The sequence below is a fragment of the Phoenix dactylifera genome, unplaced genomic scaffold (assembly GCF_009389715.1).
Source record: "Phoenix dactylifera cultivar Barhee BC4 unplaced genomic scaffold, palm_55x_up_171113_PBpolish2nd_filt_p 001090F, whole genome shotgun sequence".
NCBI lineage: Eukaryota > Viridiplantae > Streptophyta > Magnoliopsida > Arecales > Arecaceae > Phoenix > Phoenix dactylifera.
The window spans coordinates 47,730-118,691 of NW_024068437.1; the positions used below are offsets into that span (position 1 = coordinate 47,730).

Here is a 70,962-nt window from a genome sequence, read left to right on the forward strand (position 1 = left end):
ACATACGCCATTTTCCATTGGCCTTCTTCACGAGGACTATGTTGGCGAGCCAGTCCGGGTAGGAGACCTCCCGGATGAAACCGGCTCCAAGGAGCTTGTCCACCTCTTCAGCCGCAGCCCGTTGTCGCTCCGGAGCAGAGCCTCTTTTCTTCTGCTTCACAGACCTGCTGGTTGGCCTTACCTGGAGTCGGTGGACAATGACTCCAGGGTCAACTCCCGGCACGTCCGCAGGCGACCAGGCGAAGACGTCAGCGTTGTCCCGCAGGAAGCTGACAAGGCAATCCCTCTCGCGGGCGCCGAGGCCGGAGCCGACCTGCACAGTTAGCTCGGAAAAAGTTTCTTGTAGTGGGATTTGAATAAGGAGCTCACCGGGCTCTACTTGCTTCTTCCAGAGGGTATCCCTCGCATCGAGGGTTTCTATGGGCAGCGAAGGGCCCATCGGGTGGTCCGGCGCCTCGGCTGGTTGCTTTACTGTGTGGGCCGCCATGTAGCATTGCTTGGCGATCAGCTGGTCTCCGCGGACCTCGCCTACTCCTTAGCCGGTGGGGAACCGCATGAGCAAATGGCGAGTTGAAACCACGGCTCGAAGGGTATTTAGCCCTGGGCGCCCAAGGATGGCGTTGTAGACCGAGGGCAGACGGACCACCAGGAAGTCCATCCTCACCGTGCTCTCCCGGGGGGCGAGGCCGACTGTGACAAGGAAGCTGGCCTCACCTTCAACCGGGACCGCATTTCCGGTAAATCCAACCAGCGGGGCATTGATTCTCCGGAGATGCCCTTCTGTCAACCCCATCTTTTGATAAGCATGATAATACAAAACGTTGGCTGAGCTTCCATTGTCAACTAGGACACGCTTTACATCAAACCTATTTACAATCATAGAGATGACCATGGCGTCATCATGAGGGGTTTCGACCCCTTCTAAGTCCTCGTCCGAGAACGAGATGACTTCATCAGTGCGTGGGCGCTTCGGGGGTGCTCCTTGGGCGGCCGTTCCTGCCGAGGCCCGCCCGATCATGTTAATGGTGCCGGCGACAGGCCTGTTGTCGCCCGGATTTTCAGTTGGTGCGACATTCTCCGCCGGCCTCCTTTCCTCATGTCGGTTCCTCACGAACCGGTTGAGTACTCCCCGTCGGATGAGTGCTTCTATCTCATCCCGGAGCTGGATGCAGTCCTCCGTGTCGTGCCCACGATCCCGGTGGAAGCGGCAATATTTTCTGGGATTCCGGGGGAATCCCGTGTCTCGCATAGGAGGCGGGGGTCGGAAGAAGTCCCGACCCTCGATCTCCATCAGGATCTCGGCCCGGGGAGCGTTGACGGGTGTGTAGTTCTCGTACTTCCCCGGGTACGTCCGAGGCCGTGGTGGGAACCTCGGTCGAGGAGGGGTCCTCTGCTGAGATCGCCTCTGCTGTCGGGACGGACTTCTCAGTCTGGGGAGGTTCTTCTCTTGGCGGGGGGATCGGCTCCTTCGTCGGCCGCGCTCTTCACGGCGTTTCTTCTGCTTCTTCGAGGCGGGCTCAATTGCTCCCCGCCTGGAGGCGACTGCCTCCTCGGCCTTGGCATACTTCCGAGCTCGGGCCAACATTTCGGTGAAGTCGGCCGGGAAGCTCTTCTCGATGGAGAAAAGGAATCGGTATGAGCGAACCCCCGTCTTCAGGGCCGACATAGCTATCGACTGGTCTAGCTCGCGAACCTCCCATGTAGCGCCAGTGAAGCGGTCCAGGTACTCCTTGAGGGACTCCCCCTCTTTCTGTTTGATGTCGAGGAGGGAGTCTGACGGCCGTCGTTGACGCCGGCTGGCAGCGAAGTTGGTGGCGAACTGCCTGCCGAGCTGCTCAAAAGAGGACACCGTGTTCGGCTTCAGTCCAGAAAACCAAAGCCGAGCGGTCCCTCGGAGGGTCGCTGGGAAGGCCTTGCAGAGTATGGCCTCTGAGGACCCTTGCAGGGCCATGAGGGCCCGATAGCTCTCCAGGTGGTCGAGAGGGTCGGTCGTCCCGCTGTAGGGTTCCACTTGAGGCATTTTGAACCTCGCGGGAACCGGCTCATCCTTGATCTGGCGGGAGAAGGGGGACTTGGTAGTGAACTCAAAGTCTCCCTCCTGTCTTGCCTTCTTGCTGTGGAGCGCTGCAATCTGGCGCTCCAAATGCTCAACTTTCCGGTCGAGCTCTCCCATCCGTGGGATTGTTGCTGTGGTTTGCGCCGGCTCGCGGTGGTCTGGGGCTGATTCTGCCTCAGAAAGTTGGGGTCTCCGGTCGAAACCTTCTCCCGGTAACTCCCTCCGGGGAGAAGCTCGTTCTTCGTTGTTGGCTCTGGAGGAGCCATGCAAGTTTTGGCTTGGGAGAACCGGGCCGTTGGGGAGACACTCCGGCAGGACCTGGGCCTGCGGGGGAAGCGTGGGTAAAGCCTCCTCGCGCCGTAGGCCTTGGACGGCGGCGGCCAGGACCTGGACTTGCTGTACCAAGGCGTCGAACTGTTCTAGCTGGACCTGAGGAACTGGGTCCGCCGGAGTTGGAGAATTCTGGACAGAGTGTCCAGGACTTTGCGGGGGACGCCGGGAGGCGTTAGAGGCTCCCTTACTTCTCAACTTCATGACTGCTACTCGGGCCCTTCCTCTAGCGCCAACTGTTGCTGGAAATTGGACCCGGGGGCAATCTTCGGTCGAGGAGAGGGAGCGGCGGTTTCTCACGGCGGGGCGAAGATCCGTCAGCAGGCGGCGTCCTCCGCCTGGGGGGGGGTCGGAGAGAAGGGGCAGCGGGTCCTCGCAGCGGGGCGGCGATCCGTCGGCTGGCGGCGTCCTCCGTCTGGGTGCCTGCACACGAACCGGTGGCCGGGTTTTCCGGCGCCGGCCCTCCAACGCTCAAGTCAGGAAGGGGGCAAATAGTGTAAAGAAGGGAGATAAACAGTGTTTTTAGAGTGTATGAATGTTCCCCCCTCCCGAGAGGCCAAGGCTCCCTTTTATAGGCGGGGGTCGGTTTACCTGCGATGTAACAGGGCGAGGCCGTAGTACGGCTCGGCGTGTTGTTCAGGTCGGCGCACGGTCAGGCGAATTATTGCACTGATGTCGGCGGTGAGGGCGTCGTACAGCCCGAACTAGCACGCTATCAGGCGAATTATTGCATTGGTGCCGGAGGTATGGCCGAGATCAGAGACTTATCATAGTCGATTAGACCCTGCTGGGTTGATCTGCTGTGGAGAGCTGAGAGTCTGTAGATGGCAGGAGCCATGCGTATTAATTGTGGAGTAAGCCGGAGATCCGCATTTATTGTGGAGTAAGCCGGAGATCCGCATTTATTGTGGAGTAAGTCGGAGATCCGCATTTATTGTGGAGTAAGCCGGAGGGTTACAGTGGCCATGCGCAATAAATGCCAGAGGGGCGTCAGGGTATGGTCCTTGGCCGGACCTCAGTGGTGCACGGCCCGTAGCAGGTGGTTGACAAGAGTAGACCTCGAACATCAGGGTTTTTCTTAGGTCGGAGGTCTCGAGGTTGGTCGTCGTGAGGTCGGACGTTCCGAGGTCGGACGCCGACTTCGGTCGTCCGGGGTCGGAGGTTGTACGTCTTCTTAGGGGCATTTATGTCATTTGGGGGAAAAATCTTATTCCCCCCAACAGTAATCATCAAGCTTTACAATGGAGATGAGTACAGAAACAAGGTTTTATGTATATGACTCCTATTTTAACATCCCAGGAAGGAACTAATACAAGGGTGTAATATAAAGAAGACTGAAATTGTTGTGCACCAAAACTGCTTGTTCGGTGATAACAGAGGTATTAGAAACAATAAGAATTACCGCAATATAAGCACAGCCAAGTGTTTGAACCTTTCTTCAAGTGGAAAGGTGGACCTTTCAACTTTATATGGGATCATCATAAACCTTTGTATGACCATTCACAAAAGTCAAAAGTGAAACAAAGGATTGAAGAAGAAAGAACAAAAAAGAAATTATAACGACTGAAATTTAGAAAACTCTTAGCTTCCACCATTTGAGCTGTACTTCCTGCCAAAAGAATACTGAAGATCTATTATGTGAAGACCCATTTAGGATTGGGTCGGCCTCTGAATAAGGCGGCCCAATACAAAAAAAAAAGAGGGGAGGGAGTCTCCCGATCGGAGTATCCTCCCTCCCCTGTTTTCAAAATTTCTCCCCCTCCCGAATCCACCGGAAGAGGGATTTTAGGGTGATAAAAACCCTACCAAATCAGGAAGATCTCCTCTCTCTCTTCCCCTAGGGCATCAACTGAGGGCCTCCCACACAAAAAAAAAAAAGAGAAAAGAGGAAGATTGGAGTTCTACCTTTCCGTGGGAAGGATCGGAGCGTTCACCGTCATTCGGTCGGGAGGATCTCGCCGGAGGCAAGGTGAGCACCTTCTCCTCCTCCTCCTTCGTTTTTGGCCCTTACTTCTTTGGGAATGTGGCCGGGGAAGCCGCCGGAATGAGAAGAACCGAACCCGCCTCGGCGGCTTGGTTCCTTCTTCCGTTCCGGCCGGCCGTCGCCGGGCATGGCACCGCCGGCACCGCCACAGGTCGACGACCAGGGGGCGTCGCCGACCGTGGGCCACCGATGGCCGAACCCCCTTCTCCCCTTTTCCGTCGGAAAGAAGGAAGAAGAGAGAAAGAGAGAGGGTGTTTCCCCTCCCTTTCTCTTATTATATATTTCTTCTTATTATATTATTTGTTGTTGGGTTCTCTTCTTACACTTGGATCCGGGGAGATCATGGCTTTGAGGACTCTTGGGATGCTCGATTTTAGAGGACCCTTTAGAGGATTAAACAGGGATCCTAGATCATCATATATCTTTGATAAATTTTAATAATGACTTGGATCTGTAGGGGAACAATCTATTGGACGAGAGGACGCTGAGCAGAGTCCTGTGCATTTCGGTTCATAGATCGCCGTGAGGGCGGGTGATTAGTTGTCTGAGTTTTTCAACAAAGTGTAAGGATCCTTGTACGCCAATCCTGCATGATATAATATTTTTATGCTTAGATATGTATGATATGCTATGATCCAGACAAATCAAAAATAGTTTTATATTAAATTATATTTTGATCGTGTTGGCTTGTGATTGGTAGTATGATGGATGCATGTATGTGTATAACTTATACCTGCATAATTGAATTTATGGATGTGGTGGTATGGACTAACCATGTTATATTGATTGCCCTGTCACGGGCCGGAAACGTGACCATGGTTAGTCTAGGCCGGAAATAAAGTGGAAAAAGGGAATGGATGTGTGTTTGTGAATTGATTAAATGAACAGGGACTTTGGGCTTATCTCGTTATTATTGATTGCCTCATCACAGGCTGGAAATGTGATATTATCGATTGCTCCGTCACAGGCTGGAAATGTGACACTATCGATTGCCCCATCACAGGCCAGAAATGTGATACTATCGATTGCCCTGTCATGGGCCGGAAACGTGATCGGGATGTAGCCTAAAGTCGGAAAGATAATTGATCCGGATCAAGTTAATATAGAATGGAAAGAAAAAGAATTGAAAATATTAATGAAGATTTATGAGCTATCGTATGCTATATCATTCTTGCGTGGTTGGACTTTCATTGATATTTGACGTGCATACTTATATTGATTATTTGAGCCTTTTGATAGTCGGTTTATGATTTCATGAAATGTGCATCGATTTATCGTGGCTTTCAAATTCATATTATTATTGTGTTGGTATGTGTTGCTGGTGGTCCAAACCGAGAACGATTGGCACAGCGGTGTGAACGGGGTTCCGTTTGGGTTGCCTTGGTTGGTGTTGATTGCGCTCCACTTTCCACCGGAAAACCTGCAAGCAAGCCTCGCACCACCACTGGGGTAGTGGGGGCCCTCCGACGATCAAGTCAGAGGAGATTGGAGGAGAAGGAAAGATAATAGTAGCAAGTAGGAGAATGCTCTGGAAGTTCTTGCTTACCCTCCCCCTTCTCCCCCCAGCCGCATATATACCAGGCTGGGGGGTCCTTTTGGGGGGTTGGTCCTCGTGTAGCACGATGGAGCTACCACTGACATGGCCGTTACAGGGCGTCGTGGGGCACCGCTGGGTACGGCCATGACAGGGCGTAGTGGAGCTCCGCTTTGTACGGCTGTTACAGGGGATCGTGGAGCAGCGCCGGATACGACCGTTGCTGGGTGTAGTGGAGCAGAGGGCCGCGGCGTGCCTCTGGGGAATAGCCTGTCGTTGTCAAGAGATGTCCGACTCGGGGTCGGGCTGCGGAGACGAAGATGTCCGACTCGGGGTCGGATTGCTGGATCAAGGGGCAGCCGACTCGGGGTCGGGCTGCGGGGACGAAGATGTCCGACTCGGGTCGGATTGCTGGATCAAGGGGCAGCCGACTCGGGGTCGGGCTGCGGAGACGAAGATGTCCGACTCGGGGTCGGATTGCTGGATCGAGGGGCTGCCGTAGTCTTCCTGGGCGCGCGTGCCGGTCACGTGGGGCATGGTGGCTAAGTTCCCCCGTAACAGTAGCCCCCCACTTCCGAGCCTGGAACCAGAAGGGGAACGGGTGAAGGGAGTGATGCTTCGAGATTGCCGCCATCCCTCGGAGAGGCGCGCGCGCTTCGAGCTCCCCGCCTTCTTTATGGCGTATGGCGGTTGTTGCTGACCTGGCAGTCTGAGGATTTTCGGCGGACATCCTTCCTTAACGGCGTCGATTCGCCTTTGGGGCGCGAGCGACCATTCGGCAGCCAGGCGTCCTCTGGCGTCACCGAGGCGTCACCCACCTTTCCGCCTATTTAACCGGGGGCCCTCCTCCGTCCGCCTTTCTCTTTACAGACATCTTCGAGTTTCTCCTTTGCGCTGCCGTCATTGCCGTCGGACCTGTTCGCTTGCTCCTCCTTTGACGCTCTCGGAGCCGTTCTTCCTTCTCTTCCGGTGAGTTGCCCCATTCTTCAATTTAAGGCTCTCCATACTTTCTCCTTTTGTATTAGGGTACTCCAGTCGTTCCGGTCCTTTCCCCCTTCCTGACCCCGCCCTGACCGTAGATTCACTGGCCATTAGGGATGGGCGAAGTGAGAGCAGACCGCATTAAGTCGGAGCTGGTCGCTGAAGACCTAGATAGGTTCGTGGCTCGATACCACCTTTCCGAGGCCTGCAATGTTACGCTCCCGGGGCCCGAGGAGAGGATGTCCCATCCTCCTCCAGGGAAGGTCGCCATCAATGAGGGCATTCTTCAGGCTGGGTTTCGCTTTCCCCCCCTCGGACTTAGTTGTGCAGGTGCTTCGGGGTTTAAGAGTGGCGCCGACGCAGCTGGTGCCGAACTCATGGCGCGCCCTGACGGCCTTCCAGGTTCTCTGCCGCATGCACGAGGTTCCCGCCACCCTGAATGCCTTTTGGAAATGCTACGGCCTGAGCGGCCACCCCCAGGACAAAGGGTGGTGGTGCTTTGCGGCGCGGCGAGGGTGCGGCCTCGTCAAGGAGGCTCCTTCCTCCATTCACGGCTGGAAGGAGCGTTTCTTTTTCGTTGACGGCAGATCCCTCTTGGGGAATCAGGGCTACCTGGGAGACGCCGATGAAGTCCCCGATTGGCCTATCGAGGTTGTCGAGGGAGGAATCCGATGGCGTCGCCGTTTTGAAGGGGTTGGTTGCCGAGGGCCGGCTCCCCCCGGTGGCTTGCCTTATTTCCGAGGATACCTTGGTGAACGTTGGTCTGAGCTCGGTCCCCACTGACCGTGAGGCCCGCCACCATTCCTTTTTTAGCTCTTTTCTCCTCTTTCGTCTCGTTCTTTCCTTCAGTTTCTCAACCTCCGACCACCTCGTCCTTTTTGCAGAGATCGACGACGTCATGCAGTCGGACAAGGCAACGGCTGTTGGTAGGACGTCCCTACTGGAAGCAGTCCCGGAGGAAGAAACGAGCTCCTCCGAGCGGGGCCCCACCGGCGAAGAAGTCCCGCCGGCAGGCGACTCCGACGCCGACAGACGGGTTCCGGACCCACCGATCAGGGGGACGCCGCGGGCGCGGACCGGGAGTTGACGCTGTATCAGCCCTCCGATGCCGAGACTACCGTTTCTCCGGAGGCATCACCCGGGCGCGCCCGAGATGGACGGGTCGGACGTGATCGGTCCCCAGCCCAGCCTTCGACTCGGTCGGCTCCGGATGATACGAGGAGGGACGCGCCGTGGCCCCGGCCGAGCGGGACCCTGTCAATTTCAGGGGCGGTCCCCGCCCCGGAGCATGGTCAGGCATGACTCTTCCTCATGCGATGGGTAAGGGTAAGGCTGCAGAACCACCGTCCGACTCCGGGGAGAAGTCGGGGTCGGCCTTCACTTTCGCCGGCGCCCGAAACCTCATTGAGACGGTACTGCTGGAGAAGGACCGCAGGCAGGTCCGGGAGATGAGGGTCCCTGATGTTGGGGCTGCCAGCTGCGTCTGTCTCATGTCGGTGAGTGTTCTTTCGGTCGCTTTCATCATTTATAGGCTCTGTTGATCCCCGCCTGACGCCCTCGTTTTTCCTATCTCTTAGCTCGCCCAGTACATGATCCGCCTGGAGGAGTGCTACGAGGAACAGGCGAGGCTTCTGGCGAGGGCCGAGAGGCCAACTGAAGGCAGTAGAGGAGGGAGGTCAGGCTGCGGCGGGGAGGATGACCAGGGACCTCGAGATGAGGCTCCGGGTGGCCGAAGAGCGGGCACTCGGCTTTCGTCACCCTCGAGAAGCAACTGTTGGAGGCTCAGGAGCAACTCAAGGTTGCCTCGGGTCTCGAGGACGAGATCAAGAAGGCGGAGGAGCGGGCCGAGAAGCAGTCCCGGAAGGCTGCCGACTACCGGAAGAGGTGGGAGAAGGCCCAGCGGTCTGCCGACAGCGCCCGCAACCGAACCCGGTCTCTTGAAGCCAAGCTGGGCGAATTGGAGTCGGCCTTGGAGAAGTTCCGCCGGCGAGCGACCAGGAGCTTCATTCGCGCCTGGAGGAGGCTGAGGCTGCTCGCATTGCTGCCGAGGCGAAGCACAAGGAGGCTCAGGCTGATCTGCTGAGGGTCTCCTCCGAGGCGGATGACCGGATTGTGGCGAAGGTCTTGGAGGCGAAGGCTCAGATTATGGAGCGGGCAGAGGCGGCGCTGGCCGAGAAGGGTGCGGAGATCGGGCGTCAGGCGGTACAGGCTTATCGTCAGTCCGCCGAGTTCACCCGTGATATGTCGGAGGCGGTACAGGCCTATCGTCAGTCCGACGAGTTCGTCCGTGACATGTCGGACGCGGGGTCCGACTCCTTTGTCTTAGGCTTCGAGGAAGGCCTGGCAAGGGTGTCGGCTAAGTACCCCAAAATTGACCTGAGTGGGATCTCCCTTCTCGACTCCCCTCCGGCGGCCAGTTGCCTGCTGCTTCTCCAACCGTCTCCTACCCCCTGCGGACGTGCCCGACGTTTCTCGACCCGGGGGTTCCTCCAAGCTGACCTTCTGTATTTGGTTCTTTTCTTTGTGTGTTGGCGTTTTTGCCAAGTTGTATGGGTCTCGGCCCTGAAACAATGAAAGTTAATGCAAATAGAGTTTCTTCATTTCAACTTTCGTCCTTCTTCTTTTAACTCTTGATAGCGTCTCGCTGACTCCCGACTCTTGAAATTCTTCTGGCGCTAGGCCAGGTATCCGAGGGTTAGTCCTCAGAAAATTCTTCCGGCGCTAAGCCAGGCATCCGAGGGTAGGCCTCAGGAAATTCTTCCGGCGCTAAGCCAGGCATCCGAGGGTTAGGCCTCAGGAAATTCTTCCGGCGCTAAGCCAGGCATCCGAGGGTTAGGCCTCAGGAAATTCTTCCGGCGCTAAGCCAGGCAATCCGAGGGTTAGGCCTCTGGAACTTCTTCCGGCGCTAAGCCAGGCATCCGAGGGTTAGGCCTCAGGAACTTCTTCGGCGCTAAGCCAGGCATCCGAGGGTTAGGCCTCAGGAAACTCTTCTGGCGCTAGGCCAGGCATCCGAGGGTTAGGCCTCAGGGAATTCTTCCGGCGCTAAGCCAGGCATCCGAGGGTTAGGCCTCAGGAACTTCTTCCGGCGCTAAGCCAGGCATCCGAGGGTTAGGCCTCAGAAAATTCCGCTCGTTGGTCGGCCAAGGCTGGCGCAAGCCGAGGCGACCGGTCGGAGCTTCAGGCTAGTCTGCTCCCGGGATGATCATCGGGTTAGCCTGGCATCCGAGGGCCGAGCCTTGGGAGATTCCGCTCGTTGGTCGGCCAAGGCTGGCGCAAGCCGAGGCGACCGGTCGGGGCTTCAGGCTAGTCTGCTCCCGGGATGACCATCGGGTTAGCCTGGCATCCGAGGGTTGTCAGGCCTCAGAAAATTTCGCTCGTTGGTCGGCCAAGGCTGGCGCAAGCCGAGGCGACCGGTCGGGGCTTCAGGCTAGTCTGCTCCCGGGATGATCATCGGGTTAGCCTGGCATCCGAGGCCGAGCCTCGGGAGATTCCGCTCGTTGGTCGGCCAAGGCTGGCGCAAGCCGAGGCGACCGGTCGGGGCTTCAGGCTAGTCTGCTCTCGGGATGATCATCGGTTAGCCTGGCATCCGAGGGCCGAGCCTCGAGAAATTCCGCTTGTTGGTCGGCCAAGGCTGGCGCAAGCCGAGGCGACCGGTCGGGGCTTCAGGCTAGTCTGCTCTCGGGATGATCATCGGGTTAGCCTGGCATCCCGAGGGCCGAGCCTCGGGAAATTCCGCTCGTTGGTACGGCCAAGGCTGGCGCAAGCCGAGGCGACCGGTCGGGGCTTCAGGCTAGTCTGCTCCCGGGATGATCATCGGGTTAGCCTGGCATCCGAGGGCCGAGCCTCGGGAGATTCCGCTCTGTGTCGGCCAAGGCTGGCGCAAAGCCGAGGCGACCGGTCGGGGCTTCAGGCTAGTCTGCTCCCAGGATGATCATCGGGTTAGCCTGGCATCTGAGGGCCGAGGCTCGGGAAATTCCGCTCGTTGGTCGGCCAAGGCTGGCGCAAAGCCGAGGGCGACCGGTCGGGGCTTCAGGCTAGTCTGCTCCCGGGATGATCGTCGGGTTAGCCTGGCATCCGAGGGCCGAGCCTCGGGAAATTCCGCTCGTTGGTCGGCCAAGGCTGGCGCAAGCCGAGGCGACCGGTCGGGGCTTCAGGCTAGTCTGCTCCCGGGATGATCATCGGGTTAGCCTGGCATCCGAGGGCCCGTGCCTCGGGAGATTCCGCTCGTTGGTCGGCCAAGGCTGCGCAAGCCGAGGCGACCGGTCGGGGCTTCAGGCTAGTCTGCTCCCGGGATGACCATCGGGTTAGCCTGGCATCCGAGGTTGTCAGGCCTCAGAAAATTTCGCTCGTTGGTCGGCCAAGGCTGGCGCAAGCCGAGGCGACCGGTCGGGGCTTCAGGCTAGTCTGCTCCCGGATGATCATCGGGTTAGCCTGGCATCCGAGGGCCGAGCCTCGGGAAGATTCCGCTCGTTGGTCGGCCAAGGCTGGCGCAAGCCGAGGCGACCGGGTCGGGGCTTCAGGCTAGTCTGCTCCCGGGATGATCATCGGGTTTAGCCTGGCATCCGAGGGCCGAGCCTCGGAAAATTCCGCTCGTTGGTCGGCCAAGGCTGGCGCAAGCCGAGGCGACCGGTCGGGCTTCAGGCTAGTCTGCTCCCGGGATTGATCATCGGGTTAGCCTGGCATCCGAGGGCCGAGCCTCGGAAAATTCCGCTCGCTGGTCGTGCGCCTGTCGCTTGCCGCCCGACGGGATTTCTCCATGGCCAGCTGCGATCGTGTTTCTCCTCCTCTCCAAGCGTCGCCTGGGGAACACCAGATGGGCATTAAATGCTAATTAAGGGTTTACCCTGGAAATCGGATCGCCAGTTGCTGCTTGCGAGGAGTGTCAGTTAAGCGGCCGCGATACGCGCGTTCTTCGAGGCGGATGCGGCCTGGGGCGCGAGCGGAGATACGTGGACCTAGGGGTACAGGCCACCCGGAGTGTCCTCAAGGCATACTCGGCTATCACTCCATCTGGACTGGTAAGGACCAGCCCGCCCCTCCACCTTCGGGTTCGACGACCCATCGATGTGAAGCGTCCAAATCGGGAGGTCGAGGCTGGGTGTTTCCAGGCGACCTAGGTTCCGCCTCCTGCACCGTGCACTCAGCGAGGAAATCCGCGAGTGCCTGGGCCTTGATGGCGGGTCGGGGCTGGTAGCGAATGTCGAACTCACCAAGTTCTATTGCCCACTTCAACCAGCCGTCCCGCATTCTCTGGATTGCTGAGGATCTGCCGCAGCGGTTTGATCGGTCAAGAGGGTGACAGAATGGGCCTGGAAATAGGGGCGAAGCCTCCTGGTCGCGGTCAGCAGCGCGAAGGCGATCTTTTCAGCCTTCGTATACCGCGTCTCGGCATCCCGTAGGACCGGCTGATGTAGTACACAGGCTTCTGGAGCTTTGCCTCTTCCCGAACCAGTATCGCACTGACTGCAGTTGGGGGAGACCCGCCAGATAGAGGTAGAGCTCTCTCCTTCTCGCGGCTTGGACAGCAGGGGAGGAGACGCCAAGTATTCCTTGAGCTGGTCGAATGCTGCTTGACATTCGGCCGTCCAGAGGAAGTCTTTCGGGCGTTTCAACACCTTGAAGAAAGGTTGGCAGCGTTCGGCCGATTTTGCCCACAAATCGTCCGAGCGCGGCGACCCTCCCAGCGAGCTCCTGAACCTCCCTTCACTTTGGTCGGAGGGGACATATCTTGGATGGCCCTTGATTTTGTCCGGGTTGACTTCGATCCCCCACTGGTTGACAATGAAACCGAGGAACCTCCCCGGCCGAAGCGCCAAAGGCGCACTTCGCTGGGTTCAGCTTAATGTGAAACTTCCGCAAGGTGGCGAAAGTCTCCTCCAGATCCGCGATGTGCTGGTCTGCATGGCGGCTCTTCACCAGCATATCGTCCACGTACACCTCCATGTTCCGGCCGATTTGCTCTTTGAAGATTTGTTGACGAGGCGCTGGTAAGTGGCGCCAGCATTCTTCAGACCGAAGGGCATTTACCTTGTAACAGTACAGCCCCCGGTCTTTATAAAGGCAGTTTTCTCCTCGTCCTGTGGAGCCATCATTATCTGGTTGTAGCCGGAGAAGGCGTCCATGAAAGACAGCAGCTGATATCCGGAAGTCGCATCGACCAGTTGGTCTATCCGCGGAAGCGGAAAGCTATCCTTGGGGCATGCCTTGTTCAGGTCGGTGTAGTCGACGCACATCCTCCACTTCCGCTCGCCTTCCGGACAAGTACGACATTTGTCAGCCATTCGGGGTAGCTGACCTCCCTTATGAATCCTGCCTCCAAGAGTTTGTCTACCTCCTGGTCGACCACTCGGATCGATCCGGGGCACAGTGTCTCTTCTTCTGTTTTACCGGTCGGTGGGTCGGGTCGACGTTGAGGGCGTGAGAAATGACCTCCGGGTCGATCCCAGGTACATCGGCCGCCGACCAGGCAAACACATCGACATTGGCTCGGAGGAATTCCACCAACGTCATAGGGCTCGATCGCCGGCATTTTAAACCCCGACGGATTCGGGGTCCGCAGGATCCTCGAGGCAAGCGCCGGCTGGGAGGAGATCTCCGAGTCGGCGAAGGGATCTTTGGAGTGGCCCTTCAGGACCTAAAGTTGTCGGTGGGAGATCGTCCACCCGCCGGTCCAGGGAGCGCGACCGATGGGTGGGGGACAAGGTGCACCGAGAGGGGGACCGACTGGAGCGCGGGTTCCTTGAGGACTGGGGGGTCTGGGAACGCGCCCGGGCCCGCCTCTCGTACCCCGCGCAGCTCCGATGGGAAGGTCCCGACAGAATGGACCGTGCTCGAGAATCTTCCTCGCGCCGGCGCTCCTCCCCATGGGAGAGGAAGGAGCGCGGGTTGAGGAGGACAGGTGAGCGCTCAGGGAGCAGCGGCTCCTGGGCCCGCTGCGGCGCCCGAGACATCACGCCCTGCAGGTTCTGCACTGCCTCCGCGAGGGTGCGAACCTGCTGGGCTAACTGGTCGAACTGAGCGGCTTCGACCATCTGAATGGGGGGTGGAACGGTGGAGTGTTGCTGAGAATGTGTTGGAGACGCAGCGGCCTCCCGCCGGAGGCGCGAGAGGCCCCGCGACCGGAGGCATTGGAAGCTCCACGACCACCTCGCCGTGCCATTACCGATCGCTCTGAGATTCGGCCCTCCTTCTAGCGCCAACTGTTGCTGGTGGTCCAACCGAGAACGATTGGCACAGCGGTGTGAACGGGGTTCCGTTTGGGTTGCCTTGGTTGTGTTGATTGCGCTCCACTTTCCACCGGGAAACCTGCAAGCAAGCCTCGCACCACCACTGGGGTAGTGGGGGCCCTCCGACGATCAAGTCAGAGGAGATTGGAGGAGAAGGAAAGATAATAGTAGCAAGTAGGAGAATGCTCTGGAAGTTCTTGCTTACCCTCCCCCTTCTCCCCCAGCCGCATATATACCAGGCTGGGGGGGTCCTTTTGGGAGGTTGGTCCTCGTGTAGCACGATGGAGCTGCCACTTGACATGGCCGTTACAGGGCGTCGTGGGGCACGCTGGGTACGGCCATGACAGGGCGTAGTGGAGCTCCGCTTTGTACGGCTGTTACAGGGGATCGTGGAGCAGCGCCGGATACGACCGTTGCTGGGTGTAGTGGAGCAGAGGGCCGCGGCGTGCCTCTGGGGAATAGCCTGTCGTTGTCAAGAGATGTCCGACTCGGGGTCGGGCTGCGGAGACGAAGATGTCCGACTCGGGGTTGGATTGCTGGATCAAGGGGCAGCCGACTCGGGGTCGGGCTGCAGGGACGAAGATGTCCGACTCGGGGTCGGATTGCTGGATCAAGGGGCAGCCGACTCGGGGTCGGGCTGCGGAGACGAAGATGTCCGACTCGGGGTCGGATTGCTGGATCGAGGGGCTGCCGTAGTCTTCCTGGGCGCGCGTGCCGGTCACGTGGGGCATGGTGGCTAAGTTCCCCCGTAACAGTATGGATGTGTAGGAAATTCTTACTGGGCTGTAAAGCTCACCCCCTTCTTCTTCTTTTTCCTTACCAGAGTTGCAGGATGCATAGATTTGGATGGGATGGGTGCAGAGTGCAAGTACCAAAGTCATTAGTTAGTTAGTTTGTTTATCCTTTTTGATGTTAATGAACATTTGAAAATCTTGTATATATTGAACCAATTTGTTTATTTGGACATGTTGGATTTGTCTATTTGAATTATCAATTTCTTGTGGATTTATTGGAATTTTTGTTAATCATAGGCCTTGCATGATCTTTAGGGCACTGCTCTAGGGCTCATGCGGCCGGTCGCATACCGGACCCGGGTGCTGGGTTCGGGGCATGACAGAGTGGTATCAGAGCTTAAGGTTAAGGTATCCTAAGGTTTAGGTTCAGATGAGTGTGAGTGGGAAATTATGATAGAAAAACTATCAGAGCCTTGGTTTATAAGCACTTGAGATTGTAACAGAAATGATATTATAATCTAAGGTTTAAGACCACTAAGGACTGTGGCCTTAGTGGCATTAAAGTTTGACGTTTAAGATAATTGGGGATAGTGACAAATCGAAATCTGAGTATATGTTTAAGATCACTAGGTATTGTGACAGAGATATATCATAGCTTAAGGTTATGATCACTTGGAACATGACAATTAAATTCAGTGCTTAAGATGTAAGATCACTGGGCATTGTGATAAAATGTATGCATCGGATTTGGTTTTCGATGAGTGTGGAAGAAAAGTATAAATTGTCTTTGATCATGATAAGAGAGGTTTGACCTAAGATAACTGTAGGAAGGTCAACAATGGCATATCGGTTATACCATGTTCAGATATTATTTAAATGATCTGGAAGTTCAAACTTGATATAGGTTTTGATGTGATCGTACTTTTGGTATTGCTGCTAATTATTAGAGTGGGATTTGCACGTAGATCTTCTATAGTATTGGAGTGAGCTAAGGACATTTCATAATATTGAAAGGAATGTTCTTCGAAGTTGAATATGTATATGGATTATATCTGATGTTGGCATGTTGGATATTGCAAATAGGTCTATTTTCTATTGCTGTATTTGATTATTTTGAGGCCATAGAGTATGCATATTGACGGAGGAATTCTAATTATTTGAATTCTCATGTTTGGATTGGGTTACTGGATTTTACTTATAATTGTAGAAGACTATTTGATGTATTAATTTAAAACTTGAGCCTAGATTTAAGATTTGAGCAGGGATCTTTTGTTATTATTGATGAAGCCACTAATAAATGTCACATTGAGTAGAGACTTCGGTCATGAGATGCTTATATGAATTATCATATATAGCATTGCTGATGGATGTTGAGAATCATGGTGAAGAAAGATCTGGAGATCGATAGAGTTAATTTCTAATCATAGTGTATTGGCTTAATGACCTCTAATCCATTGAATTTGAAGTAAATCTTTTTGGAGAGAAGATCAAAGTAGATTGTCTAATCGAATTGCGGAGGAAATCCAAGGTTAATTTATTTTAAATTAAACCTAGATATTTTGGATTCTTAAATGGTTGTGAAGGTCATGTAGTGACTTTAAACATGATTAATGGCTTGAGTGCTAGTTATGGTTAGTGTACTCTACATAAATTGAGGAGAGAGAGATCTAGAGTTTCTGCTCAATTAAAGTTTTGAAATTTGGATTTTCTTACTCCTAGTGCAAAGCGATATTTCGGTCATAAATCATTTAGAGGCTTTAGAGTATTTAATGGATTAAATCAGAGTACGCAGCGGAAGTGTAGTAGTTTGAGTTATTTTGAAACTGGTTAAGGACATTAATATTTGATCTAAAAGGTATTATGATGGAACACTTGAGTTAGTTTCTAGTAGAGGAGAATGTTGTTGATTTTACGAATGATCTAGAGATAGCTATGTAATTTTCACCGGTGGGTTCTTCTATTGTTGACAACTTTTGGAAGAATCATGGGCGTTAACGGTTGATGATTCCTTGATTGGTCTTAGACTTGGAATGTTTTAATATGGATCTCCTATTTATTAGGATGATGTGGCGAGATAAAATTGTTAGGCCCAGAGTTAGTACAACAGACTGTTGATAAGGTGCAAGTGATCAGAGAACGACTTCGTATAGCTCAGAGTCGCCAAAAGAGTTATGCTGATAATAGAAGGAGAGAACTTGAATTTCAAATTGGAGATCATGTTTTCTTGAGAGTGTCACCCACAAAAGGTGTGATGAGATTTGGGGTTCGTGGCAAATTGAGCCCTAGGTATGTTGGTCCGTTTGAGATTTTGGACAAGGTTGGGAAGGTGGCGTATCGTCTGGCTTAACCACCGTCTTTGTCCAGTGTGCACAATGTTTTTCATGTGTCAATGTTGAAGAAATATGTTCCAGATCCGAGTCATGTGGTAGCATATGAGCCATTACATCTTCAGGAGGATTTGACCTATGAGGAGTTCCCGATACGAATTGTGGACAGAAAAGATCAGGTACTACGACATCGAACCATTCCTTTTGTGAAGGTACAATGGAATAATCATACGGAAAGGGAGGCTACTTGGGAGCTCGAAGAAGAGATGAAAGTCAAGTATCCGCAGCTTTTTGCAACCTCAGATATGTCAATTTCGAGGACGAAATTTTTCTTTTAGGGGGGGAGAATGTGAAGACCCATTTAGGATTGGGTCGGCCTCTGAATAAGGCGGCCCAATACAAAAAAAAAGAGGGGAGGGAGTCTCCCGATCGGAGTATCCTCCCTCCCTGTTTTCAAAATTTCTCCCCCTCCCGAATCCACCGGAAGAGGGATTTTAGGGTGATAAAAACCCTACCAATCAGGAAGATCTCCTCTCTCTCTTCCCCTAGGGCATCAACTGAGGGCCTCCCACACACAAAAAAAAAAAAGAGAAAAGAGGAAGATTGGAGTTCTAACCTTTCCGTGGGAAGGATCGGAGCGTTCACCGTCATTCGGTCGGGAGGATCTCGCCGGAGGCAAGGTGAGCACCTTCTCCTCCTCCTCCTTCGTTTTTGGCCCTTACTTCTTTAGGAATGTGGCCGGGAAGCCGCCGGAATGAGAAGAACCGAACCCGCCTCGGCGGCTTGGTTCCTTCTTCCGTTCCGGCCGGCCGTCGCCGGGCGTGGCACCGCCGGCACCGCCACAGGTCGACGACCAGGGGGCGTCGCCGACCGTGGGCCACCGATGGCCGAACCCCCTTCTCCCCTTTTCCGTCGGAAAGAAGGAAGAAGAGAGAAAGAGAGAGGGTGTTTCCCCTCCCTTTCTCTTATTATATATTTCTTCTTATTATATTATTTGTTGTTGGGTTCTCTTCTTACACTTGGATCCGGGGAGATCATGGCTTTGAGGACTCTTGGGATGCTCGATTTTAGAGGACCCTTTAGAGGATTAAACAGGGATCCTAGATCATCATATATCTTTGATAAATTTTAATAATGACTTGGATCTGTAGGGGAACAATCTATTGGACGAGAGGACGCTGAGCAGAGTCCTGTGCATTTCGGTTCATAGATCGTTGTGAGGGCGGGTGATTAGTTGTCTGAGTTTTTCAACAAAGTGTAAGGATCCTTGTACGCCAATCCTGCATGATATAATATTTTTATGCTTAGATATGTATGATATGCTATGATCCAGACAAATCAAAAATAGTTTTATATTAAATTATATTTTGATCGTGTTGGCTTGTGATTGGTAGTATGATGGATGCATGTATGTGTATAACTTATACCTGCATAATTGAATTTATGGATGTGGTGGTATGGACTAACCATGTTATATTGATTGCCCTGTCACGGGCCGGAAACGTGACCATGGTTAGTCTAGGCCGGAAATAAAATGGAAAAGGGAATGGATGTGTGTTTGTGAATTGATTAAATGAACAGGGACTTTGGGCTTATCTCGTTATTATTGATTGCCCCATCACAGGCTGGAAATGTGATATTATCGATTGCCCCGTCACAGGCTGGAAATGTGACACTATCGATTGCCCCATCACAGGCCGGAAATGTGATACTATCGATTGCCCCGTCACGGGCCGGAAACGTGATCGGGATGTAGCCCAAAGTCGGAAAGATAATTGATCCGGATCAAGTTAATATAGAATGGAAAGAAAAAGCATTGAAAACATTAATGAAGATTTATGAGCTATCGTATGCTATATCATTCTTGCGTGGTTGGACTTTCATTGATATTTGATGTGCATACTTATATTGATTATTTGAGCCTTTTGATAGTCGGTTTATGATTTCATGAAATGTGCATTGATTTATCGTGGCTTTCAAATTCATATTATTGTGTTGGTATGGATGTGTAGGGAATTCTTACTGGGCTGTAAAGCTCACCCCCTTCTTCTTCTTTTTCCTTACCAGAGTTGCAGGATGCATAGATTTGGATGGGATGGGTGCAGAGTGCAAGTACCAAAGTCATTAGTTAGTTAGTTTGTTTATTCTTTTTGATGTTGATGAACATTTGAAGATCTTGTATATATTGAACCAATTTGTTTATTTGGACATGTCGGATTTGTCTATTTGAATTATCAATTTCTTGTGGATTTATTGGAATTTTTGTTAATCATAGGCCTTGCATGATCTTTAGGGCACTGCTCTAGAGCTCATGCGGCCGGTCGCGTACCGGACCCGGATGCTGGATTCGGGGCGTGACATATTATGTGGACCGCAGCGGGCGTTGCAATCTAGATGAAAACGTTTTTTTGACTTTACTAAGAAAAGAATGCATTTGCATGTACCTTTTGCCAGATAAGGTACTAAATTTCTTTAATCTTGAAAAAATAGATTCCTTGCAGAACAAGGACACATCCTTTATGTCCTTTAAGATACTTCCAAAACGTAACTGTAAAATTTTTGATATCTCGAGTTTCTTAAATAAATAAATTCCATTTATGAGGAAACTACTTAACACAAAGAAATCCTGATTAAAGATGAATATTAAATTTCCATATTAAAAACTTCAATAAGGTCAGAAAGCACACTCACAGCAGTGAGGAATTTAAGACACTCCCTCAAACTAAATATAAACTTTTGGATATGCCAAGTATCCTAAAAAAATAAATACATTTTATATGGAAACTAACGAACCTGAACTGATCCTAGAAATAATGCTCCCAAATAAAAATGAAAAAGGGGGAATATTCAGTTCCATATAACTTCTATAAGGTCAAGATGCAAGCTCAATCTGTAAGCTCCACGAGGCACATCCCCTGGAATGACTAGTCTAATTAATAACTACCAAAAAAATCCTACACTGTGACAATATCACTGAAAAAATAATCACAAATTTCACAACTAGACTGTCAATAGTAGTTATGTGTCTCTTTGTATTTTGTATTGGTACCAGGCATTGGACTTATATACTACAAGAAAAAGGAGCTTTGGCGACGCTTTTTGAGGCTTTTACCGACGCTTATAAGCGTCGGTAATTTTCTTCCCGACGTTTTTAAAAGCGTCACCAAAACGTCGGCTATGTCGGAGTGGAAAAAAAATTACTGACGCGTTTGAAAAGCGTCGCTAAAGGTTATTTTTAGCGACGCTTTTAAGCGTCGCTAAAGCTTCAATTAGCGATGCTTTAAAGCGTCGTCATAAATTGTTTTTATGGAAAAAAAATATAAAAATACCCAAGAAAACCTTGCTGTCCCCTGTAAAAAAAAAAGAAAAAAGAACGGTTTCCTCGTTGCAGAGGAACTCCTCGCTGCACGCCCGTTCCAAATCGACGGCGTCAAGGGGCAAACCGATGGAATATTCTCCTCCGCCGACTCCTCCATCTCCGGAGACCTCTCCTTCTTGATCGGCCTCATCTCACCTTCCTTCGCCTCCTCCGCCGCGGCCGGCGCCCTCTTCCTCTTCCCCGCCGTCGCGAGCGGCGGTGGAGGGGGCGGGATGCAGCGGCCGGAGCTGCCGATCTCGTTGGGGAAGTTGAGGATCGCCTTGCAGCCGCGCATCTGGAAAGCGGCGCGGTCGTAGGCCTTCGCGGCCTCGACGGCGGTGTCGAAAGTCCCGAGCCATATCCTGGATCCCCGCCGGTTGGGATCCCGGATCTCCGCCGCGAACTTCCCCCACGGCCGCTGCCGCACCCCCCGGTACCGCCGCCCGTCGTTGTGCTCCGCCGGCCCTACGGCTGCTGCCGCCTCCGTCCACTCGATCTCGAACTTTCGGACCGGGGGTAGGGAGATGGTGAGCGACGGGAGGCAGAGGTCGGAGGCCTGCTGCGAGTCGCCGCCGAACCGGATCATGGGGTCGACCGGCTCGGCGAAGCGGTAAGCTTCCAGCACTCCGTAGGGATCGATGCGGCCGCTGCCGGAGAAGGGCTGGGTGGTGTCAAGGTAGTCGGAGACGGCGATGCCGTGGGGGGCGGAGGGCGGGGGAAGAGGGGAGAGGGGTAGGTCTCCGAGGAGATGCTCGCGGATCAGGTCGAGGGTGGAGTCATCGTCGACGATGGACGCCATGATAAGAATCCGGCAAAGCAAGAAGAGAGATAAGATAGAAGAACCAATATTGATAAAAAGAGATTTGTAAGGGAGGGGGTTTGAGGGATCGGGAGAGGGGAGGGGATTGACACGGTGCTTCTCTGCTCTCCTTGCTCATCTCGGCTAGCTTCTACTTGTTTCTTCTTGGAGAAAGCGGGCAAAAACAAGCACAATACCCCGTATTTGAAGTTTTCTTCCGCTCGAGGATCAAGCTCTTCAGAGTCCTTACACTTGCAGAGGAACTCCATTTTCAGGCAGCTTCATGCCGGGACTTCTAAGAATGTCGAACTCATCTGATGGCGCAGAAGATCTCCCCTCACCACAAGACTTGTGGATCGCTGGCGAGCCAAGGAGTGGAAAGCAGGGTGGGGCTGTTTGTGCTGGAATTCTCCATTTCTTGAAGCTCTTCGTTGAAGCTGAACCAGATTGTGGCGACGAGAACGCTGAAATAGGAAGACTGCAGCTGATGACTTTAGGCTTTCGGAGCAGCGGCAGAGTCAGTGGTGATTGTGGCAGATGATCTCCCACCTTTGCAGGGGGAGGGGGCGAGCGGCGGAGAGAGAAGGGGAGGGGGGCGCCGTTGGGAGGAAAAATATCGGGAGGAATTTGCAGGGAGGAGGGGATAATGGCCTCCGACGACGCTTTCTAAAGCGTCGTGGGGAGGAAAAAATTAAAAAAAAATGATTTTTGCTTCCGCCGACGCTTAAAAGCGTCGGCCCAAGCCACGGGTTGCGACGACACTTATAAGCGTCGGCGGAAGCCAGACTTCCAAAAAAAAATTACCGACGCTTCTACTTAGCGTCGGCAGACAAAAGTCGGGAAAGCTCCTTCTTTTTGTAGTGATTAACGAAACGAAGACTTTCTTTTCTTGTTTTTCCTGTGACCAACTCGACCTTAAGGGAGAGGGGACCTCATAAAAGGGTAAGGAAATCTCAATGCTCAATGTGTGAAGAAAAAGGAAAAACTTGTGTAAATCTATTTTACAAAATCTCTATTGAGGGACTATGCAGTATGGCCAGTGCAAATTACTTTTCAAGATGTGGAGGAGAGCATTTATCTAGAAAGAAATAATGGACACCAGAAAACTATCAAGGTACCAGCAACTATATTCTTGATTGAGAATGAGCAGCGACTTAACCATAAGAACAGAATCAAAGAGGCAAGTCAAGCTAAACAGAGTATAAAGGTTATATTTGTTAGTTATTCTTGGGGCCACCGTAGATATTCCAAAAAAAACATTAGAGATGGGATAATATAAGGCTACGACCGAAATTAGGATTCACAAAACAGTCAAAAAGAAGTATCTTAGGAATAAATAAATGAAAAGTCCAAGAATGAGCTTTTTTTTTTTTGTCCATCTATATTAGCTCTAACATACAAAAGAAATAGAAACTGGAACAGAAAACAGAAATCAAACAAAAAGGGAGAAGAGAACGAACAAGTAGTAAGAAAACTCAAAGCAAAAGCTTCAAAGAAAAATTAAACTAAAAACCAAAAAAAAAAAACGAAACTCTAAATATTCAAATATCTCTATATCAAAGATTATTTAGGCAGATATTTGCAAAGAAAGCCCACAAAATCCTGACAAACCTAAAAAATAATCCTAATCATTGAATACGAGGTTTTGATGACCCTAAAATCAAAAAAAAAAAAAAAAGCCCAATATTTCTCTCTAGGTTTATGAGCAGACTTTGACCCAGAAACAACAAAGATAGTCTCCAAAGCAATCTAGATCCGGACCACGCAAACAAAAATCTGTGCTACCAGCACAGAACCATTGCCAGCAGGAAATGTTGATGGAAATTGGCATCAAAACACCTATGGAGCAGTGAAAAGATGCAGTTTCTTATGTTCGACGCTGATCACATAAATTACTTGAGATAAACATAGGTTTTTCTCAGTGCTTACAGCATATCCTTCTGGTTGGCTACAGGAAAAAACAATTTAAAGTTCCAACAAGTTATGTGAGTGCGTAGAAACGACTGATAACGAACAGATAACGGATCTACAAATTCTATTTGAGAAAATTCTAGTGCATATAAATAAATATATAGTTGTAAAAATATATATCAAAGAGAAATTCATTACAAACATCATAAACAGGCATGACCTATGAGTCAAGAAGGCACCCTACATGAGCAGTTGTTAATTTTTGATAGGTCACTTAAAATTCCTGCCTCTGTGAATAGTTTCAGTCTGTCCAACTTGGTTACGGATGGTATCTGATAAGCTAAGCTTGAACATGCTCCTCTCTCATCAAAAAAAGCATCATACTAAAGGGCCGTGGTCTTGGCCACTAAACCCACGTTCACCAGCAAGCAGATAGGCCTTCCACTTCGACAACAAAATAAACATTTTATTAATGCTAAATGTGCAGTTGATGGATCTACGAACATAAACGAAAGCTTCTCAATATTAATTTTCTAAGTCGGATCAATATTTTCAGTAAAAACTTTCTGGAAATTCTGGCAAAGAAAAAACACTGAAATGATTAGGACTCATCATAAGTATATCCAATTGTAGACAGAGCTGAACATATAGCAAAGAAAATAGATTTTTCCAGAAAAAAAAAATCCTTCTCTATCCATTGCAGATGTTTCTTTAACATGCACCGTTAGATGACTGCGATATCTTACCAATTGTTTGGAATACTGTCACGATAACAACTTTCTACCAGCTTCTTGCAATATAAATATACTCTTTATATCCAGTAAGCATTTACTACAGGGAAATGGGCCTTTTTCGACGTATTTTTACCGACGCTAGGAGGAAGCCTCGGAAAAAATTTCACCGCTCATATATTTGCCGACGCTTTCATTTAGCGTCGGAAATTCTTAGCATGCTGTATAGAACCCAACTAATAAGGAACCAAGCACCAGCCAGTCCCAGCTTGGTCATATCGAGACGGCCGGGTGGGGGCGAGGCGACGAGCGCTCTCTCTCTCTCTCTCTCGCTCTCTCGCTGGCTCGCCGTTCTCTGGCTTTTAAAGAAGAGAAGGCGGACGGTAAAAAAAGCTCTCGCTGGCTCTATTTCGTACCCTTGAAAGCTCGGGCTTCTTTTATCGTTGTCGCTTCATTAGAAGGATTTTGTCTTCCTCTTCCCCTCGAGCGAGCGGGTGATCTCGGAAAGGTATGGATCTTTACCCCCATTCCTTTGGTCTTCTTGGAATTAAATCGGCGTAATCTTGCGTTTCTTCTCGGATTTTCGAACCAAATAAGGGTTCTTTTCTGGTTGTTATGCTGATTTTGGATTTCCTATTTTCTTGATCAGTTTTAAGGGTTTTCTTTCTCTTTGCCGATGGAAATAGGTGGCTTTCGGCTCGGATTATGTAATGTGGAAGTATCTGATGTTGATTTCAGTCGGATCTTTAAACCCAGGTTTTTCTGTACGGATCTTCCTCGTTTTCTGGGGTTTTGTTGGTCTGATTTCGTTGCACTCTGTTTTCTTGTTTTCCTATAAACTTTTTGTTCGATTTTCTGGTATGTATATACTTCAAATGATCTGAGGAACGCAGAACGTTGATCTGCGTCTGTTGATATAATTATGATGTCGGTTTTCTTTTTCCTTGATTTCTAGTCTTTGGGGTTGCTACAGGGGGCTGGCTGAGAGAGTGGTCCTAACTTTGTACATATTTGTCGGATCAAAATGATGGCAAATTTTATTACAAGATCCTTGGCGTAAGTAATCCTGTCTTGAATTAGTTTTAGTTTTCTGGCTGTAACATTACATCCGGACAGTAGATCTTCGTTTTATCTGTTATGTTTCTTGTCTTCAGAAATCCTTTTCAAGAAAGTGAATTTAGATGAGAACTTAGAGCGTTTCTGTCTATAGGTTGGTTCTTGGCTATGCTTATCCGGCATATGAATGCTTCAAAACTGTGGAGTTGAACAAGCCGGAGATTGAGCAGCTGAGATTCTGGTGTCAGTATTGGTACGTTCTTGCTACTTGTCGGGTAAAGGATTTCATTTTTCAATTCTATCTTGCTTCTAGTAGTTACTTGTGACTAAAAAGAGAGTTTTGAATTCTTATTCATTTTTCTAGGATCTTAGTTGCTGCGCTGACCATCTTTGAGAGGGTTGGAGAATCTTTTATTTCATGGTAATGTAGATCAGTGGTTTGGAAAGTTGGGATCTATACAGCATGCTTTCTTTACATTTATTCTCCTCTTCCTGCTACAACTTAGGGTCGGAAATTAATTTCCAGAAAGTGAGCATTTTAGTTTCACTGATAAGCAAGAAAGAGGGCATAGATTTATCTTAGCTGGGTCGAAATGCCTATACTCTGATACTGTAATTTCATAGATTTTGAGGAACAAGGTAACCTGAAATATAAATTATCTTCAGATTAACATTATCGATGGTGTTAAATTTCAGGAATTCTTTATTTGGTTAATGTTTGGTTGAAAAGTTCAATTTTATTGCGCATTTGATGAGGAACTGAGATTGATGTTTGGAATTTTGATTGGCATCCTGCAGACTTATCTGGGAATTCAGATTTTTCGGTTCTACTTCAAATGCACCAGATGCTCGGCTGAAATTGCATTCAAAACAGATCCTCAGAATTCGGACTATGTTGTTGAATCGGGAGCATCCCGAAATTTTGAGCCTTGGCGGGAAGAGGACGAAGTGAGTGATTTACATAATGCTCCGTAGCATGTTATATTGCTGGGTTTGACTAGTACATGTTCTGGGGTATTCTTGATATTTGATATTTTCGCAATAGAATTGTGGTTTCAATTCCAATATCTTATGTTGTGCTTTCACCAGGCAGTAGAAAAAGAGAAGAAGAAAAGAGCTGCTGAAGAGATGGGGGATGCGATGAAGTCACTGGAAAACAGAGCAGTGGATTCAAAGAGAGATATGGACATACTTGCAGCACTAGAAGAAATGAGGTCTATGAAGGTATAAAACCTTTATTAGGTATGTTAGAAGAGTGAGAAGGGTTTTCCCCCAAAAAAAGTGTAGATCAAGTGGGAAAGGGAAATAGTTTTCTTCAATCATTTTCCATATTGAGGGTTTAAATATATTCAGCGATTTCTCTCTCCTCAGGTAAATAACTATATGTATTTGATGACTATACATAATTATTATTTTGCATGAGTTAATGATTTTCATATTCCTAACTTCTAAAGTTTTTTTTTTTTTTTAGGTTCCTGATACTTCAACAGCTCGCAGAGATGATGATGGGGCTGAATGCGGTCCCTGATATTTTTTAGACTGTTATTTAATGAGTTTTATATGTATCTTTCTTATATTTTTCAAAATACATTGTAATTCTAAACTTATGTAAATTTAATCTTATATGACAATATGAATGTTTCGAATGATCTGTATGTTTGTCTTGATGTAAATGTAATGCAGGTTCATATTGCTATAATATGTTTTTTAATATGCTTTTATTTCTTTTTTTTTTAAAAAAAAATCTACTCCCGACGCTTTAAAGCGTCGTTAAAAACCATCTTTGGCACGGGCTGGCACGCCATCGCCGACGCTTAAAACGCGTCGGTAAAAATATCTTTAGGCGACGCTATATAAGCGTCGTTATAGCATGGTTTTATCGACGCTTTAACGCGTCGGCAAAAACCCAGGCTTTCTTTGGACTTTCCTGACGCTTTAAAGCGTCGGCGAATCTCAATTTGCCGACGCTTTCATTAGCGTCGGGAAAGCCCTGTTTTTGCCGACGCTTTCTATTGGCGTCGGCAAAAACATTTGCCACTCCATTATCGCCAACGCTTTTACGACGCTTCTGTTTGCGTTGCGGAAACTTTAGCCGACGCTTATAAGCGTCGGTAAAGATTATAAAAAGCGCCGGAAAAGATGAGATTTCTTATAGTGATTATAAGCATCATATAATTTTCTTCTTTGTTCCAATTAATTCAGAAAACGTCAATTTCCATTCATGTCTGCTGTTCTTCATCCCATTAGAAAATAGTACCACTTCTGTAAAGAGGGATACCAACACAAATTATATCAAACTGATAAGGCAACATGCATCCTCCTCTTTGGAAATGATATTTTCCTTATAATGTCTCCATCTTCCCAAGAGAGAATCAGTTCATGTTGTAGAAGATAAACAGCACAAAAAACTGATCAAGAAAGGTGTATTCTTGATGAAGAATAATGGAGAAATGAGGCTAGGATGTTACTACTTGAAAATGGACTTAAATTTCATTGATTCAAGTGTGTATTCTGAAGTTACAAAGCTGGAAAATTTATGGGCAAATTTTCATACGAATTTACACTAATTAATGACACAACTTTCTAAGAGACAAGAACCAAGTTCCTAGAACATATTCAAAGTAATAATAAATTCTTTCCAAGAAACGAAGTTTATGAAATAGAAAATTCATGAACCACAGAAACCAAAGAGATAAAACATAAATTCTTTCCAACCAACGAAGTTCATAAATCAGAAAATTCATGAAACACAGAAAGCAAAGAGACAATATTAACTAACCTCAGAAACCAAAAAGACAAAAAACATAAGTCAAAGAGACAAAACATATGTCTAGCTTACAATTTCTAACAGCCCCCCTTAAGCTAGACAACCGTCATACCCAATTTCTTCTTCAAATGCTTGTATATGTCCACTTTCAAAGCTTTTGTAAAGATATTAGCAATTTGTTCTTGTGTCTTGCAATACTTCACATTCACGTCACCATCCTTCACTAAGTCACGAATGAAATGATACTTGATTCTTGTATGCTTACTCCTGCCATGAAAAACTGGATTTTTTGGTGAGAGAAATAGTTGATTTGTTGTCACAAAATAATGTGATACCTTCTTGTTGTGAATGCTTGAGCTCCTCTAAAACCCATTTTAGCCAAAGTGCTTGACAAGATGCAAAAGATAAAGAGATGTACTCTGCTTCAGCTGTAGAAAGTGTCACCACTGATTGTTTCTTTGAAGCCCATGAAATAGCTTCTAAACCAACATTAAAAACATATCCGGAAGTGCTCTTGCTATCATCAACACTTCCTCCCCAATCGCTATCACAATAGCCAACCAACCTTATATTTTCAACACTTGCATAGTGAATGCCTTCGTCAATGGTTCCACTTACATACCTTAGAACTCCTTTTCCAGCTCTCCAATGATTTCTTGTTAGTGCTTCCATGAACCTACTAAGCATGCTCACTGAATACACAATGTCTGGCCTTGTAGCTGTTAAGTACATAAGACTACCAACAAGTCTTCTATAAAGTGTTGCATCAACACTTTTCTCACCATCAGATTTGCTTAGCTTCAAGCCTACTACCATAGGTGTTTTCAATGGAGTGACATCCTCCATTCTAAATCTCTTCAATAAGTCTCTTGCATACTTCTTTTGAGAAATGAAAATTCCTCTTTCACTTTGCTTAATCTCAATGCCAAGAAAGAAATGTAGGAAACCCATATCGGTCATCTCGAACTCATGTTTCATAGCTTCTTTGAACTCTTCACACATACATGAATTATTGCTGGTAAAGATTAAATCATCAACATAAAGACAAACAATCAAAATCTCACCTCGCTTGCCTTCTTTGGTGTAGAGAGTATGCTCAAATGGACACTTCTTAAATCCTTTCTTCATAAAATATTCATCAATGCGGTTGTACCAAGCTCTAGGAGCTTGTTTCAAACCATAAAGTGCCTTCCTTAATTTGCACGCCTTCTTTTCTTCTCCCTTCTTCACATATCCAAGTGGTTGGTTTACATATACTTTTTCTTCAAGGTAGCCATTTAAAAATGCTGATTTCACATTTATTTGAAAAAAATTTCATTTCCGTTGAGCTGAAAGTGCTAGCACCATTCGAATGGTTTCAAGCCTAGCAACCGGTGCAAACACTTCTTGGAAGTCAATGCCATACTTTTGCTTGTAGCCTTTTACCACCAAACGAGCTTTTTGCTTGTCAATTTCTCCTTGTGAGTTCAACTTGGTCTTGTAAACCCACTTCACATCAATTGCCTTCTTGCCATTAGGAAGTTCAACAAGCTCCCATGTTATGTTTCTTCGAATTGCATCCATCTCTTGGTCCATAGTATGCTGCCACTTCTCTTTTTTATTAGCTTCTTCAAAGCTAATTAGATCCGCATCTGTGAATAATGCAAAATTTATAATATCTTCATCATCAAGGATATTTCTAGTAGCTTCATAAATACCTTGTATGCTTCTTGTCCTTCTAGGAGGGGCACTAGAACATGATGAAGATGCAGAAGAAGATGAAGATGAAACTGGAGATTGAGGTGGAGTGTGCACTTCTTCATTTTCTTGCTCAATGCTTTCTTCTTCCATATCAACTTGGACAGATTTGCCTTTCTCTCCTTCTTGATTGAAGACCCAAAACTTTTCTTCATTGAACTTCACATCCCTACTCACAATAAGCTTCTTTGTGATGAGATTATAGAGCTTGTAGGCTTTAGAATTTTCTGCATAGCTGATGAAGATGCACTTTTCTGATTTCTCATCTAACTTCTTCCTTATCAAGTCCAAAATATGTGCATAAGCGACACACCCAAAAATTCTCAAGTGATCAACACTAGGCTTGCGACCACTCCAAACTCCTTCAGAAGTTCCACCTTGTATACTTTTTGATGAAGATCGATTCAATAGATAGACCGCACATGCCACCGCTTCAGCCCAAAAAGTATTAGGCAATCTTTTGGCCTTCAACATGCTTCTTGCTAACTCCATAATTGTCTGATTTTTTCATTCCGCAACACCATTTTGTTGAGGAGTATGTCGTACAGTCATTTGATGTCGAATCCCACAATCCTTCAAAAAAGTATTGAATTCACCATCCATGTATTCACCACCATGATCAGTTCGCAACACCTTTATTTTGTAATCACATTGCCTTTCAACTCCAACAGAAGTTGTTTGCATAGGCCCACAAAGATCTGAATGAATCAACTCAAGAGGACTAGATGCTCTCCAAGATTTCTCCACCGGAAAAGAATTACGATGATGCTTGCCAAGTACGAATCCTTCACAAACTTGCTCTTGGAGATCAATGTTTGGAAATCCTTCAACAAGATTCTTCTTGCTCATAAGAGACAAGGTCTTGAAACTCAAATGACCAAATCTGAAGTGCCAAAGCCATGACTTGTCCTTGATGGTGGTGCTGAAACAAGAATCAACTTGGGCATAAAACTTTAAGGGAAATATCTTACTTATTGTCATCTTCACCATTGCAATGAGAACTCCTTGCTTGTCCTTGATTTTGCATGTCTTCCTTGAAATTCAGGTGAAATCCTCTAATGAGGAGTTGTTAGACACTCAAGAGATTGTGCTTGAGTCCAGGAACATAGAAAACTTCGGAGAGGCGCTTCGTCCCCTTCTTAGTTTGCACAAGTATATCACCGCATCCTTTGACAGCAAGTCTTTTATCATCACCAACTCTGACCTCTCTTTGGATAGATTCATCAAGTGTTACAAACACCTTCTTGTTTCCGGTCATATGATTGCTACAACTGCTATCTAAGTACCGGACTTCATCATAAGAAACTTCCAGCATATTACAAGCAAGAAAAATAAACTCTTCCTCTTTAGTTTTATCATTAGCGTGTATGAAATTGGACTCCTCCTCCGCAAGTCTTTTCCTGCAAAATTTAATTGTATGACTATATTTAGAACAATGATAACACTGAACATGGGCCAAGGAACTTCGTCTTCTTCCTCTTCTCGAAGAAGAAGACTTACTTCCTTTTTGTCATCTTATTGTTTTCTTCCTTCAGTGCCTCTTCCTCCATAGCCTCTACCTCTTCTACGGTTGGTGCCTCTTCCTCTTCCTCTTCTAAAATCTCTCAAAGTAACTTGAGTCTTGAATGCTTGTTCAATAGGAGAAGAATCGTATTGCTTCATACGCAACTCATGAGATTGTAAAGAACCCAACAAGCTTTCTATTGAAACTGTTGACAGATCTGTCGATTCTTCACTTGCAACAACAATAGACTCAAACTTTCGAGTCAAACTTCTAAGGATTTTTGCAACAGTCTTTTGATCTTGAATCTTGTCTCCATTCACTCTTAATTGATTAGCAAGAGAGATGACTCAGTTGAAGTAATCTTCAATGGATTCCGAGTCCTTCATCTTGAGTGTGTCAAACTCACGAGTTTGAACTCTCACCATCTTGACTTTGTCTTCTCCTTTGTAAGAGGCATAGAGTGTGTCCCATACTTGCTTGGCTAAAGTTGATTCGCAGATCCTCTCAAATATAGGAGCATCTATCGCTTGATAGATAAAAAACAAAGCTTTCTTGTCCTTCTTCCGATTTTCTTTCAACTCACCGAATTGTTGATTTGTGAGTGCGACAACATTTTCCGGTTCTACAAAACCGGTCTCCACAATATCCCATAAATCTTGAGATCCATATAGAACCTTCAACATGTTGTTGTTAGAAGGAAGTTGTGGCTGCAACATGTTGTTAGAAGCCATTTCTCCCTTGTAAGAACCTTGTGTAGATCGAGCTATGGCTTTGATACCACTTTGTAGAAGATAAACAGCACAAAGAACTGATCAAGAAAGGTGTATTCTTGATGAAAAACAATGGAGAAATGAGGCTAGGATGTTACTACTTGAAAATGGACTCAATTTTCATTGATTCAAGTGTGTATTCTGAAGTTACAAAGCTGAAAAATTTATAGGCAAATTTCCATACGAATTTACACTAATTAATGACACAACTTTCAAAGAGACAAGAACCAAGTTTCTTGAACATATTCAAAGTAATATTAAATTCTTCCCAAGAATGAAGTTCATGAAATAGAAAATTCATGAACCACAGAAACCAAAGAGACAAAACATAAATTCTTTCCAACCAACGAAGTTCATGAATCAGAAAATTTATGAACCACAGAAACCAAAGAGACAACATTAACTAACCTCAGAAACCAAAAAAACAAAAAACATAAGTCAAAGAGACAAAATATATATCTAGCTTACAATTTCTAACACATGTAACAAGCAGCGCTCCACAAAAAAAAAAGGAATTTACAAACGAAAATCAAAATAAAATGAAGTTAAAAGGATCATGTTTTCCACTACACTAGGCTCTCATCAGAGGCGCCCAAAAATGATAATAAAGACCAAGATAAAGGATCACGTCCTCAACTACATGAGGCTCATGGCGGACCACGAAACTCGATTAAAACGCTCCAAACTAGGAGTCATCCCAATCCATGTTTCAATGTTGCAGATGCCCAGGTTTTTTAGAGTTCCCCTGGATGCTAATTTTAATCCCTCTCCCCTGCTATAAGAGGCGACCATGACTAAACGAATGGGCTAGTAAAAATTCGGCGAGCAGAATCTGTTAGAATAATTTCAAAATATGGGCTTACACTGATTGCATATTTTTGTTTTATAAAATAGGTTAGACGTATAGCTCAGAATGGTACTATGGTTAAGCCCAATATGATGTGTGATCATTTTGTTTTATGGGCTTTGGTGCACCTTGGATGTATAGGATTAAGTCCTATTTATTGTGGTAATTTTGGTATGTAGGCCAGGAAACCCAATTAGGGTTTCGGAGCCTTTAATGGGAAGGCTCCTCTATATTTCCTATATATAGGCTAGGTCCCCCTCTCCTCTTCATATGGTTGATAGCTTGCCCCATTGACGGCTATCTTTTGTGAGGAGCAAGGAAGAAAAGATCCAGCTGCTATTATTCCAAGTGATTGAAAGATCGTATTCAATATGTCTTCCGCAGGTATATCTCTCAAACTTGAATACGGTATTATTGTGATTCTAAATCTTAGCATGTTATTATTTATGTTTAACAATTGGTATCAGAGCCTCCATGCTAAGATTAGAATCCTTCATACACAATTATGATTTTTTCTGGATTTACGGATTAATTTTATGCATTGGTGAATGGATCTTCTGCATAAATCTGCATGCACACTTTTTTCATTGATAATCAAATATCTGATTTGATTTTAATTCAGATTAGCCAGTGATATGATTGTATATTATTTTCGGACACACACAAAAAAAAAAAACTCCTTGTTTCCTTCTCCTGCAGACTTCATCTTCTTCCATCTTCCCATTTCAAATCCCAAATCTAAACATGGAGGATGATGAAACAAATAAAAAAAAAAGGAGGAAGGGGAGGCAAGGCCTCCCTGGACTCGCATCCGGCCACCCCGGGAGGCGGACGGCATGGCCCCGCGGCTGGGAAGCCGCGAGCGCGTTCCGAACCACCTCACGACCGAACGCAGGTCGTGGGCGTCGCTCGGGACGCCGCCAGGCTCGGCCATGGGGCCTTCTCCCGGCCACCCCACGGCCGGCCGCGCGTCTTATGGCAACACGGTGGCCCGGGGAGCCTCGCCGGCCACTCGCAGTGGCCGGCGTGGGTGGCAGCCACGGGCTGCCACCATGGGGCAGCCACGGGCTGCCACCATGGGGCAGCCATGGGTAGCAGCCATGGGCTGCTTCCCAAAACAAAAAAAAAAAGGGAGGGCCTTACTCTCCACTGGCTGACGCCTCTATGCCGTGCGACGGCCAGCGGAAGGAGGCCAAGGCGGCTCGCCCGCCACCACATCTGGCGGACGGCCGCCCCACGGCGCCATAGCAGGCGGACGCCGCCGCCGCCGCGGGCCGGGGCATGTCCCGAGCCACCCCACGGCCGGCCGCAGGCCGTGGGGCATCGCGGCCGCCCGACGAGCATGGTGGCGGCCATGGGTGGCCGCCATGGGGTAGCCACGGGCTGCCTCCCTCTCCCCCAAAAAAAAGGAGGAACAGGGGCGGCGCGGCTAGAGGAAGAAGATAGGGAAAAAAAAAATTTAGGTTTTCCTTTGATGGAGCTTTTGGGTTTGTGAAGCCCAATCCCAATGGGTCGATGGTTGCAGGTTGGGCTCTTTTATATAACCGGCCCAATTTTATTTAATGGACCATAATGGGTTTTGGGCCTGGGGCTAAGAGTTAGTAACCCATTTAATTATTGTTTAAATACTGAATAATTTGAGTTAGGCCCTCATACATATTAATTATTAAAATGTTAAATTTTGGACATATCTTGCTGCCATATATGCCTTGAATTTTGTGATTAACATTTTTTGTTTAAATCACATATAATTTTGATTATGATTATAGCATGTTTTTGTCACATAAACCATTATTTTTGTGATTAAAATTTGTTGGGCATAAAGACTATCCTTATTTTCCTATTAGAGAATATTTTCTAATTGAAGTGGGTGGTAGCCACCAAAGTGGCACACTTACTGATATTTATCTGATTTTTTTAAAAAAAAAGGGTAGCATTGCATTTTGCCAGATCATTTAATGCAATATCTTGCCCGAAGGTGTTATTGTGTATGATGATTTGAAAAAATGACATGAAGTAATTAATGGGATTGCATTAGCCTAGAATCATTCTTCTGCTCAAAGGTTATGGTGTTTCGAAAGCTGATGTGATTTTGTTAATTGGCTTCATGATATGTCTTAAGAGTACCTTATAGCGTGTTGTATTGTTAGCCCAAAGGCGACTCTATATTAATGATGCACCGAGGCTCTTACCGTACTTAGACTTATATGTTTTTCAAGTTGATTACGGACTATCAAATTAATAGCCCAAGTTGATTAGATAGATATGTTATCATCCATTGATTACATAAATCATATTTGGATGATATTAAATAAAATATGTTGTTTCCGCAGTTTTGAATGCCTCTTTCCTTTCAAGCCAATTGTCTGCCGTTGAAATCTTGACTGAAAATAATTATGTGAGATGAAAACGAGACATAGAAATAGCACTGGGTCTTTTGGGTTTAGATTTTGCTTTAGAGGAGCAGCACCGAGCTAAGACCTCTCTGATGCACTAGTAATTTCAGCACCTCTTCACTAATTTGCAGATCCTCTCAAGTCATGAGCTAGGCTTCGGGTTCAATTTTGATAGTCAAGTAATGGTTTAAGTTTTATGTAGGCAAACAGATAGATCCCAAGCTCATCTACTAGGTCTTATTAAGAAAATTCTGAAGGTGTTGATAAGCATTCGGCTTTTCTAGGCAGAAGTTAATGAGGGTTTTCAAGTTTGAAAAACAAATGATGATGGGTTTTTTTTTTGGAATCAAATAACAGTTGTACTGACATGGAAAACAAACCACCTGCTGATCACAAATCCATACTTAGCAATAATGGATGGAGTGATGTGAGCAACAGACCAGCTTGCTGATCAAAAATCTGCACTTGGTGGTAGACTGGTCACGGTTAGTAAGCTGAGGGCTCTATAAGAGCTGAGTATTGAGACAGCATGTTTATAGACAATTAAGAGAGTGATTTGAGCATCGAAAAGGGCCTATAAGGGCTGCTTCAAAAGCAGACCAAGCCAGTATAATCAAATTTGAGCTAAGTCGGACCAGAAATCCTTATTCAGGCTGGTGGCTACTTATGATAGTTGAGGCTATATGCATGTAGAACTTGAAGTAGATTTAGGCTGGTTGGGTGCAGAAAAGAGGAAAAGAATAGTAAATATTTCGAGAAGGGGAGGAAGAAAGAAGACTTGCTCCAGACTCCCCATCTTGATCAAGCCTTTTACTAAAACAATAAATCCCCTAAGTTGGTTCAAACTTGAAATTAATTTTTAAGGAATCAAAACATTAGAGAAAGTAATATGTGACCTTTTCATAACCAATACAAAGGTCAACTCATCTTAACATTTTTGTCAAGGTTCATCCAACATCTTTAATATGTACTGAAATCATGGCAGACTCTATGAGGACTACTACAGCTAATTGATATGTCCTAAATATGTGGTGGACTCCACAAGTCCTACTACATTCAATATGAATCTGCTAGCATGGTCGCTTTATGGTCCAATTTCGTGATATAGTCACATGCAATAAGGCTTGTACTACACCTACTATTAACGGCAAAATACAATTTTCCCAGTTGCTTGGAACGAAAGATCTGGTCATCAAGTCTCTGTTGGTTTTGATGCAACTGACATATTTTAAGCCATCAATAAACATCTATTTTTTGGTGTTGTGGCATAAGCATTTAGGGCACATTTCAAAGGAGCGAATGGAAAGATTGATGAAAGCTGACATTCTGCCCTCTCTGAATTTTTTTTTTATAGATTTTTACACTTACGTAGATTGCATAAGGAGGAAGCTGACTAAAACTACAAGGAAGGGATCCACTAGAAACGATGATCTTTTGGATCGAATTCACACCGATAGTAGTGGACTGTTACCTTCTACTATATGTGGGAATAAATATTTCATAACATTCATTGATGATTTCTCGTGTTATGGTTATGTTTACTTGATTAATGATAATTCCCTCGCCCTTGAGAAATTTAAGATATTTAAAATGGAAGTAAAAAAAAAATAATGTGGGAAGAGTATTAAAGTAATGAGATCTGACCGTGGTGGTAAATACTATGGTAAGTATGATGAATCCGGTCAGAACATGAGTAATTTTGCAAAGTGTTTACAAGAATGTGGGATAGTTTTCTCAATACACAATGCCATGAACACCTGAGCAAAATGGTGTTTCTGAAAGGCGTAATCGGACTTTGAAGGATATGGTCAGGAGTATGATGAGTAGAACAAATTTGCCAGAATTCTTATGGGGTGAAACATTGAAATCTGTCATGTACATTCTGAAAAGGGTTCCTAGTAAAGCTATTGAGAAAACTCTTTTTGAATTGTGAACAGGACGTAAACCCAGTTTAGCCCATTTTAGAGTTTGGGACTGCCCAGCTGAGGTTAGGATTTATAATCCTTCTGAAAAGAAATTAGACCCCAAATCCACACCTATTTTTTTTATTGGGTATCCAGATAGATCAAAAGGCTATAAGTTCTATTGTCCTAATCGTGGCACTAGAATTGTTGAGTCCATTACGGCAAAATTTTTGGAAAATGATGTTGGTAATAGTGAGAGTTCTATGTTAAAGAAAATTTTTGCTGTACCGGATCAAGTTGTGGTTCTAATTTTCGTTGTACAAGAAAAAGTTATTTCTCAGCCGATTGCAACAATTAATGAAGAACCTGGGCATCAAGAAGAGCATCACATTCCTCCTCCAACCATAGTTGAGTCATTTTCTGAACTACATGTTATGAGATTACAAAGGAAAAGAAGGTCTGCATTGCCTAATAACTATATTATCTACTTATTAGAAAGTGATTTTAGTATTGGGCATAATATTGATCCTATTTCTTTTAATAAAGCATTAACAAGACCTGACTCGGATAAATGGCTGAATACCATAGAAGATGAAATGCTTTCTATGAAGAGAAATAGAGTTTGAGAAGTTGAACTTCCACCATATGTTAAGGCCATAGGTTGCAAATGAGTTTACAAATCCAAGTTAGACTCAAAAAGGGATGTTGAACGACAAAAGGCTAGATGGGTTGTTAAAGTTTTCACTCAACGAGAGGGCATCGAGTATAATGAGATTTTTTCACCGATTTCATCCAAAGATTCTTTTAGAATTATCATGGCACTTGTAGCATACTATAATTTGGAGCTTCATCAAATAGATGTTAAGACAGCATTTTTAAATAGAGATCTCTGTGAAGAAGTTTACATGAGGCAACCTGAAGGTTTTGTCGTAGAGGAAAAGAAAATTTTGGTGTGTAAGTTGAACAAATCCATATATGGGCTCAAGCAAGCATCCCGACAATGGTATTTGAAATTTGATGAAGTTGTGACTTCTCTTGGTTTTGTTGAAAATACAGTGGACCAATGCATTTATCTCAAGATCAATGGGAGAAAATTCATTTTTCTTGTTTTGTATGTGGATGATATTTTACTTGTTAGTAGTGACTTAGGGTTACTTCATGAGACAAGGAAAATATCATTGCTAATTTTGAAATGAAAGATCTTGGGGAAGCTTCTTTTGTACTGAAAATTGAGATACAGCGTGATAGAGATCATGGCTTGTTGAGACTTTCACAGAAGACATACATACGACGCATCCTAGAGAGATTCAATATGCAAAACTGTGCACCCGGTGATGTACCTATAGTAAAAGGGGATAAGTTTGGCAAAGCCCAGTGTCTAAGAAATGAACTTGAAAGAGAATCTTTGAAGAACATACCCTATGCAAGTGCTGTAGGAAGCCTGATGTATGCTCAAGTTTGCACTAGACCTGACATAGCCTATGCAGTGAGCGTCCTTAGTAGATTTAAATCGAATCCAGAACAAGAGCATTAGAAAGCAGCTAAGAAATTTATGAGATATTTGAAAACGACAGAAAGTTATGTATTTACCTTTCAGCATACAGATCATCTTGAGGTGGTAGGCTACTCAGATTCTGATTTTGCAGGATGTCAAGATGATCTAAAGTCAACTTCATGTTATGTTTTTTATGATGGCTGGTGGTGTTATTTCTTGGAAAAGCGTTACGCAAACTCTAGTGGCTTCTTCTACTATGCAGGTTGAATTTGTGGCATGTTATCGAGCTACGGTCCAAGCCATTTGGTTAAGAAATTTTGTTTTGGGACTGAAAGTTGTTGATTCCATCTCGAGACCAATTATCATCTATTGCAATAATAGTGCAGTGGTATTCTTTTTAAAGAATAACAAGAGTTCTGGTAGCTCTAAGCATATAGACATCAAGTACTTGGTGGTCAGAGATAAAGTTAAAGAAGGGCAGACAAAAATAGAGCATATAAATATAGAAGCAATGATTGCAAATCCATTGACTAGGGGACTCGCAACGAAAGTCTTTAAGACACATATTGCTAATATGGGTATTGTGAAAACCTTTGATGTTTTTGGTTAGTGGGAGTTATATTTGTAAAAGAACTATGTTTTGGCTTGATCCCCTTTACAGGGTATGTAGGCAACCCATATGCTTCGGGTACAACCTCTTTTAATAATAATAATATTTATCTTCCTATTTATAATTCTGTATTTTGTGCACAGAAATTATAATTATGTTTGAGCATGCATTTCACATATGTTTTTTATTATGTGTAAGTCTCTTTTGAGACATGTGGCTTCTTTTGGAGCATTTATGAGGACCGATATGAATTAGCACACCTTTGATCACATTTTGGTGCTAAGTTCATACTACATACTACCACATTAGTTGGAGGATGGGGATCCATGTCGATGAGGATGTTAGCATTTGTAGCTGTGGAGTAGTCTTACATCGATTAAATGGTGTAACGACTTTTATGCTCAATGTTGATGTTCTTGTTGGACCGGATCATGTATCCAAGGTGATTATCATTTGAGCTATATATGTGGCCACTTTTGTAGTCTAACCCAAGAGTCGTTTTTAAAACAAAGTTTTTAAATTAATATGACAATCCGTGTTCGCCCAAGTAGGAGAATGTTAGAATAATTTCAAAATATGGGCTTACACTAATTGCATATTTTTGTTTTATAAAGCGGATTAGACGTATGGCTCAGAATGGTACTATGGTTAAGCCCAATATGATGTATAATCATTTTGTTTTATGGGCTTTGGTGTACCTTGGATGTATAGGATTGAGTCCTATTTATTGTGGTAATTTTGGTATGTAGGCCAGAAAATCAAATTAGGATTTTGGAGCCTTTAATGGGAAGGCTCCTCTATGTTTCCTATATATAGGCTAGGTCCCCCTCTCCTCTCCATATGGTTGATAGCTTGCCCCATTGACGGCTATCTTTTGTGAGGAGCAAGGAAGGAAAGATCCAGCCGCTATTATTCCAGGTGATTGAAGATCGTATTCAATATGTCTTCCGCAGGTATATCTCTCAAACTTGAATACGGTATTATTGTGATTCTAAATCTAAGCATGTTATTATTTATGTTTAACAGAATCATCACATCAGATCACTAATAACAAAATTTTCTTGATGCCTTTATTCGTGATGTCTTTGAATCCTAGATTTCCTATAGGACAAGCCCTTTGGATGAGATGCCATCCAAATATACTAATAATTTTTGATAAGATGCTATTTCTTTTTGTTCTTTATTACGTGGTCCTCACTTTTCATCCTTCAAATTTTAACAAACATGATGTAATTTCACTACAAGAAAATCGGCCTTTTCCGACGCTTTTTTCCCGACGCTATGGAGAAGCGTCGGGAAAAAAGGGCTCCCTGCCAAAATTTGCCGATGCTTTAGCTAAGCGTCGGTAATTCTCAAGCAAAAACGACGCTCAAAAGCATCGTCGTAATGTTGTTAAAAAGCCGACACTTATTAGCGTCGTCTTAGGATGGACCACACTAATAAGCGTCGTCAAAAGCCAAATTAACAACAAAACCAAGCGGCCGGCCCCCTCCTCCTCATTTTGCATCCCGATCGATCAAACCCTAGCTCCTCTCCTCCTCCCGTCTCTCCTCTCCGGCGTCGAGCGACGTCCGACGGCCACCGCCTTTCTCTCTCCCTCGCGCCCTTTTCCCCCTCGTGCGGCCTTCATTCCACCGCCTCTCCTCTCTCCGACCACCCAACATCGGCGCCTCCCATCCCCTCTTTTTCTCTCTTTTCTCATTTTCCGCCTCCTCCTTCCGCTGTCTCCCTCTTCTCCTCCTCTCAACGGAGCCTCGTCAGTTGCCGCCTCGTCATCGCTGGTGGGTGCTTTGGAGAAGAAGTAGATGGGGAAAAAGCTAAGTTGTTGAAGCCATCATCAAGGTGAGACCCAATCTTTTCTTTACGTTAGATTTTTGATGTTAGAGGGCTAAATCTTAAAGGTTTAAGGTAATATTTAGTTTCTAAAATTTTGGAAATAGTGGGAAGCCACCGATTAGGGAAAAGGAAGGCTTTTAAGCACCTTTCTATCTACAATGATTTATTTTTTTAATCCTGTCATTGTAATGTGCAAACAAGTGAAACTTTTCATGTTGCTTTTAAGCACATTATTTCATTGGGAAGCCAGCAAGGTAAGTACACATATTTTCAGTATTAAAACTTTGAATTGAACGAGATTCTACCATTATAACCAAAAAATGCACAGATAATTGTTTCATTACAAAGCCAGCAGATATGCTTATAGGAATTCTGTCTAATAAGCATGACAGCTCACTAGGGATGCATAAATATACAGACTCTATATCTAGTTTACATACAAATTCAAGCAAACAACAGGAGGATCCAAGCTTAGTAACCAAGTACAATTATACCTATAACTGAATGTTGCAATGCAAGATTGCCTAACCTCAGTACATAAAAGAAAAAGGTGAGATTCATATAGTACAACTAAGACAACAATATAAGACCATGGAAAGAGCTAGCTTTATAAATAGAATACTTTATAGATATTCTTTAATTTGCCTGTGAAAGAGCTAGCATATATAAAACATAGCGTATTCTAGCTGGATAGTGCCACAGTAGAATGATCAGTGTTAATATTGGTTCCTATGTCGAGTTTGGAGTCTAACTTTTGTTGTAATTTAGTAGAGGTGCTGATTCAATTGCATAAGATGCATCTAACAGTGGTGACAACATGACTCACCATTTTGGTTTACTAATTTCAATCATGTGGCACATGATTCCATTGCTAGTTGTGATATTATCATATGCCATCATTGTTGTATAGTCAAGATTTGGTTCATCAAACTGAGGGATTCATGTATATAGTATTAAGGTAGTGGTTTTAATTGTAAATACCATGCAAGCTGTCCTGGTTTTTTTGTGGAATGGGCCAGCATACCTGACACTTAGGACAATAGATGTCTCATTTGTCTTGGTCCATTTTTTGACTCATCCCATTCTGAAACATGACATGATGCCCTGTCCTAACACTCAAAATGGTGGGACACCCCACTTGTTAATCAAGTAAAAAGATAAAAAAATAAAAAAGAAGAAAAAATGAGAACAAAACAGGGAGCTGGAGCAGAAAAGGAGAGCATGCTGCCTGCAGCAAAGCCAGAGAATATAGAATAAAAACAGTCTGATTAATGAAAGAGAACCACTGAAATGATAAAACAAGGATTATCATGAACAGAAAAGAAAGAAAATGAAAAGAAAATAAAACCAGGCTGATGATGTTTTTGAAGTTGTTAAAAGCAGTCTAAGGTGCAAATTGATGTTCGAATCAGCATTAAGCATTTGGAAGATAAATTAAACAACATTGACCAAAAGCTTACTTGCACATGAAGTGTTTCCAACTTTTATACAACATACACTGCTAAACTAAGCCTTATAAAATACTGTTTCATAACTGTTTCACTTGTATTCCATGGGATAAAAATACTGTAACATTTAGCTTTCATCCCATAGAACAAAAATATATAAAAAAAATGTTGCCAAGTCGTGAAACCCATCTTTGATATGTTTAACCCCAAACAAATTAAACACAGAAGCAGATCAAAAAAAAAAATTGTGCATGCAGTTTTTTTGAAAAACTAAATTTGCCAATCTCTCTTTATGCCATTTGCCTAAATACGAGATAAAAGAAAAATCTAAAGATGAATTGTGCCAATCTCTCTTTGTGCCAATCTCTCTTTCCAGCAATACGAGACAAGGAGAATTAATAAAAACAAGTGTCAATCTTGTTAACGCTATGAATTGTGCCAATCTCTCTTTGTGCCATTTGCCTTATGTCATGTTGGCGATAGAAAGGATATTTGTGATTATAGGATTGCTAAATAACAACATGCCGCAAGGAAAACAATTCAGAGATGTTGAGTTTCAGCACACATCCATGGGATCTTCTTCCGATCAGTTCTAGCCCGATGAGCCCCAGCAGCACGAGTCCCATTCTCAGCATGAGTCCCATACTCAGCACGAGTCTCAGTCTGAGCACGTGCCACCTGCTGATTGTCCAGATATAGATGACGTGCACATCTAGGGTATTTTGATTTATATTTTATATATTAATTTTTCTTACAATCTAATTAATATTAAATCATTTGCCTTTAATATTTTAATTAATGGATATTTTATTTTATTTTTATAGATGGACTGGGGAGAGTGAGGAGGACATGAGGACCCACTCGAGCACGGGACGTGTGGAGCCTACGCGAGGATGAGAAGATCGTGGTACATTGCAATGAACTGGGGCAGCCCATCAAGAGGGCTGCAAGCATTTTATCGACTTTTCTAGGATCGGTTGCGCGGAAGGGTCAATTGTGTCCGCTCAACTATACGAAATGGAATGAAATGCTTCCTTCATATAAGGTTGAGCTTCTTAAAGTTATTGAGGTAAAGAATTGAATTTGCTTACTATCACAATTTTATTTTTTGATTTAATATTGTTATAACATTCTTTAATTACTTTGGTGTAGAAAAAGTTTTTGCTCCCTAAAGAGAGTCATGATTGGGTGCTGAAGTCCGTCAATCGCAAGTGAAAAGAATATAGGGCCAAGTTAAAGGCAGACTGGAAGCACGATGGTATGACAGAAGAGGAGGTTGCCCGTATTTGTCCTCCTGATGTAATCCCTCATCAGTGGAGGGAGCTTGTCCACTATTGGTTTTCCGAGAAAGCTCAGGTTGTATATATTTTTTCAATACCTTAGATTGTATTTACTAATAATTTAGATTACAAATTTATATTGCTTATTCTTTTTTTGGGAAGACATATTCCAACATTGGCAGAGTTGCACGAGCCTCTCAGACTGTTCCTCATACTTCAGGCTCGATGAGTTATGCTCGACGTAGAGCTGAATTCGTAAGTTTTTTTGAAACTCTTTGAAACTATTTTAAATTGTTCTATCATATAGCATGTATCATGATAACTAGCTTGCCAATATACCTTTTGTTGTAGATGGATGATAATGGGAGGGAGCCTGGTAAGGTGGAGTTTTATAAGATGACTCACACCCACCGAGATGGCAGTTTTGTTCGGAAGGAGTCAAGAGATATAGTTGTATGTGTTCATCTTTGAATCTTTCAACGATATTTTTATTAGTTCTATTACTGGCATACATTAATATGACTTTTTCTTTTGAGAATATAGGACAGGGAAACAACTCTTATTTCAGAGCGCGTCGAAGAGTCATTATCATCCGACGCGACCAGTCATGTCGAAGTTCAGGTGCTCACTGAACTATTGGGCCCAGAGCATTATGGTAGAGTGAGGGGTTATGGCGTTGGAGTTACCCCCACTCAGTTGTCTGCAGTGGGCATGTATACAAGAAATGCTGGAGAAGGCAGTAGCAATGCAGAAGTTAGTAGACTTCGGGCAACAATTGAAGATATGAAGGATCGCCATCAGGCAGAGTTGGCGGAGTTGAAGCAGAACCAACAAACTTTGTAGTCTCAGCTTGAGCATATTTCATGTATGTTGCAGCGATTTCTCCCTCCTCAGGTAAATAACTATATGTATTTGATGACTTTACATAATTATCACTTATTTTGCATGAGTTAATGATTTTCATATTCCTAACTTTTAAAGTTTCTTTTTCTTTTTGTAGATTCCTGATACTTCAATAGCTCGTAGAGATGATGATGGCACTAAATCCGGTCCCTGATACTTTTTAGACTGTTATTTAAGGAGTTTTATATGTATCTTTTTTATATTTTTCAAAGAACATTGTAATTCTAAACTTATTAATCATATATGACAATATGAATGTTTTGAATGATCTGAATATTTATGTTGATATAAATGTAATGCAGGTTCATATTGGTGTAAATGTTGATTTATGATATGCATGTGTTTTTCTAATATTTTTTTTTAAAAAAATCCCACTTCCGACGCTTTAAAGCGTCGTTAAAAACAAAACTTGGCACGCTATGGAAGGCTTTCTCCGACGCTTATAAGCGTCGGAAAAAAATCAACAACTCTAGCGCCACGCAAAACTGGTAGTCTATGCCGATGCTATATTGCGTCGGCAAAAGATCTACACCGACGCTTTACTAAGCGTCGGGAAATACCAAGTTTTGCCGATGCTTTCCTTTCGCATCGGTAAAAACCTTTCCCACTTAGGTATCATCGACGCGTCTACAACGCTTGCTCTTGCGTCGGTGGGGTTTTTGCCGACGCTAATAAACGTCGGTAAAGGCCATGAAAAGCGCCGGTAAAAGTTACTATTCCTGTAGTGTTTGGTAAATATATCAAGGCAAAGTTACAAGAGTACCATTACGACCGATTTGCACTCACACCTTTTTTACTTTAAAAAGTTTTAGTTGGATCTCTTGAGTTACCATACCGACCCAATATATTTTTGAGGCCTATCCACCACCCAACGTTGTTAGTATGCCCTCGTGAAAGATCTTCTTTGTAGTCCTTTCCACTTCTCCTCAACTATCACATTCCATTCCAATCTTTTGTTCATGTCTTTCCTTCTGAAGAAAATATAAAATATATAAATAAATCTACCTCATCCTATCAGCTTAAGCTTTTGGAGCAAATGGTAATTTCTAAAATGGTATTAGAGCGAGGTTGCAAGTTCGAACCCCCGGAATGTCACTTGGGGAGAGGATTGTTGAAATTTTTCCAAGCCCCCCCTTAGGGGTTCGCTGCCACATGTGGCTTATGGGGCCACATGGTGACATTGATGCTTGACAGACCAGCCTGCCGATGCGCTTATGGAAGTGCATTGCAAAGCCCCATCTGTTGCTTAGTACGGGGCTCAGCTTTGCTGTTGATAGCCATGGCAGGTGCCCTGCGGTGGTCAGCCTCGACTTAAGAAAATAAAGTTGAGGCTCTACTAATAGCAATTGCTTTTGGTATGGTGGTAAGCGCTTGATCTAACAAGAAAGCTTTTGGGACAAATGGTGATTTCAATATGGTATCATAGCAGAGATCCTAAGTTCGAATCTTGTCTCACTCTTTAACCCCATTATTAAAAATTTCACATATTAGGCTCGCCCATTAAAGAAAAGTCCGGCCCACATATGAGGAGTGTAAGAAAATATAAAATATATAAATAAATCTACCTCATCCTATCAACTTAAGCTTTTGGGACAAATGGTTATTTCAACACCTTCTCCCGCAATCATTTGCTGTTTCTTTTACAATGAGTCGGCTAGATATCTGACTACTTCCAACGATCTTCCAACCGGTCATCTGACCATTGTTAAAGAGAGAGGAGTCAGCAGGAGTGGTCGGACCAAAATCCCAGGGCTAGTACCATAGCATTGGCAATGACAGGGCTCCTGTGGCAGTAGCGAGGAGTGTTCGGGTGAAGAGTTGCAGGGCGGACCACGGCCGTGGTCTCCACCATCCTGATCGTCCGTGATGGCGGTGCCTAAAAAAGATACGGCAATGAGGAGGGGGGTGAGGAGAGAGTCGAGAGGGTGACAACTCTAGGCATTGTGATCATCGAGGAGGGAGAGGGAACAACAGAAGTGGAAGATGGCTTGGGCGAGGGCAAATAGGGGACTACCTTGGTTCACTAGCTCTGTAACTGGATCAACATATGGATGTGCTTTTGGCTCTACTCCTGTCTGAGCCTGTTCTCTCACTAGAAAAGCATTTTGCCAATGAAGGAAAATGTACATTATCGAATTTCTATTCACTCATGATTTGGCATTTGGCTTGCCAGTTGAAGCCATTGTATTAACTAAATTCAAATTTATTCGTAACTCTAATATTCAAATTGTCCACAAGACCACCAGAAATAGTTTTGGTATAGCTACTAACATTATACAACATGCATCTGACGCAACAACAAGTACTTTTTAATTTTCAGAGTATGAAGCAACAACAGCATTTAAGCAAGTCAAATTTTGGGCCTTACTTCGAGGCCCTGGACGATAAGCCCACTCTTCCAATGCAACGCTCTCACCTGCATCAACCCCATTTCAACATCACCGCCATTGCCTTCATCATTGTAGAACTCCCCCAACTCGATCTCCATCCACCCATCATCCCTCAAGCGCCGTCGCCGCCGTTCCTCCAGATCGTCACCATCATTTCCGTCACCATCATCTTGCAAACAGACATTGATCTCCGAAGCATAAGCTCCTAGCTTCACTGATGCCAATTGAGGAGGGGGACCCAGTCCAAATGACCTAGAGGCGAATTTGAAGACGAGATAAGCAGCATAGGTTGTTCTAAGGGAGAGTAGTTGACAGTCAATCCTGCCGCCAATATCAAACCAACAAACAGCTAGAAGCACAGCCACTTCTGCGAACCTGATACCAAGCAAAGCAATCTTCCATGTTGATAAAGGTATTGTGATGACAATATAAACCACGTCCAGTAGCTTTTAAGCCAATTTAAACATCAAACTATGTTATATTTGGGGAAAACCATGCTAAAAAAAGTAGCATCACCAATTCACGTTAGGAAGTTGCTACTTGTTCAAGGCATCTATTAGAGAGAAAAAAAAAAGAAATGACAGAAAAATTATGATAAGATTTTTTATAGTTTTAAATTGCTGGTAAAAATCTCGACTAAAGCCTATGTTTAAAATGTGTAAATCCTGATCCGTGGATCAGTTAACTCATCAAGTCACTCAGAAGCTTGGTCAGCTCCACCCAAAGCTTGACGTGAAAGAGTCAAGCTGTGGTTTGGTTGCATTCAACTTCAAATGATTCCAAATCAACAATCTTAGCTACTAATCTTATAACAATCCCAAGTATATATCATAAATTTTGTTATTCCCTGCCTAATCTTTTGTTCAGATGCTGTTTTCTTCCTTACTTTTACTTCCTGTAGCATTTTTTGTTATAGATAAGGGAGGCAAAAAAAAAAAAAAAATGACTTAACATCATGTGTTTCTAACATGTAGGAAGGAGAACAGAATCCCCATTCCATTCTTTCTTTTCCTCCTCAGATTAATCATTTGCTACATACCATGCTGTAATATCTCTGCCTCTCACTTGGTGCTAATGACCTAAGAGTGGATAAACTAGATGCTCATTCCTCTACATTTGATTTTACCTTGAGCAGGTTAATATCTTGGAGCCACGACTTTGCCCACATCCTCGCCATCTACTGCCTACTGACCTGTTTCTGCCTGCAATCACATGCCTTTTCTGCCTTCCTTAGCCCTCATGCTTGTTCTTGTTGCATAGGTTTTAGTAGTCCCATCCTTCTTATTTCAAGAGATCTTTCGAACGCGGTTCTTGTTCTCCAAGGATTTGCCTAGTTTTAGCCGATTTGTGTGAGATGAGAAAGTTGCAACCAGTAACATTCTAAACGTTAATTTGTTGATTTCTCACACTTTTTCGGTAATTACTTTTGACTGTTGTATGTAATTTATATGCACATATTCATGTATTTAGCTATGTGAAGTCATGAAAATCTGTATGAAATTTCTATATTTTGCATATCAAACATAAATAATATTGTATTGAGAAAATCTCTATATCTCGTTGTACAGTTAATTTACTTCTCGCTAAGTCTTGAGATTCAAGACTCGGTGGGAACCTGGAGATGAAAAGCTGAATGAAAATCGCAACAGACAGTGTTTTAGGTTCTCAGCGAACGAAACACAGTAAAATAGCTCAAGTAAAAATAGAATATTTAGAGAGAGGTCAAGAAGAAAATAAAGATATAGTTTAGCAGGATATAGCATTGTTGGGAGTTGGGACAGTGATTAGTTATATCTATCTCGAACAACTTCTCTGCAATGTCAAATTATTGAAGTAGAAAGAAGACAAGAAAAAGCCCACCTCGTCTTTATTTTATAACCCAGCAAATAGAATATCTCAGGCTTACACATGCATGCATGCACCCAAACAGCTGGTTAAAACTTCGTTATCAGAATCTAAATGAAATTTCTTCAAAAGTAGAGGGGTCATGCACATTCCTTGACTCGGGCAGAGAGATCCATCTCCAATATTGAGGTTCGTTACCCCATATAATTCTCATGCTTCTTGGACATATCATGTAGCATTTACGTCCAGTTGATCTCTCCAATTGAAAGCTCTGCCATCCCAAAAGAATTGAAAATAAAAAAGAAAAGAAAAAATAAATAAATCTATACGCATAAGGAAACCATCCATATTATACTTTTTGTTTCTTGAAGCTAGGGAAAGTGCACAAGAAGCTAATATTACCACATAGAGATGGAGTAGTGCACAGGTATTTATTTAATTCTTTCTAAAAGCTATATGGAATATGCTGCAATAATCTATAAATTGCTAAACTTTCTGCTATCTTTCAAAAAATAAAAAAGGAGGAATGATTATGTAAAAAGAAAACAAAATGATATAAAAATTCTCTTTGTAATCAATTAAAAAAAACGGCAGATGCGACACTTAAGATGTACATAATGTTTATTTGTATTAAATAGTAAAATTAGATATCCATCAATCTATCTACATATATCAAACAAATAGGAGAGAGAAAGCTCTCTCCTCCCCAAAATTAGGAAAAATAAAGGAAAGATCATAAAAAATCATGGTCTCCTTAAGCGCCGCATCATACCTCTCCTACTCCTCCTATTTTCTACTTAAACTGAAATTTTTAAATAAACACTATTCTTAATTATTTAATATAAACAAAAAAGAATAAGTGCCCCTTCCACTTATCAATGTAGTATCTTCCAAATATAAAGAGTTACCTTCCTTTCTTTCAGCCAACCATTTCTCCCTTTTTTTTAAGAAATACTATGCGCAATGGATATGCCATATTCGAACCAAAAATTGCATAAGAAATATTCTATTCAGATGCTATTACATGGCATTAGATCATAATTTGACAAGCATCGGTAACCAAGAATCATGCTTTTTCCACATTTTTGCTAATTTCTATAATTTTCCCAGGAAAATACAAATTATCATGAAAATTATAATACGCTAAAGTAATGCCATAGATCATATTTCAGTCCTAAAGTTAATAAATCAAGAACTGTTATATTATGTATGTTAACCTAAATATGTTTCGTGCTTTATCTACAGTTAAACGATCTTCTTCGAGTAATTCGTCAATAAGGGCTTGCGCCAACAAAATCCTACCTAATGAAGAGATAGTTAGAGAGGGGACAAAACCCTATACTTTTCATTATAGAATCTATTTATACCAAGCATTCTTCTTATGGCTAGAGCCAATCTCCTGATCCTGTGGAAAGGAACCCTAGCCCATTCCCTCCCATTTCGGGCGGAACAGATCTACTAATTATCAATCTGAGCCATATATAATTTTTATATTTTTTTGAAAATCATATGGACCATGTTTATTTAAAAAATAATTAGAAAACGTAGACGCAGCACCAAGTCGCGCGCGCTCCCCATGTACTTGACTCGGTTGCAGCCTCTGGAGAATTCTTGAACCCTTTAATCGGAAGAAGAAGGTATAGGGAGAGCAAGGCCCAACGATGACGAGCATCATCGCCGCTGCTGCCTCCTCCAGCGACCGCTCCGGCCAAGGAAGCAGAACGAGCATCAGCGCTGCATCCTCCTCCTTTGAGGACGAGTTCGTCAGCGTCCACGACCAGGACGTTACTTTCCCTCCTAAATCTAACTGAACTTGCCCGAAACATGGCCAATGTCCAAGTTATGTCAGTTAGTATTAGGCAACCTATTAATCAAACGTGGATACGTTTAACTCAACAAAGATTGCTTTACCGCAACCAGCAAGGCAATCTAAACTAGTATATCATAGTATCTAATGTTGCTTTTGATAAATATTATTTACTTATTTTGTCAGCACTCAGCAATCAAGTAGGTATTCGTTCATCAGGGGCAGAACAAGATAGCATCGTAACGACAAACTAGAGAAAAACCCCGCAGTTTCTGAATTCAAAAAAACAGAAAGGAAGGAAGGAAGAAACGCAGGAGAGAAGGGATCATTCCACCTGAACTCACCAGCCTGCCGCCATCGACGAGAATGGAGTCGCAGAGGCGGAAATAGAGTTCCCTCGTCGAAGAGAACTCGACCGGATCAACGGCCCGCGACAGGATCGACTGGTAATCGGACGGCAGGAACCGCTCCCACACAGCGTCGGAACTCGCCGCGGAGCGGAAGGCGGCAGAGACGAGCGCCGCCCGGCACGAATCGCGAGGCGTCGTGAGGGAGAGCACGTGCGAGATGCAGTCCTCCGGCAACCTGCCGATGTGCCCGCTGCCTTCGGACTCCTCTCCTCGCCCCGCCATTGATTGCTGTTTGGCTTTCAGAGGGAACAAGCTTCAGTTTACAGTGGAAGGAATGGAAGAGGAGAGGCCTTGGATGGAGGCTAGAGATTACCGATTGTTGCTGGAAATTGGACCCGGGGGCTGCCGCGAAGCCGGGGAAGGAGGAGCTCTGCTGCCGAAAGGGTGGTGGTCGGCGGCGCGCCGACTGGTGACGTCCTCCTGGAGGGGTGTAAGTCCTGCAAAAAGCCGGTGGCCGGGCTCCCCGGCGCCGGCCCTCCGATGCTTAAGTCAGAGGGGGGCAGATATGTGGAGAGAGCAAGGAAGAGAGTATATGGAGAAGACAGCCGGAATATTTGGATAAGATGAAGAAGATGAAGAGGATGATGTCCTCCCTTGTGTCTGTGCTGTTTGCTTCTTTTTATCCGGTCCAGGAGGGTTCTGTCCCGGGCCCCCCCTCCTTTTCCCCCCAGGTTTCCTTTTATAGGAGGATTTTTGTTACCTGGGAGGTGACAGGAGGTTTGTCCTCTTTTGTAATAATTGGGCACGATTTGACCCATTAATGGCGTAGTAGAGAACGGGACCGAATCGGACCGGAATCAGGGAGTTGTCACGGTCGATCGGACCTGTTGGAGTGGTTGAACCGCCGGCCGTGGTGGGCCTGGGGTCCGTGGATGGTAAGTGCATTTATTACCGAATGAACCGGCGGTCAGGGAAAGCCATACGCTCTGATGGTTCAGTGATCCGGTGATCGTCTTGGGCCGTGCTCATTAAATGACTGAGTGCATCGGAGACTTGAGGGAGTCTCATGCATTAATGGCAGGTCGTGCCGAATACCTGCGGAGATCTTATGCCTTGATGGCTTGGAGATAGTGGCAGGTTGTAGTAGAGTCGCGTGTATAGCCGGGAGGCCTTTCGAGAAAGCTTGGCGGGGAGGAGTATTAGTCAAGGCATCGGCTCGGCAAGGGTGCCGAGCCGAGCTGGTCGCCCAGAGGGGCGCCCTGTGGCGGGGTTGCTTCGAGTACTCCTGGTCGGCGCCCTTTGGGCGAGCACCTTCTAGCCGAGCGCCTCTATTTGGCGCTCTCTAGTCAGCGCTTTCTAGTTGAGCGCTTCTCTGGTCGGCGTCCGCTGGTCGGCTGTTCCTATCCGAGCATCTCTACTTGGTTATTTTGATTGGGCGCCTCTTGGCGCTCTCTCTGGTCGGCGCCCTTTAGTCGAGCGTCTTCCTGGTCGGCATTCTTTGGCCGAGCATCCTCCTGGTCGGCGCTCTTTGGCCGAGCGCCTTTCCGGTCGGCGCTCTCTAGCCGAGCGCCTCCGTGGCGGTATGACTTGGGGTTTTTCCCCCAACACTACCCCCCGACTTCCGAGTTCCAGTTGGCTACCAGCTGGAGCGTGGGAAGTAGCTTTAGTTGGGGCATTACGGATTCCGAAAATTTTAATTTGTTGCGCGTTTTGAATTATCGAGCGCTTTGAGGTGCCTTTAATAGGCGGCGTCTCTCTTTTCCCGAAGAGTCTCATTATTGGGACACTTTTTGCGAAGCGTCCTCTCATCGTGGGCTCATGATGGGGCCGCACGATCCGATGGGGCGCTTCGGCGTCCGAAGCGCTAGCCCTAATTAAATGCGTCGTTCTGTCTTTTGGACCGACACGCGTCGCCATCTAAACAGGATACAGCGTTTTTCTCGCTGATCTGGGCCGTTGGGGAGGTCTATTTAAACTCTCCCCTGGCCCCTTGTCCTCTTTCTATTGCCTTCTGCTTCCAGCTTTCCTTCCAGTCTTCCTCAGACCGAAGTTCCTTCTCTCCGACGTTTCCCTCAGGTCCCTCTTCTTTTTGATTTCTTTTTCTCGCAATGGGTTCTCTCCCTAGCGAAGTCGAGTCCACCATGAGCGTCCTGGAGGTCGAGATGACCGAAGAGTGGTTCTTCCCTCTTCACGGGTTCCGTTTGGAGCCCGCCAGGCGGAGGGACCGGATAACCGATCCTCCGGTAGGCCGGATCGGAGTGCATCTAGAATCGCTCTGGGCCGGCCTCCGATTTCCTCTTCACGGCTTCGTGAATGAGTTGCTAACGGTGTGCCAGTTGGTTCCGGCGCAACTCACTCCGAACGCCTGGAGGACGGTGGTCGGTTTTCTATCCCTGTGTTTACTGCAGGGGATTCTGACTTCTGTCAACTCTTCCGGCGACTTTTTATTTTTAAGTCGAATCTGGGAGACGGAGAGTGGCTTTACATCGCCCTTCGGGCGGGTCGGCCACTCTTTCATGGTGCCCCCTCGTCCATTCATGGCTGGAAGGAGAAATTCTTCTTCCTTGGTTCTGCACAGTCCTGGGGGTTTGACCCCTGGTGGGGACCGGCTCAGCTCAAGTCCATCAACAAACCCCCCAGACTTTCTCCGCGTGAGCAGGGGATCTTCGACGCCATCCGCAGCCTCGGGGACGGCATCTTACTGAACGGCCTCATATGTGAGGACGCTTTGGTAAACGTGGGCTTGAGCTCGGCGCATCCCCATGGTAAGAGTAATTTCAAGGTGTATTTATTTCCTTACTGTTCTAATGTTCTAATCCTTTTTGCCTTTGCAGATATCGCTAGGATGGTGACGAAAAGCGAAGTCCTCTACGCCCGCTTCCAAAAGAGGGCAGCCGAGCTCTCGGGCGAGCCCACCGAGCCGAGGAAGAAACAGAAGGTCTCGGCGACCCCAGCGCCCCCGGCGCCCCTGGCGGCAGCAGTGGCCGAGGCGGGTCCTTCTCGCCCCGCTCACTCCGAGGCGGGTCCTTCTCGCCCCGCTCACTCCGAGGCGGGTCCTTCTCAGCCCGCGCGCCCCAAAGCTGGTCGGAGGGAGGGCGCGGATTCCGGGGGCTCGGGCTCCAGAGGAGCCTCGATGGCGCCCCCATGCCCGGCGCCCTTGACGCAGATTCCTGGTCGGCAGGACGCTTCAGTTGCCGACCAGGGGAGGAGTTCTGCGGGTCCCGTGCTTGCACGCCCCGCCATAGTTGTGCGGCGGTCAGATCGGCCGCTTGTGCGACCCCAGCCCCCTAGCTCCGAGCCGGGGAGCAGTCAGAGAGCCTCGGGGTCGGCTCCGCCTAGGCCAGCCGATGCTGGCCTCCTGGGCCCATCGGGCTCGGTGGAACGGGTGCCCCTTGCACCCACCTGGTCGGTGTTCGAGGGTGATTCAGCCCTCGAAAACCCTCGAGTAGCGCTTGAGATATTCCGGGTCGCGCTGCTCCCAGCCGACCGGGCCATGATGCAGTCCATGAGCTATAATGCTTTCATGGACTTTACCCGCTGCAACGCCGTCCGGGTAAGTAAAATTCTCCACCTGTGTAATCTGTATAGATTTTCTACTAGTGGCGCCTTATGTTTTCCTTTTCGTCTCTTTTACAGCATTTGCACGAGACGGAGATGCTGATGCACCTAGTACAAGAATACCGGGAGAAGGCCCGGAGGTGCCAGCGCGGGTATGACGAGGCCCAGAGGAGGTACACGGCCGCCGAGGTGAAGTACCAGGCCTCCGAAGCGAAGTACCAGGCCTCTGAGGCCGAACGACAGGTGCTCCAAGAAAAGGTCGGAGCATCCGAGGGAAGAATTCGAGCTCTTACCGCCGAGCTCGATGAGGAAAAGGGCGCGCATGCGTTAGCGAGGTCCGAGCTGCGCGCTGCTGAGGCTCGATTGGCCGAAGTCGAGAAGGCGCTGGCCTCCCGCGAGCAGGAGGTGGGGAATGCCCGCCTCCGACATTCGGAGCTCGAGCGGGAAATAAAAACCCTCGAGAAGAAGGCCACCTACCACGAGGCTCGGGAGCTCGAGGCTCGGGAGCAAGCTCAGAGCGCGGTGGCGCTCTTTCGCGAGTCGGAGGAGTTCCGCGACCTCCTGGAAGAGGAGGGCATGAATGGGCTGATCCAGGGCTTCCGGGATTTCCGCAATCAATTGTGGCGGCTCCTCCCGGATTTTGACGTGAACTTGCTCCAACCGGGAGCAGGGGTCGAAAGGCCGGATGCGGAGGCGGAGGTGGAGGCAGAAACTCCTGGGGCAACCAGGAAGGTTTGGCCGGGGCGACCGAAGCCGCCCCCGAGGCTATTCCCGTTGCTGCCGAGGCTACCGAAGCTCCGACTGCTGAGCCTGTCGCTCCCGACGCTACTGAGACCGAAGTCGTCGAGCTCGAGCCTTGATATAACTTCTGTTATTTTTAAATCGAGACGGTCACGACATTTGTAAGGGCTGAGCCCGAATCCTTGTACTCAGCCTGCGGGCTTTTTTTGAAATGAATACATTTTTTTTTTCTGGAAACTCGTCTATCATAGTCCAAGTTTCTTTGCTCGGATCTGTTTTAGGTTCCGAGGATATGGGCTCTAGGGCCTGAGCTTTACCCGCCACAGGGTTTGAGTTTAAGTTTGGCTTGCCGAGCTCCAACCAGTGGTATAGCAACGTTTGTGCTTATACCAAGGATTTGGGCTCGGAGAGTCTTCCCGAGCTCAGTCCAGAATTCGACCGAGCCCTAAGGCAGTCTCTGGGACTTAAAATTTTTGCGAAGTTAGTGAACTTCGATCCTCGCGTTGCCGGGGCGGACCAGATTCGTTTCCAACGAATGGGTCGAATGCTCGTCAGCTCGTGACGGGAATTCACCGGACTTAGTATAATAATGTGCTGGTGTCATGAGCACTCCTTCGCCGAGGCGATTGAAGATGCTCCTCTGCTCGGTGTCCGTTCTTTGAGGACATCGGCAGAGAAAAATCCAAGAACAGAATAGATAATGTAGAACCATTAAATAAATGGGTACCTTGTACCGTGTGCGTCCTTGCGCCTAGGCGACTGAAGACGCTTCTCTACTCGGACTCCGTTCTTTGGGGACGTCGGCAGAAAAATCCAAAAATAGAATAGACAATATAGACATTAATGTAGAAACATTAAGCAAATGGGTACCTTGTACCGTGTGCGTCCTGGCGCCAAGGCGACTGAAGACGCTTCTCTGCTCGGACTCCGTTCTTTGGGGACGTCGGTAGAGAAATCCAAAAATAGAATAGATAATATAGACATTAATGTAGAAACATTAAGCAAATGGGTACCTTGTACCGTGTGCGTCCTGGCGCCAAGGCGACTAAAGACGCTTCTCTGCTCGGACTCCATTCTTTGAGGATGTCGGCAGAGAAATCCAAGAATAGAATAGACAATATAGAGACATTAACGTTAGGTAAATGGGTACTTTGTACCGTGTGCGTCCTGGCGCCGAGGCGACTAAAGACGCTTCTCTGCTCGGACTCCGTTCTTTGAGGACGTCGGCAGAGAAATCCAAGAATAGAATAGATATAGAGACATTAACGTTAAGTAAATGGGTACTTTGTACCGTGTGCGTCCTGGCGCTGAGGCGACTAAAGACGCTTCTCTGCTCGGACTCCGTTCTTTGAGGATGTCGGCAGAGAAATCCAAGAATAGAATAGACAATATAGACATTAATGTAGAAACATTAAGCAAATGGGTACCTTGTACCGTGTGCGTCCTGGCGCCGAGGCGACTAAAGACGCTTCTCTGCTCGGACTCCGTTCTTTGAGGATGTCGGCAGAGAAATCCAAGAATAGAATAGACAATATAGACATTAATGTAGAAACATTAAGCAAATGGGTACCTTGTACCGTGTGCGTCCTGGCGCCGAGGCGACTAAAGACGCTTCTCTGCTCGGACTCCGTTCTTTGAGGATGTCGGCAGAGAAATCCAAGAATAGAATAGCCAATATAGAGACATTAACGTTAAGTAAATGGGTACTTTGTACCGTGTGCGTCCTGGCGCCGAGGCGACTAAAGACGCTTCTCTGCTCGGACTCCGTTCTTTGAGGACGTCGGCAGAGAAATCTAAAAATAGAATAGATAATGTAGAAACATTAAATAAATGGGTACCTTGTACCGTGTGCGTCCTTGCGCCTAGGCGACTGAAGACGCTTCTCTGCTCAGACTCCGTTCTTTAAGGACGTCGGCAGAGAAATCCGGCGATGGAGAACGAGCCGAGCTCGTTGGCTGAAGCTGGTAGAGAACGAGCCGAGCTCGTTTGGCCAATAAAGACCACATCCCAACGTATCGGGGCATCTCGACGTCTCGAGGCATCCCGGCCGAGGTCGGGGTAGGAGCACGAGCCGAGCTCGTCCGGTCAGAGAGGACCGCTACTCAATAGTCGATGGAGCACGAGCCGAGCTCGTCCGGTCAGAGAGGACCGCTACTCAATAATCGATGGAGCACGAGCCGAGCTCGTCCGGTCTGAGAGGACCGCTACTCAGTAGATGGAGCACGAGCCGAGCTCGTCCGGTCAGAGAGGACCGCTACTCAATAGATGGAGCACGAGCCGAGCTCGTCCAGTCAGAGAGGACCGCTACTCAATAGATGGAGCACGAGCCGAGCTCGTCCGGTCAGAGAGGACCGCTACTCAATAGATGGAGCACGAGCCGAGCTCGTCCGGTCAGAGGACCGCTACTCATATCTCGACGTCTCGAGCTTCCCGGTAACCGGGGCATCCCGACGTCTCGGGGCATCCTGACCGTGGCCAGGGTAGGAGAACGAGCCGAGCTCGTTGGTTGATGGAGAGCGCACCACGAACTCACAGACATCTTCAGGGGGTCCACGCAGGTACTCCATCATCCCGAGGCATCGGGGCATCCCAACCGTGGTCAGGGAAGAAGAATAAACCTGATGCCATGAGATAATCAGGAAAATTGGTGAGCTCGGAATAAGTTCGCAAACCATCATTTTATTGTGAAATGAAATTCATAGAATGAAATTCAATGGTTGAATAATGGGGAACCCCTTAGGGTTCTACTGGTGGTACACGCGGAGATTTTTAGAGCTCCAGCTCCGCCGAATGGGAGTCCCATCTAGAGACTCCAATTGATAAGTTCCGGGTCGGCGAGTGCGCGTGATTCGGTATGGTCCTTCCCAATTCGGGGCCAGCTTTCCTCGCTCAGTTGGTCGGGAGGTTTCAGCTCTTCTTAGGACAAGGTCCCCTGGTCTGAAAGATTTGACTTTGACCCTGGCGTTGTAGTACTGAGCTGTCTTTTGCTGGTACCTCGCCATACGCACTCGGGCGACCTCCCTTCTTTCCTCGATCAGGTCGAGGTTGCCTCTGAGCTGCGAAGAGTTGGAGCTGGCATCGTGGTGCTCGACTCTTGGAGAGGGGAGCCCAATCTCTAGTGGAATGACGGCCTCCGTCCCATATGTCAGGTTGAAGGGAGTCTCGCCGGTGGGGACGCGGAACGTAGTCCGGTAAGCCCACAGGACATTGTATAGGTCTTCGACCCATTGTTCTTTGGATTTGTCGAGCCTGGTTTTGAGACCCTGCAAAATAGTACGATTTGTTACCTCGGTCTCTCCGTTCATTTGAGGGTGCGCGACCGAGGTGAAGCGATGGTCAATGCCAAGCTCGGAGCAGAACTCTCTGAAATGGATGTTGTCGAACTGGCGACCGTTGTCAGAGATAAGGATGCGGGAAAGCCCGAATCTGCAAATGATGGACTTCCAGACGAAATTCCGCATCTTCTGCTCGGTGATCCGGGCGAGGGGCTCGGCTTCTACCCACTTTGTGAAGTAGTCGATGGAGACGACCAGGAACTTTCTTTGCCCGGTGGCCAGTAAAAATGGCCCGAGGATGTCAATTCCCCACTGGACAAAAGGCCAAGGGGAGCTGATAGAAGTCAAAGGAGCCGAGGGCCGGCGCTGAACATTGGCGTTCCTTTGGCACCGGTCGCATCTTTGGACGAAATCCATAGCATCCTTCTGGAGTGTCGGCCAATAATATCCTTGGCGCAGAATTTTATGGGCCAATGCTCGCCCTCCCAGATGGTTTCCACAAATCCCTTCGTGGACTTCGCGCAGGGCATAATTAGCTTCCGTTGGGCGAAGGCATCTGAGGAGGGGAGAGGTGAAGGATCACCGATAGAGCTTTCCCTCGTATAGTATGTATCGGGTGGCGAGGCGCTTGATTCGGCGAGCCTCTCGTTCATCAGCGGGGAGGGTTTCGTCTTGCAGATAGCTGATGAGTTCATCCATCCAGCTTGGCTCGAGCTCGGTGCAGAGGGTCTGCTCGGGCTCGTCTGTGCTGGGCTTTTGGAGATATTCCAGTACTGCCTCTTTGGGAAGCTCGCTCATGCGAAAGGACGCCAGCTTTGATAGCTGGTCGGCCCTGAGATTCTCCGACCTGGCAATATGTTGAATGTGGAAGGAGTCCAAGGTCGAGGCGAGATCTCGTACCTTCTGGAGATACTTCTGCATGGTCGGGTCTCTGGCTTCGAAGTCGCCCACAATTTGGTTGACGACGAGCTGAGAATCACTGAAGGCCTTCAAGTCCTTCACTCCTAGCTCTTTGGCTAGCTTAAGCCCGGCGACGAGCGCTTCATACTCCGCCATGTTATTGGAAGCAGAAAACTCGAGGCGCAGGGCCTGCTCGGCGTCCACCCCCTCCGGGCTGGTGAGAATAAATCCTGCTCCGCTACCCCCCGAGTTTGAAGAGCCATCGACATGTAGAGTCCATGTCAAACTCGGGGTCTGCTCCAGCGGTGGCTCAGGTTCAGGCTCGACCTCATCCGGTATGGTGCACTCGACTATAAAGTCTGCGAGTGCTTGTGCTTTGATCGCCGGTCTGGGCCGGTACTCGATGTCGAATTTTTCGAGCTCAATGGCCCATTTAGTGATCCGACCCGCACGATCTGATTTCTGCAGGATCTGCTTGACCGGCTGGTCAGTCAGCACAGCCACTGTATGAGCTTGGAAGTAGGGTCGGAGCCTCCGAGCCGAGATGACCAAAGCATAGGCGATCTTCTCAAGCTTGGAGTATCGGGTCTCAGCGTCCCTTAAGACCCGGCTGGTGTAATACACTGGTTTCTGAAGTTTCCCCTCCTCTCAGACCAGGACCGAGCTTACTGCTACAGGGGAGACAGCTAGATACAAGTAGAGGAGCTCACCCTGTTGAGGCTTCGTGAGCAGGGGAGGGGAAGCCAGCAGGTGCTTGAGCTCTTCAAAAGATTGCTGGCACTCGTCCGACCACAAAAAGTTCTTCGGCTTCTTGAGGGCTGCAAAGAATGGAAGGCAGCGCTCGGCCGAGCGGGAGATAAATCTTCCGAGGGCTGCCACTCGGCCCGTGAGCCGCTGTACCTCCTTGACCGTCCTGGGAGGCGTCATCCCTTGGAGGGCTCGGATCTTCTCTGGATTGGCCTCAATTCCTCGTTGTGTAATGATGAAGCCGAGGAATTTGCCGGAGGTGACCCCGAATGCGCATTTAGTTGGGTTGAGCTTCATCTGGTACTTTCGGAGTGTGGAGAATGCTTCATTGAGGTCGGCTATGTGGTATTGCGCCGCCTTGCTTTTCACCAGCATGTCATCCACGTAGACCTTCATGTTTCGGCCTATTTGGTCTTTGAAGATCCGGCTGACCAGCCTTTGATAAGTTGCCCCGGCATTTTTTAGACCGAACGGCATCACGTTGTAGCAGTAGGTTCCCCCGTCGGTGATGAAGGTTGTCTTTTCCTCATCTTCTGGCGCCATGCGGATCTGGTTGTATCCGGAAAAGGCGTCCATGAATGCCAGCAGCTCGTGACCCGAGGTGGAGTCCACGAGCTGGTCGATGCTGGAAAGTGGAAAGTTGTCCTTCGGGCAGGCTTTATTCAGGTTGGTGTAGTCCACGCACATACGCCACTTTCCGCTGGCTTTTTTGACGAGGACCACATTGGCGAGCCATTCCGGGTAGGATATCTCCCGGATGAAGCCGGCTTCAAGGAGCTTGCCGACCTCCTCGGCTGCTGCTCGTTGTCGTTCAGGGGCGGCGCCTCGCTTCTTTTGTCACACGGGCTTGCAGGTCGGCTTCACCTGAAGCCGGTGGACCATGACCTCCGGATCTATCCCCGGCATGTCTGCAGGCGACCATGCGAAGACATCCATATTGTTCCGTAGGAAGTTGACGAGGCGACTCCTCTCGTGTTCGCCAAGGCCAGAGCCGACCTGCACGGTTAGCTCGAGAAAGTTCTCTCGTAAGGGAACTTGAATTAACAACTCACCAGGCTCTACCCGCTCTTTCTGGGGGTTGACCCGTGCCTCCATAACTTCAGTTGAGGGCTGGTCAGTCGTTGGGGCAGGCACCTCGGCTGGTCGTCTTGCCTCGTGGGTCGCTAGGTAGCATCGCCTTGCCACCATTTGGTCCCCTCGGACTTCACCGATTCCCTGGCTGGTGGGGAATCGCATCAGCAGGTGGTGAGTCGAGACCACTGCTCGGAGGGCGTTGAGTCCTGGCCTTCCGAGGATGGCGTTGTAAACCGAGGGCAGGCGTAATACAAGGAAGCTCATACCCACGGTACTTTCACGTGGGGCGAGCCCGGCTGTGACCAGAAGGTCGATCTCGCCCTCTACTGGAACTGAATCCCCAGTGAATCCAACTAGCGGAGCATTCATCCTCCGTAGCTGTTCTTTTGTCATCCCCATTTTACAATAAGCACCAAAATACAAAACATTCGCCGAGCTTCCATTATCAACCAGGATGCGTTTTACATCAAATTTATTTATGATCATGGAGATGACCATGGCATCATCATGGGGAGTTTCGACTCCCTCTAGATCGTCATCTGAGAAGGAGATGGCTTCAGAGGTGCGCGGGCGCTTCGAGGAGGCTTCTTCCTCTGAGGCTTCCCCAGCCGAGGTCCCGCCTCGGATAGTGTTGATGACGCCGGCGATGGGCCTGTTGGCATTTGAACCTTCAGGCTGTGCTGTTCCTTCGGCTAGCTTCTTCCCTTCACGCCGGCCTTCCACAAACTGATCGAGCACCCCTCGGCGAATGAGTGCTTCGATCTCATTTCGGAGCTGGTAACACTCCTCGGTATCATGGCCGTGATCCCGGTGGAAACGGCAATACTTCCGGAGATCACGCCGGATTCTGGTGTCTGGCTTCAGAGGTGGGAGCCGGATGCAATCCCGACTCTCAATCTCCATGAGGATTTCAGCCCGAGGAGCATTGAGGGGAGTATACTTTTCATACCTCCCTTCGGGTGCATGGGCCTGCAGTGGGAACCTCGGGCGGAGTGGTGACCTCTGCTGTGGCGGTCCTCTCAACCGGGGTGGAGTCTTCGGGCGGGGCGGATTCTTAGCTCGTCGCGGAGACGGGCTTCTGGGCTGGCCGCGCTCCTCGCGACGTCTCTTCTTGGGGTTTTGCTCGGTCCTGCCCCGCCTAACCGCCACGGCCTCTTCTGCCTTGGCATACTTCCGCGCCCAAGCGAACATCTCAGTGAGGTCCGCAGGAAAATTCTTCTCGATCGAGAAGAGGAATCTGTAGGACCGAGCTCCAGTCTTTAGTGCTGACATTGCGATGGACTGGTCAAGCTCCCGGACCTCCCATGTTGCGGCGGTGAATCGGTCCAAGTACTCTTTGAAGGATTCTCCCTCCTTTTGTTTAATGTCTAGGAGGGAGTCGGATGTCCGCCGCTGGGGTTGGCTGGCAGCAAAGTTGCCAGCAAATTGTCTGCCGAGCTGCTCAAAGGAAGAGACAGTACTCGGCTTCAGCCCGGTGAACCAAAGCCGGGCTGGCCCTCGGAGTGTCGCCGGAAAAGCTTTGCACATCATGGCCTCCGAGGCTCCTTGTAGGGCCATTAAGACCCGGTAACTCTCCAGGTGGTCCAGGGGATCAGCCTTGCCGTTGTAGGGCTCCACCTGGGGCATCTTGAACCGTAGTGGGACCGGTTCATCTTCGATCTCTGGGGAGAAGGGAGACTTCGTAGTGAACTCGAAGTCGTTATCACGTCCTGATTTTCTCCCGTGGAGTGCCTGGATTTGGCGCTCCAGCTTCTCGACCTTCTTGTCGAGTTCATCATTCTGGAGGATCGCTGCAGCGGTTCGTTCGAGCGCAGGTTGCCCTGGAACCGACTCAGCTTCTGAAGGCTGTGGCCAGCCTCCGTAGCCTCTGGCTGGGTGCTCTCTCCAGAGGGAGGCCTGGACTTGGGAGTCCTGACCTCGAAGGGGAAGTCCGCTTGTAGGAGGCTCCGGTTGAGCTGGAGCCGGAGGAGGCGGTGCCGTTGGGATGCCCCTGGGTTGCAAGCTTTGGACAGCGGTAGCCAAGGCTTGCACTTGTTGCACCAGGGCATCAAACTGCTCCGGCCGAACTTGAGGGGTTGACTTGGCCGGAGGTGGTGAGTTCCGGACGGAATGCTCAGGACTGGGTGGAGGACGTCGAGAGGCGTTGGAAGCCCCTTTGCTTCTTAGCTTCATGGCAGCGAACTCGGGCCCTTCCTCTAGCGCCAACTGTTGCTGGAAATTGGACCCGGGGGCTGCCGCGAAGCCGGAGAAGGAGGAGCTCCGCTGCCGGAAGGGTGGTGGTCGGCGACGCGCCGACTGGTGACGTCCTCCTGGAGGGGTGTAAGTCCTGCAAAAAGCCGGTGGCCGGGCTCCCCGGCGCCGGCCCTCCGATGCTTAAGTCAGAGGGGGGCAGATATGTGGAGAGAGCAAGGAAGAGAGTATATGTAGAAGACAGCCGGAATATTTGGATAAGATGAAGAAGATGAAGAGGATGATGTCCTCCCTTGTGTCTGTGCTGTTTGCTTCTTTTTACCCGGTCCAGGAGGGTTCTGTCCCGGGCCCCCCCTCCTTTTCCCCCCAGGTTTCCTTTTATAGGAGGATTTTTGTTACCTGGGAGGTGACAGGAGGTTTGTCCTCTTTTGTAATAATTGGGCACGATTTGGCCCATTAATGGCGTAGTAGAGAACGGGACCGAATCGGACCGGAATCAGGGAGTTGTCACGGTCGATCGGACCTGTTGGAGTGGTTGAACCGCCGGCCGTGGTGGGCCTGGGGTCCGTGGATGGTAAGTGCATTTATTACCGAATGAACCGGCGGTCAGGGAGAGCCATACGCTCTGATGGTTCAGTGATCCGGAGATCGTCTTGGGCCGTGCTCATTAAATGACTGAGTGCATCGGAGACTTGAGGGAGTCTCATGCATTAATGGCAGGTCGTGCCGAATACCTGCGGAGATCTTATGCCTTGATGGCTTGGAGATAGTGGCAGGTTGTAGTAGAGTCGCGTGTATAGCCGGGGGGCCTTTCGAGAAAGCTTGGCGGGGAGGAGTATTAGTCAAGGCATCGGCTCGGCAAGGGTGCCGAGCCGAGCTGGTCGTCCAGAGGGGCGCCCTGTGGCGGAGTTGCTTCGAGTACTCCTGGTCGGCGTCCTTTGGGCGAGCACCTTCTAGCCGAGCGCCTCTATTTGGCGCTCTCTAGTCAGCACTTTCTAGTTGAGCGCTTCTCTGGTCGGCGTCCGCTGGTCGGCTGTTCCTATCCGAGCATCTCTACTTGGTTATTTTGATTGGGCGCCTCTTGGCGCTCTATCTGGTCGGCGCCCTTTAGTCGAGCGTCTTCCTGGTCGGCATTCTTTGGCCGAGCATCCTCCTGGTCGGCGCTCTTTGGCCGAGCGCCTTTCCGGTCGGCGCTCTCTAGCCGAGCGCCTCCGTGGCGGTATGACTTGGGGTTTTTCCCCCAACACCGATCATTGACTTCGACAAAGACTCGAGGAACTGGGATTGACTTCAGAGGGAACAAGCTTTAGAGGGAAGGAATGGAGGCAGAGAGGCCTAGGAAAGATGGATTGAGACTCCAGGTGATGGACTTTCAAGGAACTGGGGCCCAATGCGGTGCTTATCCCACGCGGCACGAAGGGATTGATGTGATGCGGGGGAGTTGGTGGCGAGCTCAGGCTCGAGTTGGCTCCTTGCAGAAAAATCATTGTTGCTCCGGCCGGCTGCTGAATGACAAAGAACAATCTCGGATCCCGCCTTACTATTCTACTGCATCCGATCGCTGAAACAATTTTATAAAATACCTATAAAAATTTTTAAAAATATTATTTTATATTTTTCAATATATCTTAAAAATAAAATATCAAAATATAAACAAATTTAAAATTATTTAGAAATGCTGGAAATAATAGAGTAATTATCTAGTGAATGTTTGGTTTAGTAATAGCAATAACTGTTTGAAACTAAAGAAAATGTGGCTCGAGGGACTTGGTCAAGCCCATCATTATACATCACTTATGATGCGGCTTACCAATTGAGTGCGAGGAAGCTACTTCGATCAAGTTGGAGTCTAATTTTGGGTCCCGAAACAACTGATGCCAAGAATATTTTAGCCTTAAAATAATTAAATGATCATGTGATGGGCAGTCGACACTACTTTGTTTCTCTAAAAGAATAATAGGATCACATTGGATTGGTATGGTAACCTAATGGATCCAATTAAAAATTTTTAAAGCCGAAGAGATGTGAGTGCAAATTGATCAAAGTAGAGAGGGTGTTTGAATTATTTTTTTATATATTTAAACTTCTATACTCTTGTATTTCTGGTATCTTAATGCGCAAACCTGGAGGGTTATGCTTTTGGAGTCACTACGTCAAAATTCCATGAGTAACTAAAAAGCTTCGTATTATCATGTTGAAGATCAATATAATAGTTAAAGCCAGTACTTTCCTCTTTTGGAAATGGACAAAAGTTGAAGCCATCGGATTATTTACATTCAAATTGATTCAAAACTCCAACATGTAAATTGTCCATAAGACCACCATAAAGAGTTTTGGTAGCTACTAACATGATCCAGCATGCATCTGAAGCAACAGCAAACAGTTTTTTCAAGGTATGAAGCAGTAGAAGACAATAGCAACAGCATCCAATTAAGTCAAATTTGGGGCCTTACTTCGAGGCCCTGGATGATGAGCCCACTCTTCCAATGCCCTGCATTCACCTCCGACAATCTCATTTCCACATCACCGTCATCCCCCTCATCATTGTAGAACTCTCCCAACTCGATCTCCATCCACCCATCATTCCTCAAGCGCTGTTGCCGCTGCTGCTGGCGCCGCCGGCCTTCCTCCTGGTCGTCGTCATCGTCGTCATCATCATCATCACTGTCGTCATCATCTTGCAAACAGATATCGGTCTCCAAGGCATAATCTCCTAGCTTCACTGATGCCAACTGTCGAGGGGGACCAAGTCCATATGACTTAGAGGCCAATTTGAAGACGAGATAAGCAGCATAGGTTGTTCTGGGAGAGAGTAGTCGACCGTCAATCCTGCCGCTCATAAACAACCAGCAAACAGTATTGCGATGATAATATGAACCACATGCCAAGCAAAGCAATCTTCCACGTTGAATAAAGTATTGCGATGATAATATGAACCACATCCAGTAGTATTTGAGGCAATTTAAACATCAAACTATGTTATATTTGAGAAAAGCCATGCTGAAAAAGGAAGCATTACCAGTTCAAGCGAGCAAGTTGCTACTTGTTCAAGGCATCTATTGGAGGGCAAAAACATGAAAGGATATAGAAAAATTATGATAAGAATCTTTATACTTTTAAATTGCTTGTAAAAAAAACTCGACTAAAGCCCCAGTTTAAAATATGTAAATCCTGATCCCTGGTTCAATTAGCTCATCAAGTCACTCAGCAGCTTGGTCAGCTCCATCCAAAGCTTGAGCTAAAAGAGTTAAGCTGTGGTTTGGTTACATCCAGTTGTAAACGTAGAAGGAGAGGAGAGAGAGAGTCATAGAGGGAGAGGAACGAGAGCCGTAGGGAGAGAATGATGTATTCTTTTATTCACTTACAAACAGTGCCATAGCCTATCTTTTATAGTTGAAGGTGGCAATATACAACTCATATACAGCTCATGTATACAGCTCATATACGGCTTATATACATCTAACATCCTCCCTCAAATTCAAAATGGTAGCAAAGATGCCAACTTCAGTTTGCTAACCAAATCACAATGACGCTTCAGTGGATGGGCCTTCGTAAAAATACCAGCAAGCTAATTTGCAGAAGCAACTTGTATCGACTGAACAGTGCCTTGCTTAATATGATGCTGAATGAAGTGATAATCTATCTCAATATACTTCGTTCGCTCATGAAACAAATCATTATGAGCAATTTGCATGGTACTCATATTATCATAATGAAGAAATGAACTGCTGGTCAAAGGAACACTCATGTTATGCAGTAGCCATCGAATCCATAAGAACTTAGAGGTAGTATCTGCTAGTGCACGATACTCAGCCTCTATACTGGAGCGAGAGACAACTGTCTGCTTTTTGCTTTTTCAAGAGATAAAAAAAGAACCAAGCAAGAAACAATAGCCAGTGATAGAGCGATGATTTGTAGGGTGTCAGCCCAATCAGAATTCGAAATAGGTCTGAATATCCAATGTAGAGTGGGTTGAAAAATAAAGGCCGTGGAACAATGCACCCTTAACGTACCAGAGGATAACTGTTGCATAGTGTGTAGAGCATAGTGCATGCATAAATTTACTAATCAGGTTGACTGCATAAGAAATATCAAAATGTGTAACGGTCAAATAGATGAGACTACCAACCAACTGCCGATACAAAGTCGCATCTATCAATAATTCACCATCAGTAGGAAGAAGCTTAACATTCGTTTTTAGAGGACTATCCACAGTCTTGCTATCACACAGCATCAGAGTTCGCCGCAGAGCGGAAGGCGGCCGAGATGAAAGCCGACCTGCATGAATCAGGAGGCGTCGTGAGGGAGAGCACGTGCGGATGCAGCCCTCCGGCAACTTGTCGATGGGCCTGCCGCCTTCGGACCCCTCTCGTGGCCTCGCCATTTATTGCTATTTAGCTTTTGGAGGGAACATGCTTCAGTTTATAGGGGGAAGGAAGCAATGGAGGAGGAGAGGCCTTGGGTAGGGGCTAGAGACTTCAGATGATTGACTTCGCAAGGACTCAAGGAACTGGGGCTCATCCCACGCGGCACGAAGGGATTGATGTGATGCAGGGGATCTGGTGACGAGCTCAGGCTCGTGCTGGCTACTTGCAGAAAAATCCCAAGAGTTCGCGAAGGGGGAAACGTGTAATTGTCATTTTAAACCCAAGAAAAGTGGGGAGGGGGGGACCGACTTTTAAAGTCTCTAGAACATTTTGTTAGCGATTGGATCCCAAACTCACGTTGATTTTTATAACTTGAACTCCGCCAGCGGCCTAAGTTGACTTCCAAGCCTCCTTCGCGGCAGATTTCTCTGAAAGTTTCATCTAGAAAAACTACGTGCCCACGGCACCGTTGTAAAAAAACAAAAAAAGAATGAGTGAGGAGTTAACTCGGGTATGAATGGCCACAATAAAAGAGTTTCATTTCTATCATTTTCATTTGGAGTGTCCACTTAAATTGGTATTGAATTCCATGAAATGGAGTCAAGAACACTTATTTTCCATTTTTCATCTTTTAGGAAACCTATCTTTTGTTTGGGAATCGGACGAGTTTACTGCTCCACAGTCGGCATAGGCACCAGAAGGTAAATTTTACAGCGGAGGCACTACGAAACATAAACAACCCAATCAGAACAAGTAGTTCTTGCTCCAGCCAATCTTAGTTATCCGGGATTGTTATTTGCAAACAAAACACAACACCAGTTCCCACGCCATCACCATGGCCTGGTCATGCAAGCGGACAGATACTTCGTTTGTAACAGAACTCAGAAAAGCTGGGGACACCAAGCTTCTGCAAGCATTGGCTTTCATACATCATACATGAGGCTGAACTTCATAGCAACAGGAACTAGAAGGATTAGAGACGCTACAGAACCTCCAAATATACGATGGGAAATTGAATATGTCGCACTAAGTTGTGGCTTCTTCAGAGGCAGATGAGGCGACAATGGACGGTTTGAAGCTTTTGTGGATTCAGACATAACCCGGCTTGCATGGAGGCCCCGGCTTCCAATGGGAGAAACCTTTGGCTGGGATGCCCCCCACAGGAGAGAGGAACCATAAGGGAATCTGGTAACAGTTTTGTAGCTCCCAATTTGCTCAAAGCTTGGTAGTGGCCTGTGAAATCCATCCACGCCACGGCATCCTGAACTGGTGCGAGTAACAAGGCCTGAAAAAGGTTGAAAATAACATGCTGTTAGCCCATAGTGAAGCAACCATGCACATCAGCAAACTGGAACCTTTTGAAGGGACACTCGAGTCTCGACTACAAAGCACAAGGTCTATATCAACGATTTATATGCACTGCATGTGAATATACAATTCTGTCAGAACACAACTTAGTACCAGTTTGGTGGAAGACAACAGCATAAGCCAAGATGTACAAGAGAGATACTAGATGAGATTAATGAGAGTAGGGAAACTGCAAAAAGACTTCCAAAATTATATCAAAAAAAGGTTCACTGCATGCAGATGCCCAGCAAATTGTATGCAGTTCTTAAGTCTGGCGAGGAATAGCACTCAAGTTGATACCCTCGTAAAGGATCTCACCAACAGTCATCTGGAAGAGATACAAGCCTCTTATGGCCTTTGATCCATGACATCTACCAGTTTAAATTCAAGTGTAGGTTGCTTTTTGGCACATGTAAACAAGATCCAATCATGTTATGCGACGGAATCAAGTCTTCTAAATACACTTAAAAATATTTTTCCCAGCCTTTCATTTTTCAGAAGATAAATATTCTTTTATCATCAAAAAATAGAAACCGTTCTCCCACCACGAAGTGCAAATGGAGCATCTATGTGTAAGTGCAAAACGAGCATTTGTCATAAGCTTGCATGGTCCTGAAGTACTCTAACTAACAATTAGTTTCTATGCGCTCCAGTAATAAATTTTCATATTGGATAACTGTCCTATTTCAGGTGTAACTGTGAGATAAAATCTCATATAATGGTCCCAGAAACTTGCAGACCGGATTCATCATAATGGTGTGCACATACATCCATACATCGTGAAGCACTCATTTCTTTTAATTCAAATTTTGAAACCAATTATATAGATTATGTCACATAAGCCTTTTCATCAGTTTGCTTTTCTCAACAAGCATCATAGGGTGATCATCAAGCTTTACAATGGAGATGAGTACAGAACCAAGGTTTTATGTATAGGACTCCTATTTTGACATCCCAGGAAGGAAATAATACAAGGGTGTAATACAACAAAGACTGAAATTTCTCAGCTGCAATATTAAGGTGAAGCCTGATCGCATTTTTCCCAAGCCAATTGTTGTGCACCAAAACTGCTTGTTTGGAGATAAAGGAGGTATCAGAAGCAATAAGAATTACTGCAATATAAGCACAGCCAACTGTTTGAACCTTTCTTCAAATTGAAAGGTGGACCTTTCAACTTTATATAGGACCATCATAAACCTTTGTATGATCATTCACAAAAGTCATAAGTGAAACAGAGGATTGAAGAAGAAAGACCAAAAGAGAAATTTAGAAAACTCTAGCTTCCACTATATGAGCTGTACCTCCTGCCAAAAGAATACTGAAGATCTATTATGTGGACTGCAGTAGGCGTTGCAACCTAGATGATAACTTCTTTTGACTTTACTAAGAAAGAATGCATTTGCATGCACCTTTTGCCAGATAAGGTACTAAATTTCGTTAATCTTGGAAAATAGATTCCATATAGAACTCCTACACATCCTTTATGTCCTTTAAGATACTTCCAAAACTTATTGTAAAATTTCTGAAATCTCAAGTTTCTTAAATAAATAAATTCCATTTATAAGGAAACTACTTAACCCAGAGAAATCCTAATTAACGATGAATATTAAGTTTCCATATTAACAACTTCAATAAATCCTAATTTAAGACACTCCCTCAAACTAAACATAAAATTTTGGATATGCCAAGTATCCTAAATAAATAAATACATTTTATATGGAAACTAACAAGCCTGAACTGACCCTAGAAATAATGCTCAATAAAGATAAAAAAAGGGGGAATATTCACTTCCCATATAACTTTTATAAGGTCACGATGCAAGCCAAATCAGTAAGTTCCACAAGGCA

General features: G+C 46.6%; 2 protein-coding genes and 3 long non-coding RNA genes across 9 annotated transcripts in view; 2 read left to right on the plus strand and 3 right to left on the minus strand.

Annotated features, from left to right (window-relative positions):
- Positions 1-4,903: 4,903 nt before the first annotated feature.
- LOC120107951 lies at positions 4,904-15,032 on the plus strand. Its single transcript, XR_005509535.1, has 3 exons — positions 4,904-4,931; positions 13,952-13,954; positions 14,935-15,032. It is a non-coding gene; the product is annotated as an uncharacterized LOC120107951 (long non-coding RNA).
- Positions 15,033-20,126: 5,094 nt separating this feature from the next.
- On the minus strand, positions 20,127-21,365 carry LOC113462365 (ethylene-responsive transcription factor ERF107-like). The gene is made up of 2 exons (XM_039121475.1): positions 20,548-21,365; positions 20,127-20,145 (listed from the first exon to the last, which is right to left on the minus strand). Exons 1-2 carry the CDS (start codon positions 21,327-21,329, stop codon positions 20,127-20,129), a joined length of 801 nt encoding a protein of 266 aa, XP_038977403.1. The 5' UTR covers positions 21,330-21,365.
- Positions 21,366-24,244: 2,879 nt separating this feature from the next.
- LOC120107950 lies at positions 24,245-26,676 on the plus strand. 5 transcript variants are annotated; one of them, XR_005509532.1, is made up of 7 exons: positions 24,245-24,479; positions 24,927-25,027; positions 25,182-25,280; positions 25,392-25,448; positions 25,826-25,975; positions 26,117-26,269; positions 26,499-26,676. It is a non-coding gene; the product is annotated as an uncharacterized LOC120107950 (long non-coding RNA). The 5 variants fall into 5 exon arrangements; XR_005509530.1 differs by having other exon boundaries at positions 26,117-26,251; XR_005509531.1 differs by having other exon boundaries at positions 24,945-25,027; positions 26,117-26,251.
- A 20,067-nt stretch (positions 26,677-46,743) lies between these two features.
- On the minus strand, positions 46,744-51,232 carry LOC103723234 (F-box protein PP2-B11-like). The gene is made up of 3 exons (XM_039121476.1): positions 50,911-51,232; positions 48,893-49,030; positions 46,744-47,360 (listed from the first exon to the last, which is right to left on the minus strand). The coding sequence occupies exons 1-3, from the start codon at positions 51,196-51,198 to the stop codon at positions 46,875-46,877; spliced, it is 912 nt and encodes a 303-aa protein (XP_038977404.1). The 5' UTR covers positions 51,199-51,232; the 3' UTR covers positions 46,744-46,874.
- A 17,268-nt stretch (positions 51,233-68,500) lies between these two features.
- Positions 68,501-70,962, minus strand: part of LOC120107947 — a 4,329-nt gene continuing 1,867 nt past the window's right edge. Inside the window, exon 3 of the long non-coding RNA XR_005509528.1 lies at positions 68,501-69,053. This is a non-coding gene — a long non-coding RNA (uncharacterized LOC120107947). The remainder of the gene's footprint in view (positions 69,054-70,962) is intronic.

Coding starts and splice junctions, on each gene's coding strand:
- LOC103723234 (XM_039121476.1), bottom strand. CDS start 51,198: ATGGCGGGGCGAGGAGAGGAGTCCGAAGGCAGCGGGCACATCGGCAGG. Junction 49,031..50,910: donor TCGTCGATGGCGGCAGGCTG/GTGAGTTCAGGT, acceptor TTGGGATGGCAG/AGCTTTCAATTGGAGAGATC. Junction 47,361..48,892: donor GGAATGTGCATGACCCCTCT/ACTTTTGAAGAA, acceptor TTGGCTTAAAAG/CTACTGGACGTGGTTTATAT.
- LOC113462365 (XM_039121475.1), bottom strand. CDS start 21,329: ATGGCGTCCATCGTCGACGATGACTCCACCCTCGACCTGATCCGCGAG.